Source organism: Gadus macrocephalus, chromosome 20 (genome assembly GCF_031168955.1).
Source record: "Gadus macrocephalus chromosome 20, ASM3116895v1".
Taxonomy (NCBI): Eukaryota; Metazoa; Chordata; class Actinopteri; order Gadiformes; family Gadidae; genus Gadus; species Gadus macrocephalus.
Window position 1 is genome coordinate 5,309,970 of NC_082401.1, and position 72,089 is coordinate 5,382,058.

Below are 72,089 nucleotides of genomic sequence, written 5' to 3' on the forward strand. Positions count from 1 at the left end.
AAAGTAATCGGCAGCAGTAGTAGTAGTACCTGATGAGGCTGAAGGGGTGATGAGTTATCCATTACCTAAAGTACTTGGTAGCAGTAGTAGTAGTAGTACCTTATGAGGCTGAAGGGGTGATGAGTTATCGATTACCTAAAGTACTCGGTAGCAGTAGTAGTAGTAGTACCTTATGAGGCTGAAGGGGTGGATGACCAGGACTCCGCTCTGCAGCTGCCGAGTGCACTCCTCCTCCACGGCGATCTCACTGCCGTACACGTACAGCGACTGGCGGTTGAGCTGGGGCAGCAGCAGGGCCCTCCAGCCGCTGGTCCCCAGGCCCCCCACGCCACCCGACCCCCCCGTGGCCCTCGGCTTCTCCATCCCCCACACACACACACACTACTGCACAGCCACACGCACCATTTCCTCCCAGCTGGTCCTCAGCTGCTGCTGCTGCTCCTGATTCTACTCGCTCTCTGGGAGAGCAAGGTTGGACTTGACTGACAGCTAGAGGTCCAGCTTCCTCACTTTCTCTGGGCGAGCGATGTTCAACTTCTCTGTGAGCCGCTGTAGACCTGCTCTCCTTCTCCTCCTGAGGTGATGTCCCGTCCCGGCTCCCAGTCCGTGATCTTATAGGACGGCTGAGTCACACTGATCCCCCCCCCTCCCTCCCTCACCCATCCCACCCTCTCCATCTCCCACCCTGTCCCCTTTTTCTCTCCCTCCCACCCTCAACAATCCCTCCCTCCCTCCCTCCCTCCCTCCCTCCCTCCCTCCCTCCCTCCCTCCCTCCCTCCCTCCCTCCCTCCCTCCTTCACCAATCCCTCCCTTTCACAATCTCCTTCCCTCCCTTCCTCGTCCATCCCTCCCTCTCTCTGGTCCTGCTGGTTATCTCTCTATCTCTATCCCACTCGCTCCCTCTCTTTTCCATCTCTTTATTTTTTTTACCTCTGGCTCTTTGTTTCTCTCTCTCTCTCTCTCTCTCTCTCTCTCTCTCTCTCTCTCTCTCTCTCTCTCTCTCTCTCTCTCTCTCTCTCTCTCTCTCTCTCTCTCTCTCTCTCTCTCTCTCTCTCTCTCTCTCTCATCAAGTATTCAGTATGTCTGTCTCTTTCCCACATGAATAAGCCACGTCAAGGACACAGAAGCACAATGGAGTTGCATGTGTGTGGGCGTGTGTGTGTGTGTGTGTGTGTGTGTGTGTGTGTGTGTGTGTGTGTGTGTGTGTGTGTGCGTGGTGAGTGGGGTTAAATATCACAATTATCCTTTTGCGAACAAGACATCTGGCCAGGGAGGTGAGGACAAGTTCAGAGCAGGCCAGTCTATAACAAGCTCCTAATTAAATCCCTCACACTCTCAGCCATCCATCGTTACTCATACCGGATCATTGTCATATAATATATAATATAATAATACATTTGCATTATAATTTATGTTATTTATATTAAGATTATTAATGTTAGTATTATAATTACATTAACAATAGTAACATAATAATTAGAATAATCATCAAATTGTAAATAAAATGTATAATGAATGATACTGATATTGCTGATCATAATATGTTGTTTGTGTTTTATGTATATCCCTCAACCAAGATAATTTGAATGGTAACAAAGCAATCCACACTATTGTAAACTTGTGTCTTATTATTATTTTCTCTCCTATTTGGTATAGACCTACGGAGCCCCTCTGGGGTCACATGGTAGAAATAAATCCCTTGATGTGTAAATCTGTGCGGACGTTTTGTAAACCTTTCCCTCGGAGCAGGCATTCCCCAGCAGGCATTGTGACGGCGAACGCACATCTGATTCAGACCGGCATCTATACAGTATCAATGACTGAATGTAGGGTTTATCTTTTTACATTTTACTGTACTGTTACCTGGGCTTTACCATTATGTTAGAGCCTGACTGAAACACCATGTTTGCCACATCTTGAATACATCTTATACTCATGCATGAGGCTTGTGTAGGACCAGTAAGCCATAACAACGCTCATGGGGAATCTCTGCTGTGTAGTTGTAAACCATGCACACAGATTCTGAACCCGAGAGCACGGTTTACAAATCCGTTCGCACGGATTTCGCTTTTTTTTCAATTCAATTTTTTCAAAATAATATTGCCCCCTTCATATTTACCTGGGAGTCAAATTAAATAAGCATACGTAGACCGGAAGTACGGATGTCTCCAAAAAGTTTGGTACCACTGGGCGCTATAACTTGTGGTCAAGCCTATGTGACCTTGAGCCGATGCCGCATCCCTGTTTTGGACAACATTCTTCTTAATACTGCTCGACCTAACAATATTGTTTTTGGTTTTGATTCGATAATTTTTCTGATTATGCAAATGAGCACCCATTGTTCAGCAAATCAAAAGTCAGCTTCAGTGAACCCCGGAGGTAAACATTTGGTGTGCCATCAAGGAAAACCCCTTAGGTAATTCGGAAAGTATGTTTTGATAGTGTCACAGGATCAATCGTGTCACAGGATCAATTTCTAATTACCAATGTTGCAGGTGCTCACTGAGCAATTTTGTTAAATGGAAGTCGAAAAAAAAACACTGACATTCTGAAGGCGGTTGGTACATGTATTGAAACAGCATGTAAGCAAGCCTCCAAAAGGTAAAGTACCGCATTGGCAAAAGGGGGCGCCATATTACGCAATTAAACAAGAACGATCAGCCCCATTGTTCGGTCAATCGGAAGTCCGCTTCAGAGCGGCCCAGGGACTTTAAACTTGGCGTTATCACTCATTAGCCTCGTGGCAAAAGCCTCTCAGCATTTTCACGGAACAATGCGGACACAAGAGTTGGCAAAACACATTTTCTTCATAAAATGCACATGCGTCATCGTGTCTAGTTGACTGTATTTCTCGTAGAATATCGGTTAATAAGTACCCCATCAAGTTTAAAATAAAATACTAGAAGGATTTAGGAGAAGCTAGAGGAATTAAGATTCGACATTGTGATCCTCCTGATCTTTCTAGATCAACCAGATAAATTGTATTAATGTGATTTGTTTTGTTATCCGTTTTCCTGGAAACTTGGGATAAAGGTTGAGTTTGTCAAATCAAGCGAAATGATTGGATTTATTATTTGTTGTACTTGAATATGGGGGTCAAATAAAGTCACAATGACAATTGTTTACACTTTGTGTGTGTGTGTATGAGGGGCACGGGGGGTGTTTGTGTGAGAGAAACTGTAGACTGTTTTGTTGGATATGAACTGGAGTGTTTTATAATGTTCACCATGCTAATTCCTATGTGTCTGATTGGCTTGCTGCCATATATTCTATATGGCTAGTATTGTTTCGTCTGGTGACTCTTGGGTGAAAATAGTAAATATGGTAATTCTTTTTTTTAAGTTCAAGCTATAAATTTCACATAGCGATCCCTTTTATGGATAAGGTTTTCGGACAAGCTTGACTGGAAATACTACAGCAGCGAAGTGACTGTTGACAAAGACATTATAAAGCTTTGAGGCACGAGAATTTTCCATTTTCTCTCGAGTCACTTTGTTACGTATTTTAAGAACCTGACCAACCCACACATAGACCCTAGGAAGCAGGACCAATAACCGGACCATATAAGCTGTAAATACTATACATAGCCACAAGGGGAGCAGGACCTTACTGAAGGCTGCAATAACTGCTCCATCCACAGAAGGCAGCACCACAGACAAGGGAGGAAGCCGAGGGTAATACGTCACACCGGCTCCTCCCACTCCTTCCGGGCCATGCGGATCAGACCATAACAACAATCTCCAGGAGCAAGCTCCTCAGAATCTTCCAGCAGCGATTAGATAATGGTTAATGTTTATGATCAGCTAGGAGACGCTCAGCACGTGCAAAGACACGCTTCCACCTCCTTTTGCTCCATAGTATTAGTTTACCATACCGAAATACTTTATAACAAATAAAGTCTCTTAAAAGCTATCCCAGATTTGATCACTTTCCTTGAAGAACTTCTGCAACAACTTCATGAATTCTAGTCTAGCTGTCAGAAACCCAAGAGTCTCTGGAGCCATTGGTCAGGATATTTGTAACCAGTGGCTATCCCGGGGGGGCGGGGGCACAAAAAAAATATATTTTTTAAATATTTCTATCACCATGATGATACGCTGCTGCTTGTAACCACAGAGGCAGAGATCAAATTGTGCGTGTTTGCAGTTCCTTCTCACATCATATGTTCCTTCTCATATTATGTAATACTGTTGCTTACTCCAGTAAACATATGGCAAATATGGTCTCTCTCTATGATAATCTAGGCATCATGCAAAATTAGCAACACAGGTGTGCAACAACAAACCCTACGGTATTCAGAGCAACATAATGCCTCATTGCGTTCCCTGTTGAAATTCCACAGTGAAATGGTGTTTGCTTCTTGTTTTGCTGATGTGGTTGGATCTGGATGATGTGATATGGACCGAACCAGTTGAAGGTGGTCAGCGGGGTACTGTCCCGGAGGACCGACCCCCTGACAGCCACTCGTCTTTGGATCTTGGCAAGGCGCTACTGATTTCCCCCACTCAGCTCTTTGTGATGATGTTTCCACAACGGCCTACTCCCTCAGTATGGGGTCAAAAGTGAGATCACAGGTGTGGGTCAGTTTCAGAAGACGCTACCTGGAGACGGCAGCAGGCAAGAGACAGCTGGCATTCCCAGTTCAAATGTTGTCTTTGCCTTCATTGGGGCAGTAGGGTCTACTCAGGGGTCCACTCCAAGCCAAACGGTTGTGAGTTTGATGTCTATTGTCTGCAGTCTACCTGCAAGCCTTCTTGAGCAGACTGCTTATCCTCCACCTACTCCTTAATGACATGTGTCTGAATTCATTGCAAGTCAACCCGAATCAAAGCGTCTGCTAAATGTAAATCATGAATGTGCATTGAGTTGGTTGAATATTGAAAGGAGAAACGTACTCGTCATATGTTTCTCCTTTAACGGCCGGTGCAACAGAACATTCATGATGGTTAGGAAAAAGCAGAGAGGCTGTGGGGTGTGTGAATCTCTTAAACATCTGTTGTTATTGCTTTCACTTGAATCCGTTTGCATAGTTTGTCCTATATCAGTGTTTTTAGCAGCATGTAGCAACAGATCTGTTAGTGTATAATTATTATTATTTCTTTAGAGCCATTAAGTATTTTCTGTTGTTCATAGTATAATTTTCAGTTTTAATGCATTGCAGATAATCACATAGACACTGAGTGGCTTTCAACCAACTGGTGAATATTGTGTTGATAAGCCTCAGGAAGTGAATTACAGACATAGTAATAGTTAGCATGACCTGTGCATTTTGTCTGTTATTGTGTTCATGTTTTACTATGCCACTCTTTTAATCATGAATATTGAGCATTTGATTTTCAAACAACTTCATTAACTTGACTTTGATGTGGGTTCACCAATAAACTGGTGCTAGACATAGTTACTGGACTAAACTCTATCCATAGGGGGCTTGCTGAAGGACCACCATGTACAAGGCTGATCGCTGCTCTTAGGTGTTGTGTCCTTTACTGCTCCTTTTCCTTGGTACTCTTATAAGTTTGCATCTTCTTGTGCAGCCCACCTTTCCCTTTAAACCCTCAGAGAGACAAAGAACCATACAGAAAAGAACCAGAACCACTGGGGACAGGAATAGCACGACCAGACGGCCTTCTGTCAGTGCCAAGCCCGAACACGACCATTGTGTGAAGGCACCGACAGACCTCTTTGTGTTCAGGGTCCGGCTGAATGAGAGACAAGAACATATCGAACCACCCAGAGTGGAGGGACGTGGGGGCCGCAGCCGGACCCCAGGCTGCAGGTTGTTGTTTCCAACGCTATGAGCGATTAATCAACAAGGACAGCGCGGGTCCAGAAGAACATGCGTCCCAGGATCATTAATCCACCACGCAGCTGGCCCCCCGCACACCAAAAGAAGGAGCTCAGCGATTCCCGACACACACGCAGTGCGTCAATGTGCTGCCCAAATACACACACACCAGGCAGAAAATAAAGCCGGTGTTCAACAGAACGATGGAGTGGTTTTAAAGGAGCTGGATTTGGGTCGCACACCGGTAGCAAAGCGCTGAGGAGACATGGCCTTATAATGACGCTCCACTATTTTGAGCAGGTTAAAGCTGATTCCTAGTTCACAAGGACACAGAAGCTACATAGTGCGACTGGACAGACTGGACAGTGTCATATCCTCCTCCCCAATCAGCCGGGGCCTCAACTGCAGGCGGCTGCATGGAGACACACACACACACACACGCACACGCACACGCACACGCACACGCACACGCACACACACACAAACACACAGTTTGTCCTTTAGGTCCTTTCTGCACTTGTCCAGCAGATTTTCTCAGACTCTTCCCTGTGTTATTCAGACCCTGCCACGCCCATCAGCCATCTGCAATCACTTTATTCCCCTCCTCTGAGCTTCCATGTCAATCTTCACACCTGCACCTCAGTCCCTGATCAGGCTCTCCCGTTATATACCTATTCACTTCCTTTGTTCTCCTACTGGTTTGTTTTATTGTCATGTACCTTTGTCACCTTTTGTCTCAATCTGACGTTGTTGGTCTTTTCTGTGCCAGTTTGTGGAACTGTGACTTGAGTTTTCTTTATCAAATCATTTTTGTGTGTTCTTCTGAGTTTGTGTGTGCCTTTGGGTCCTATCCCTTGTGTTCTTGCTTACCTGCTGGCACCAGTCAGGCCACCCACACAGATGGTCATACCCATCACCTTTAGAAGTGGTTCTTAATATGGTTTGTTAAGGCAAGTCTCTTTTAAAAAACAGTAAGAAAGGTGGAGATATGAAATAAGAAATGTCTATCACTCAAGTGAGGACCAACCAGCACAGATACATGACAGCACATGATGGCCCAACCCATTCTAATACGCAGAGGGGCTGAGGAGATGTGGGAGAGAAAGAACCTGGTGCTAGATCTGTGGGATTTCCTGGCTAGCTAACGGCTGTCTACCGTTACCTGGACTTAATTAGAGTTGTCCCAGAACTGATACTAGTATCAGAAATGCCTCTGAACCTGAAATCCAGTATCGGGTATCGGCAAGTCTATGGCCGATCCGATAGGATCATGTGACTAGCTCACTTACTACACGGGCAAAGAACATCTCTAACTCATGTTATGCTGCTTACGTTAACGGTCAGAGGTGGGAAGTCGGATCATCTCTGACCCATGTGCCTTCGAGCTACCAAGTCAGGAAACAAGAGTGAATGTATTATACAATTATAAATATAAATTATATAGTTAGACTGAAAAAAAACATATTTTTTCAGTCAAACTTACAATGACACTATTAAGTGAACTAAGTATAGATTCCTGTCATCGTAAGAGAACCTTTCAATAGGAACAAGTGCTATTAGTACTAATAGCAGATTCAGATCTGCTATATTAGTAATCGAGATTAATTGAGATTCAGCCTTATACAATGCTAGATGCTGCTGTATGTAATTGTTTGTGTTTTACAAAGGGTTAACGTGAGCCAGGCTATATACAACAATCATATCAGTTATATCACATCCATACAGGTTGGTATTATACAGCTGTTAAAATAAATAAATAAATATATCCCCCCCAAAAAAACGTACTCTGCATGTTTGGTTGCATAGTTCTGGCCTCAATGTGTACACTTTGAGGCCAGCCCTATGCAAACAAACATGAAACAAAAATCTGCCTCGAATAAATCTGAAAATGCAAAAAATGGGCATTAATTATTAAAATACTTTTTTATTCTTGATAAATTACCTGATGCACCCTGTTTTACTCCATTTATATTTATTAAAATATTTGACTGTCAAGCATTCACATAATTTTATGTGACATGCAAATTAACTGTGTATTTTCAGATACCACTTCCCTTTGCTTGGGGTTATGTTGATATGACAGGCCTACTGAATGGAAGGTTATTGTTGTCATCTCTTGTAGTTCCCTTCGAGGCCGCTGGAGGGCGGCTCCTGCTCTGGTAAACAGAAACGCGTGAAGAGGTGGGCGTTTATGAACGTTGTCAACCAGGAAGGCGATACCTTTCCTTCGCTGGAAAACATTGATCTCACACAGCCTACACCAGAAAAGAACACCCCGGAGTACCAGTAAGTTAATGTCAACTATATGTGCTTACATAACTATAACTTCGACTGCTTGAGTATGTCAGACGACAATATTAGTATTGTTGGTTTACTTAGGCCTACTAGTAATCTTCCTGGATTAAGGGTCATGTTTCGCCATATTCCTATCTAGTATGGCAGGCCCTGATCAGGCTATGATCATTAAAACAAAACAAAAATTATCCTTACAGCCAAATTTAATGAAACTGGCCGATGTGCAACTAGGCCACATCGTAGGTCTTACAAAACACTTTGAGCCTATCTGACCAATTTTGACACCGTTTGGAACTTACCATTATACATCCTGTATTCTGACAGTCCTTCCGTTTGCGTCTGTGCGTGCCCGTGTGGGTGCACGTGCGTGTGTGTGCCTGTTTTTTTTGTGCGTGTGTGTGTGTGTGTGTGTGTGTGTGTGTGTGTGTGTGTGTGTGTGTGTGTGTGTGTGTGTGTGTGTGTGTGTGTGTGTGTGTGTGTGTGTGTGTGTGTGTGTGTGTGTGTGTGTGTGTCTCTGTGTGTGTGTAGGCATGACTCTGTTTCAGAACTGGTCAGTTCTGCTTGACCTGAAAAGTCTGCCTTTTAAAGAGAGGAAGAAACTCCAATCTGCAATCAAAGAGAATGGCGGCTGCATGTCCTATGTGGTTAATAAACAGGTATTAATTGATAGTTACGTATTGGATTACTGGTGGTTAAATTCAGGTATTGGGTGATCTAGTTCAGATTACAGGTTATTCTCCTCTCCCTGCTGGGCTCTCCTCTGCTCCACAGTGCTCTCTGGTTGTCAGTAGCGACGTTGCGTCCCTGAGCTCCAGCCGGTTCCGCAGTGTGCAGAAGCTTGGCACGCCCGTTGTCGGGCCGGACTATGTCTCCCAGTGCCTGGAACAGGGAGTCCTCCTGCCCCTTGATATGTACAGGCTGGAGGTACCCTCTCCCGGACCGTCCTACCCCCCTCCTCATCATATTTCTCCTCCACCCTCTCCTCCTCATTGCACTGAGAAAGGTAACTCTCCTATCTTACTGTCTTTAGCGTTGTTTAGCTGTGTTGTAGAATTCCTTCGATCAGTGATGCATGCGACATATTTGATGTGTATATTTCCATAAAGGCAACATTCACTCTCAATGATGGATGTTGTTTACTTGTGAGTTAGGTACTTCCCAAAAATGAAGCAACTGTTAAACACGATTACTCTGAATCCAATATCCAAGCACAAAAATATCGAAAATCATATTTTACAATAAAATCTAATAATTTGAATTTGCGTCTAAAAACATTTTGGTCGCACCCTAGATAACAGCCCTTGGAAATCAAAAACACGCAGTTACGAATAGGTCTGGCAATTACGGAAGAGGATTATGGCCACACAAAAAAAAAAAATAGTTCTGACTTTATTCTCAGAATTCTGAGAAAAAAGTCTGAATTCTGACTCTAATGTCAGAATTCTGACTTTAAACTCAGAATTCTGACATTAATTTCAGAATTCTGACTTTAATCTCAGAATTCTGACTTTAAAGTCAGAACTACAGGTACCTGTAAGGACCAACCTCCGTGGGAGAGACAATTTGCTTTATGCAGTAGGAGGAAACCACACGCAGAGTAGCCAGTAGCCCTAGCCTACTTGTTCGAGGCTAGGTCTTAGGGATGGCTTCCCTTAGCGACTTCTTGCGGGTTTGAGAGGTTCCAGAAGAAGCCATTTCGTTAATGGAAGACCAAAAGGTGAGTGAAACTGGCACCAAAACAACACATGTTCCAGTTTCACTCACCTTTTGGTCTTCCATTAACGAAATTTCTTCTTCTGGAACTTCTCGAACCCGCAAGAAGTCGCTAAGGGAAGACATCTTAGCACAAGTAGGCTGGGGCTACTGGCTACTCTGCGTGTGGTTTCCTCCTACTGCATAAAGCACAGTGTCTCTCCCACGGAGGTCGGTCCTTACAGGTACCTGTAGTTCTGACTTTTTCAGAATTCTGAGAAAAAAGTCAGAATTCTGAGAATAAAGTCAGAACTCATTTTTTTTTTATGAGTGGCCCTAATCCTCTTCCTTAGGCAATGTCTAGCTAACTAAATAACAGTATCAAGTCAAATTCCATTGAGAATAAATTGAGTGAATTTTTCTTCTGTCTTGTATGGATTCTAATTATGTTAATATGTTGAATATTTTTCTGACAGAAGCCAGACCATTGGCCGTGCAGTGTGTAGACCCGCCCCCAGTTCTCAAAGCTGTCCATCAGGCAGAGGAGACAGGGCAGCCTGAACGAGATGGAAGGTGGGGAAGACTCATTGACGCATCAGTAGCCGCGTTTACATGGACACTTCTGATCCGATTAAATTTGTAATCGGAATATCCTATCATGCAATCCGAATGTACTGTATGTACTGTATATATGGCATTTACAAAAGTGGTAAGCATACGTTCGTATGTCTCTCGCGCACAACCGTTATGTTGATCTGTACTTATATGATATATGTAAGGGATAATGTTGTACAGAACGCCGCTCATTATCGATAATGACCGACGACGTTCTATACATTATCCCACTTGTTACACAGCTACTTGCTAAAACAAAATACCTTCACACTAGGGGTGGGAAAAATAATCTATTCTTCGGTGCATCGCGATTCTCACTAGAACGATTCTGTCTCGATGCAGACAAATTAATAATCAGAATTATTATTATTATTATGATTTGATTTTTTTTGCCTGCTGCAACATTCTGTTCGCCAGAGAGGGATCATTTTCGTAATTTTAAAATTATTGAATTTATCTTCAGTGTGTATTGGCCAATCTGATTTGTCATGACACGATTGCGATTAAGCCTACGCATAGCATGAGCGCAAACTCACAGCCAGACACAAGAACTCCTTCTAATTCAAAAGCTGCTTTTTCTTTAGTGACGTAGAAAAAAAAGATTAGTAATAAAATAAAACTGAAACTTATTTTTTGCATGCTTCCATATTGTGTTATAATGCAAGCTGAATTGATTATTGCATTGTTCATAGAAAGTCATATTTGTGACAAATGCTTTCTCTCTTATAAAATATTAGATACGTTTATTCATCTGTTGATGTCTTTAATGATCATCACAAAAGTAGGAAGTGATAAGCAAACTCTGAGTAGCAAACTCAGATGTATATATATATTTTTGAAAATCACGCATCTAAATGTACATAATTTTTTTTTTGCATCGAGATGCATCGATAATCGCTTCAGAATCTAATCGTTGACCTCATAATCGGAATCGAATCGAATCGCGAGGTGCCAAGAGATTCCCACCCCTACTTCACACGGTGGGTCTTTTTACAATTACCATTCGTAGTGTTGATCAGCAGAGAAATAGTCTGCCAAAGACGTTGACGTCACTTAGCAACTGGACACGCTGGGGTTGATAAGTTACCGGACTACTTGCGGAGTAATAAGGCGTGAATCATGCAAAAATTCCACTTTCCTTGACAGCGGTCAAGTTCGGTGCATAAAAGCACAGCCGTACCAGTTGCAAACTACTGCAGCTGCTGATGTTATCTCTCTAAATTGAAAAGTAGTCGCACCTACCCCAAACCAATCGGTTTACATGTACATACATGTAGATTATAGCGGACTACACCACCTTTTTTATTCCGCATGGAATTCCAATCCGATCAGAGAATTGTATTCCGATTGAGGCGTATATCTGATCATTTTTTCTTCTGAATGAGCTGTTCTTCCACTTCTAATCGGATCAGAAGTGTCCATGTAAACGCGACTAATGTGCCAACCACCAATAATAACCAGGCCACTATGATCAACTAATATAGTATCAAATAATAAAACAATATTTACAGATTTTACACAGAGAAGGATATTGACCTTCCGACATATCCAGAAGACTTTCAAGTGGCCAAGTATTCAATCTTTAAAAAGGTAATGTATATTTTCACAATGTATTTAGTAGTGACAGTGTATGTGAGTATAGCCCTATATGTTACAATCTCAGAAGGCTCTACCAGTCATGCATATATGACCCCTTACCCTAGCCCCCTGAAGGGCAAACAAAAAAGAGAACCCTTAATTGACATGAAATAAATATGGAGAATTAAACAGCGCCAGGAATGCAATGAAACATTGTAGTATTATAAGCAAACATATTTTATACAATGTAAAATAAATAGTAAATGAGGATTGTCCACAGTGATGGGGTGGCTGGTATGCGAGCTGGTAGCCCTCTGGTGGCAGGGGTCCAATCACAGCACCGGGCAGGGGTGGAAAGGGCCGTGAAGAGAACCTCTAATCTGGTGCCTACTGGGCAGGCTAGTGCTGGCTAACATGATGATGTCACTGTAGGGAGAGCTGAAGGAAACTCTGAGGAACCACCTTTCTTTGATTGTTAAGATAATCGTGAGCTACCATAATTGGTTTGACAGCCTCTTTAAATTGTAGATATAAATCTGCTTTAAGCCAGGTTTCACATGGCCCAGATTATTATCTTATTTTCAACAATTCGATCCTGGAGCCAGAGCGCTTTGGTTGAAAGCGATCTTACATTCTCGCATCTTCTTTATAGCTCTGTCATCAAAAAATGGAGCTGAGTGTCCGCTCAGCTCTGAGGAAGAGGAAGTTAACAATAACAATGAGATTTAAGTTGATTTGGGGTTGCCTTTGTCTGCGGTTTTTACACCTGGAGACGGCATGTGGCAGTGTCACAATACTACCAGGTGCAGGTTTATTATTAACCTCCAGCTTGAAGTTGCTGGTGTAACCAGGGTAAAACATTAAGGGGCCTCAGTGTCAGCATTGCCTGCTATCTCCCAAGTTAACTTCTAGGCTGCAACTTTGGCCAGTATTGGATACCAGCTGAGATGCAAGTGATTAGCAAACCTGCTGGCAAAATACTAGCCAATGTTGCAGTCACGAACACTAGTTGGGTTAAGCTTGTTAGCCTGGCTAAGAAATCGATCTATGCTTCTGACATAATTGAGGCGCCTACCCCAGTAAGTCTAATAGCGTCTCTCATCAGTACCAGGCTTTCCCCACAGGGAGGGTCAGTTTTCTGCCAAACCCAGGCCCTGCTTCAAACTCTATTGTTCCAGCCAACAGACATTTACCTATATAACGCTCAACATAACCCCTGGCAGGTAGAGGTCCAGAGAGAATGAATCGAGGCCAACCCATCATAACCATGTTGCGTTTTGTGTCTTCTGATTGTCTCATCCTAGTGTCGTTGGTACCACATGATTTATACTGTTGTCAAAGATGGTTTCAGTTGGGTGCAACCAATCTAGACCATAGTCTACCAGAAAGCCTCCTTGAGCAAGATGCCTGCACCCACCGGCTCATTAAGAACAAAAATAATCACAGAAATCACTTTGGGAACAAATAAAATCTTTAAACGACTAAAGAGTGAAGATAGTACCATACAGTGATATGAGATGGGAGCCAGCCAGATCAATAAAATGTGATTGTGTTTCCTAGGTGACAGGTGACGCCTGGTGTGTGGTGGAGCTGCAGAGCGTCAGAGTGGAGGGGGTGCAACGGTACCGGGTGGTCCGCTCCAGGATGGAGAGCCAGGTAACATCAGCTCCAGCTCCAGTAAAAACACGAAGGAGTTTTCTTTGATAAAGTATGGTATTGGAAGAACAGAACCATGGTCATGGAACGTCATGGATCACCATGTGGCGGTCTGTACGGCCGTGCCCTAACCTGCTGAGCCCTGCTGACAGGCGGGCGGTTAGCTGTGTTAGCCGAGCTAGCTGTGAGAACCGAGTGAGCCGAGTTAGCTGTGTTAGCTGAGTGAGCTGTATTAGCTAAGTGAGATGGGTTAGCTGAGTTAGCTGTGTTAGCTGTGCACCCGCTCTAACCCGCTGAGCCCTGCTGACAGGCGACTGGCCGGGTGATCCAGTGGCTGGCCTTCCCCAGGATCTCCACGGAGGCTGTGTACACGTACCTGTCCCTGAGGGAGGAAGTGCAGGGCGAGGGGCTCCAGCCCCAGCTCCTCCTCCCTGTGGACGCCCCGGAGGAGCTGGGCTCCGCAGCCCTGAGGCTGGTAAGACACACGGACGCGGCGCACACACACACACACACACACACACACACACACACACACACACACACACACACACACACACACACACACACACACACACACACACACACACACACACACAGATCTGTGTGTTACATTCACTACACCCAGCGTTACATTCACTATAGCACATCACACATTAACATGCACTGCAGTACAGTTATTAACATTCAGTACGGTTCTAACATTCACTACAGTACATTAAATAATTACATTCAGTACACTACGGTTATTACATTGACTACAGTATATTATAACATTCACGACACAATCCCTCTACACAATCACTACATCACAGTGAGTTGATCGCAAAAAGAAGAAGCCATGCTCTGTTGTGTGTGTGTGTGTGTGTGTGTGTGTGTGTGTTGGGGAATAAAGTTGACCTGATTTGATTGGACTGCCGTTTGCTCCTTGGCGTTGGCAGCTGTTGCTGGAGGAGAGACTGAACACAGGAAGTCTGCCACAGGAAGTGGGGGTGTTTGTGGAGCTGCTCTGGGCCGAAGCCCTTGGTTGCCTCGACAACGTCCTCAGTGTCCCGGTCACCGACCTCAGCCTCAACGACGTAAGGCTGTGTGTCATGCGACCAAAGCGTTATTCCCACATTTTAGTCTTTCTGTCTGTCTGTCTGTCAGTCCATCAGTTTGTTGGTTTGTTATTAAGTCAGTCTGTTAGTGAGTTGGTTTATTAAGAAGGGATCATTATTCAAAATAAGTAGATTTTGCCAGGTTACAAAATCTCGAAAGTGCTGTAGAATAAGTTTAGCGATGGGATTCCTTTTAACTGCAATCACATAACTTTGTCCTCACCAACTCATGAAGCATGCATGCCCCTCTGTCCTTAAGCTCACCTGTCAGACTCTCAGTCAGTCTGTTAAGTAGTCAGTCCGTCAGTCTGTTACTTGTCAAGTTAGCTAGATAGTTAGTCAGTTAGCTAGTTAGTCAGTTCTTATCGAAGTCCCCAGATTGTCACAAGTTGAGTTATTTTTGCGATTCCCTGTGTGGTTGGGTTAAGCTGTTTTAGCTGTGTTAGCTGAGTTAGATGTGCTAGCTGTGCGAGCTGAGTTAGTTGTGCTAGCTGAGTTAGCTTTGTTAGCTGTGTTAGCCGAGTTAGCCGAGTGAGCTAAGTTAGCTTTGTGAGCCAAGTTAGCTGAGTTAGCCAAGATAGCTGAGTTTGCTGTGTTTGCTGTTTTAGCCTTGTTAGCTGTGTGAGCTGTGTTAGCCTTGTTAGCTGTGTTTCACAGAGGTAAAGAGGGTCTATGGCCGCTGTGTGTGTCCAGGTGAGCAGGGCGGAGGGCCACCTGCTGCAGGCCCGGAGGCTGCTGAAGGAGGGCCGCCAGGCGGACGCCTCCACTGCTCTCATGGAGCTCTACGCCCTGCTGCCCCACCGGGAGACTGCCCCCCCTGTCCCCACCGCCCGCCACCTCTCCCTGAAACTGGACCTATGCCAGGTGACACACACACAGATATATACATCTAGACACACACGCACAAGCTATCACATTTATTACTTGCTATTTTTTTATTAGCTATTACTTATTATTAAGTTAAGAGTTGAGCCCAGCAGAGTTCTGAATGGAGGATCTTGTGTGTGTGCAGCTGATCCGAGACATGCTCAACGTCAGCGAGATGAACCTGAGGTCGCCCGTGTCCCTCAGTGTGGGGAAGTACCGCTCCCTGAGGTGTGGCATCGAAGTGGTTCCCCCGGAAACACCAGAGTTCCGGAGGGTTGTGGCCCGGCTGTCAGACAAGTATTGGTTCAATATGTGTATTTTGTTCTGTTTCTGTTCATATTCCTGTATATAAGGAGCGGCTGGCAGGCTTTGCACAAGGTTTTTTCATCTGTGCTAGATATTGTAGGGGATTTTTTTGGTTGATTTGTTGAATTGTTATTATATGTCTGCTAGCTAGATGGTTTGCAATAGCGACCTTAAAAGCAGAGAAGCTGTGACCAATCACGTTGTTTATCTGAGATGATGTCTTTTCTCTCTCTCTCTCTCTCTCTCTCTCTCTCTCTCTCTGTGTGTAGGAAGGTGAAAGTACTGCAGGTTCTGCGTGTCAGTCGGTGGGAGGACCAACAGATGTTCAAGAAAGAGGTTGGCAATATTAAGCCCCTCCTTCATTCCTCGGCACCAAGCAACTTTATGGGAATACTGTCTCGGTGAGATCACATGCACAAAAACGCGCATATACACTCACACAGACACACATCCCCCCACTCAAGCAGATACATATACGCAAACAGATAGCTACTTATGTCTGGCATCACAGACATGATTTTAATAAAGTAAATTCCATTCAACTAGGAAGCAATCGTATCCATGTTCATTAATCCGTACGTTTGATTGATATGTGGTGTGTAGTGGTCTGCTGCTTCCATGTGTTGGATCAGAGGATCATGGAATAGAGCGGACGGACATCGGGAACCTCGGCAGTGGAATCTACTTCACCGACTCCATGCGGTGAGCACCACCCACAATGCACCACTCCCGTATGTCTTATGCACACAGTCATAATACAATTTATTTCCATTAAAGGGTGCTATCTCCCCAGCGGTTTAACATAAAAGTATGAAAATAATTGTAATAATGTTTAAAGGTCCCATGGTATGCCATGGGACCTTTTACAATTATATTATTCATTCATAGATTGAGCCTTTTTAGTTAATCCATCAATAACTTCTTCTCTATTGCCGTTTATTGTCTTTAAAATGTTGCTCCTGCCTTTGTAAAGCACTGAATGGCCCGGTGTTTGAAGGTTGGTACATAGACATACCTGCCATGTCTCAACACCAAAGAAAGAGTGTGTGTTAGTATCTTTGTAAAGTCCCTGTGTGCATTTCATGTGGTGCCCCGACAGCACCAGTCTGAAGTACTCCAAGCCCAGCGAGGCCAGCGGCTCCAGGCTGGTCCTGGTGTGTGACGTGGCTCTGGGGCGCTGCCTGGAGGTCAGGAAGAAGCACCCCCGTCTGACCCAGCCCCCCGACACCTACCACAGTCTCCATGGGCTCCGACACACCCCCGCCAACCACTCCCAGTTTGTGGTACGTTGTGTGTGTGCGGTAGGGATGTGTCGGTCGCTGTGTCGGACGATGTGTCGGACGTTCGAATCCCGAACGTGAACGAAAAGAACTGGTTCCCCAAAACAAGAAGAACTGGTTCTTTGATTCTTTTTTTTTTAACATAAACCAAACATATGGTCACGAAAATAAAATATACAAACGAACAGAGCTCCGTCTCCCCGCGACTTATATTGATTGAGTCTACAACGTGCTCAAAGATTCAGCCAATGAGAGGTAGCAATGGTGTTGGAATGGCACCTGGGTAAACCAATGACAAGGCGGTACCGTCGAATATGCGCGCTTTCTCTGTCTGCCTAACCCTCCATCTGTTTATTGGATAAACGCATTTCCCAATCCCAGGAGTCTTTGCTCTATTCTACATCAATTTAAGAACAAACAAAGAAATTAAACTGCAGTTCGTATTTTTTATTTATGACCATGCAAGTTCTGTAATGCCTGAACAATGAAGAATTAAATGTAAAGTAAAATAAAATTATAAATGTAAAACCATGAATGAAATATAGAGAGTAAGCAAGTGGTATAAATATTGGTGGGACGTTCGATATACTATATAGCAGGCATATCCAAACGGCGGACTGCGGTCTTGGTGGTCCTAAACGGCGGACTGCGGTCTTGGCGGTCCTATCCGGACCCATGACCAATTAAAATTATAAAAAAATATGTAATCTGACGTAACGACCGAATCAAATAAACGAATCGTTATAGTGAACTGAACTGAAAGAACTAGTTCCCGGAAAATAATCATTTTGCCCATCCCTAGTGTGCGGGCATGCGTGTGTGTGCAATGGGCATTTGTGAGTGTGTGTTTACGATTGTGTGTGTGCGCGGATGTGTCAGCTACAGTAACTGTGTGGGATGATGTTCTGCAGGATGACGAGTATGTGGTGTACAGCACTGGGCAGGTGATGCTCAGGTACGTGGTCCAGTTCACTGTAGAGGAGGACCGGCTCCGAGAGTTCACCCCTTCCATTGAGACCTCCTTATCACCGGCTCTATACGACACCTGCCAAGGTAACTACATACAGGGGTTTTCGTGGTAACCGCACACCTTAAAGATACACCTCAGCACTCACCATGGTAACAGTACACCTCAGTACTCACCATGGTAACAATTCATCTCAGCACTCACCATGGTATCAGTACACCACAGCACTCACCATGATAACAGTACACCTCAGCACTCACCATGGTAACAGTACATCTCAGCACTCACCATGGTAACAAAACACCTCAGCACTCACCGTGGTAACAAAACACCACAGTACTCACCATGGTAACAACACACCTCTGCACTCACCATGGTAACAAACAACACCCATCAACCACCATGCTTAAAAAATTGTTACCACTAAGCTATACACAAGTTCATACACAAGACTGTGAAATTTGATTTTTGTGTGTGTGTTGTGTCCGTATTGGATAATAAGATGATTTGCTGTCTGTCTGTTCAGAGTTTCACCTAGAGGTGATGGAGTTGGAGAGTAAGAAGAACCCACTGGATGATGTCAGGGCTGGGCTGCAGGACGCCTCGGGCCAACAGCTCCCCCTGCAGGCAGTCCATGTGAAGTGCAAGCTGATGGACCTGCTCGCTCGGGTACCAGAGACCACCCATCGAACAGCAGATCTATAACCCTACGATCACAGTACTCTATGTTGTAATGAAAGCAGTCATATTGCCACGAGAGTCAGGACAAAAAAATAATAATTAGGAGTGTCTGAAGTGAGTCGCTTTCATGTGGAGCAATCAACCAATCACAAGACTCCACTGAGAACGCATTTGAACGCACAAATGCTTTGCTGTTGATCCGATAACAATATCATTTCAGTTTCCTTGATTTGCAAACATGCTCCAAACGAAACACAACCGTATCTCTTTTGGCTGTCAGGTGATCATCTTCCAGAAATACACCAATCAGAGCAGTGTTCCCATCGAGGCCAAGTACGTGTTCCCATTGGAGGAGCGCGCGGCGGTGTGTGGCTTCGAGGCCTTCATCAACGGGAAGCACGTGGTGGGACAGGTACGGCTGTTCTATTTCTATTTTTATATATTTCATTCTTACTGACCGCCAGAGGCAGTGCTTAACACTGGATGTTATCCATCGCGCATACGCAGGTCGAGTATTTAATATCAAAAAAGTCACATGTGACCGGGGATGACGTCGGGGCACCCATCTATATAAGCCCACGTCACTCTCCAAGATATCCCTTGTATCTTCTCGCAGTAGCGAATACAGGTTTAGAGTACGGATTAAGCTTGAATAAAAGCAATATTAGCCGGTGACTCTTTGCTGGTAGCCCTGCAACCGCATGGTTGGAGCCACGGATTCGTCCTCCAAGGGCTGCGATTAGTCACGCACGGCTATGTTATGAACGCCGCACACCGGTGTTTTCTCCGGTGAGCTCGGCTCACATTAACGCTAGGCTGACACAGCATCTTCACCAGCTGTAGCGGCTGCTAAGGTAAGTATTCTCTCTGTGTTAGCTTTAAAGTTAAGTAAGATAAGGGGATCCTGTTTTCAGCAACCGCTTAAGCTTACGTCTTGTTTTGTTTGCCTCGCTGCATCTGAGATTGCCATTACCGGCGTTTGCTGCCTTTTGTGGCAACTTTTGTTTCAGTTAATTAAAGGCTCCCTGACGAGTGTTTTCGCTTGTTGAAGCGTGTACTCCCTTGTTTGGAATTTACAACCAGTAGCTCCCCATTATGTTTAAGGCTAGTGGGTAAATAAGAAAAATTAATTAATTTTGAAAGAAAAAAACAAAACACTGTTTTAGTTTTACGTTGAGCAGTTGCTGCCCTTTTGTTGAATTATTACTGTCGGGTGCTTTCGATCAGTAGTAACTATGTAAATAGTCTTTTTACTCTGGAAAAATACTATTTTGGATAGCTTAATTCCCCCAAAATGTTAGGCTCACATGGTTGCCGCACTTGCATGGCTCCACTGCTAGCCCTAGATGGACATGATGAATGCCTCGGTGTGGTCCACCTGAGGGAGGAGCTGTCCGACGATCAGTGTATAAATTGCAGTTTCATGCCACCTGGGCTGAAAGTGGCAAGACTAGCCGAGTTGGAAGGACCTCAGGTTTAAGGCGAGCTTCCCCCGCCTCGAAGAGAACCAATGGTACGAGTACGCTCCCCACCCAGGGCTGCCCCGTCCAGGAAGAAGGCTAGGAAGGCTGACGGTTATGCTGCCAAAGTAGACAAGCTAGTGTCAGAGTTCGCTGAGATTAAGATTTTGCTCTTTAACCCTCAGTCAGTTAGGTTAGCGTCAACCCAGGGGTCAATCCCTCAGGTTGAGGCTCCAACTACACCAGAATGGGACGGACAAGCCCTCTCTACGAGGGCTTCCTGTAGCCAGTTCTATGAGGACAGGCCGTGACAGGGCGAGGTAAAGGCTTCTACCCAGGCTTTTGAAGACGGCTCCCAGCATGTAGGGAGTGGGTCTAGGGCAGGCTCAGAAGCTTCCCCGGCCATGGTTAAGCCAGTGGTCCGACTGGCACTGGCACGCTTACGGTTGGATGAGGCTCCAGCAGCAATTGCTCCAGCTAGTGCATTCTTTAGGCGTATCCCGCCACAAGATACTTTTTCTGTCCCTCCCTCCCAACCATATATTGAGGAGCTTCACAGATGCTGGCCAGACCCCAGATCTCTACCTCATCACACCAATGACAGCAGGGCCTTGGCTTCAATGCAGAATTCCAGCAAGCATGGACTTGACCGAATTCCAGCCGTAGAGCCGACCATTGCCTCCCTCATTGAGGCACCAGAGGAGGTGTTGAGGCCGAATGCTCGCTGTCCCAGGCCACAGTGTCGCATCACTGATGACCTATTAACGAGGTGCTATGACACAGCGGCACATATGGGCCGTATCGGGAACTCCTTGTCCCATTTGATACTGACCCTGTCTAAGTCCTTGCAATCATCCAGTGCAGATACTTCAGCACAGTCTAAGTGACACGTCTTTGCAGGCATTTGCCTTCATCACCAGAGAGCTTGGTAGGCTGATTTCGTCGCTTACGCTGGCTTGCTTCCAGGTATGGCTGGCCCAGTCCCTATTATCAGAGCCATGCTGGAGAACCCTCCGCGCTCTCCCCGTATTTCCGGGAGAGCTGTTTGGGCCAGCAGCACAACAGGCCTTGGATCGTGGGATCCAGGCTTAGCAGACACGGCAGCAGTTTGCTAGCCTTCGGGGAGCTACATCTCTACCGAGACAGCAGCCTCCAAAAGGTTATGGGACCAATCGTCCTCTGCCGCCAGCGCGTCCTAGTGGTTATCCCAGGACCTCACCAGCTCCTGAGCGACCCTATCAACCCCGTCGGGCTCCCACAAGGCCTGCACCCCAGGCACAGAGGGGTAGGGAAGGGGATCGAAACCCGGTTCTATCAAGGACCCGGTTCCACTTTTTTCAAAACCCGAAAATCATTAACGTTTGGGCTAATCGATACCACTATTGAGTCCCGTCGCTCATTTATAAAAAAATCTGTCCCGTAGGTCCTGTAACGTAATGTTGTGTCCCTCGAGTTGCGTCACGGCAAACATGTATTACAAGTGAAACAAGTGAAGTCTGGCGGTTAACTTTGCTCGCGAGGGTGGCTGAACGGGCGAAAAGGGTGAAAATCATTTATTGTAAAGGGGGGAACACAACCTCAATGGCCAAGTACATTGGCATTGTGCATCAAATAAAGGCCAAATGCAGTACCTTCGACTGTCTCCGAATTGAAAAGACTCCCAGTCCTCCTGTCTCCTGTCATACCACAGACGGGCCTCTCAAAGTACGAACGGTAATCGCACACACAGACATTGTCGCTATAGTCCCGTCAGTTAAAAATAGTAATCCAATTGTGAAATCGGTGTTGTAATCGGTAGCATACAAGCTAGTCATCTTAAAAAGTAAATAAAGTTTCAGACGTGCTGCGTGATGATGTGTTGAGGTTGGCTCAGTAAAACAACGGTTATCATGATGCGTTCAAACGTAACATAGAGAAACGGTAAATTGAGCTTTTGGTGAGAAACATGAGTAATACTGTATTACTCATGTTTCTGTCTTACTAATAATTGTAGCCTATAGTGCTCTAATCATTTTAGTATATATAATTAAAACTACTGATGTCAAAAGTATTAAGAATTACATGTTTAATTTAAAATACAATTATTTATTTCCTAAATATTTTCCTCATCACTAAAAACACGTCGTATTTCCACCAATTAATAGAAAAGTATCGATAGTGGTATCGATAAAGACTCGGATCGTTAAGGAGTATCGAAAATGGTATCGATATCAATAAATATTAATGATCCCCATCCCTACAGAGGGGTCGGGGGTTGGGGTTCCCCCCCAGGCCCCCAAGAGGACGTGGGGGCAGGTACTGACGGCTCAGGGCCGGGCGTCGGGCGCTTCGCCCAGCAGCACCTCATCTGCTGGGGAAGTTGCACTACAGACCCTTGGGTGGTGGCCATGCTTTCCCAGGGGGACAATCTCCAATTCCGACACCGGCCCCCAGTTTTCAGGGGGATCAGACTGACTACAGTCAGCGATCTCACAAGGCGACAGGCCTTCAGCCAGGAGGTATCCACCCTCCTGGAGAAGAAGGCCATCGAGATCGTAGATCCTCAGACACAGCGAGGAGGGTTTTACTCAGTGTATTTTTTAGTTCCAAAAAAAGAGGGTGGGTTTCGCCCTATACTGGACTTACGAGGGCTGAACAGTTTTCTGAAAGTATTGCCTTTTCAAATGCTAAAGACAGCAGAAGTGCTCCAGGCCTTCGCACGGCAAAGCTGGTTCACCTCAATAGATTTAAAGGATGCTTATTTTCACGTCCCGATAGCACCACATCACAGGCCATACCTGCGCTTCGCATTCGAAGGGCGGGCTTACAAGTACAGGGTCCTCCCATTTCGGTTACAACTACCCCCACGGATCTTCACAAGGTGCATGCGGGCAGCGCTCGCACCAATGCAAGTCACCGGAATGCAAATCCTCCCTTATCGCGACGAATGGCTTATTTGCGCTCCAACCCGGGAACGGGCAGAGCAGGACACCACAGCCCTCCTAGGCCTTGTGGAAAGGTTGGGTCTTACAGTCAACTATGGCAAAAGTTGTCTAATTCCCAGCCAACAGGTACTGTTCCTTGGCACAACCCTGGATTCCGTCCAAATGCTTCCCTTCCCGTCTCCGCGGCGCAGAGGCCATGCTCCAGATCCTCCTGCATTTTCGGTAAGGCTGGGGGTAAACGATTATTTATCAAACGATTAATCTGGCAATTATTTTATCGATTAGTCGACTAATCTAATGACCAATTTGACGTTTTTTTTTTTTTTTTTCTGTTGCTCGATTAATAAAAACCATAATGTATCTCAAATAAATACAAAAAAAATCTTAATAATATACTTTATTTAATACGGAACCCGTAAAGGGACATGAAAAAAATGTGTGCGCATACTCTCTTGCGCTCCGCCTCCAACTACGAGATGGTTAGTTACATCTTTCCTGCTGTCGGCTCCCAGACCGAGGAGCACAGGTGATACGTTCCCTCCAGGTCCGATGCGCTCTCGGGGGCATGACCCTTCACTTTGACCGACAGTGAGTCTGCTTATAGGTCGGAATATGATGGAATGAAGCGGCCACCGATTCTTGACAGGCTGGGTATTTTATTCTTACACACAACCGGACTCGTTCATGACTTCACTAGACTGACACGCACGCTATCGCTCGCTCTCCTCGCTCGTCCACCTACTCGCTGACGACACACACACACACACACACACACACACACACACACACACACACACACACACACACACACACACTGCCAGTGATATGCGCACGATGTTTCCCCATGCTCATGAGATACTTTCTCGTGCGCACGAGATACTTTCTCATGCGCACGAGATACTTTCTCGTTTGAGATGCTCCAACATTGCTGTCGTGCTCTTGTGATATGCCAACTCCATTTGGCAAAGAGTGCAAATCACAACACCTTTCCGTTTAGGACTTAACTTGAAGTATTTCCATACCTTTGATGATTTCGTGCGCAGACATTTTCCTTTATTGTGACTTTCGTCCATTTCTCCGTCGAAAATCGGCGACGGAGAAATTTGACGTCGACGTCATCGACGCATCGCTACAGCTCTAATTTTCGGGAGGACTCTTTCTCAGGCTGTTGGGAATGTTAGCGCCACTGGGCCTCCTCCACTTGCGGCCGTTCCAAGTTTGGACCAATGGCCTCCACTTAGATCCGAGGCCTCCTGGCATTACAACCCTGGAGACGCAGGGCATTTCTTGCCAAAGGTGTCACACTGGGTTCGATCCCCTCACGCCGCGAGGTGTTAGTGACCGATGCTTCGCTCTCTGGCTGGGGGGCAGTGTGGCAGCACGGGGCGGTGAGAGGGCTCTGGAGTGTGCAGCACAGGACACGGCAAATAAATGTGCTCGAGCTCCCTGCTATTTATTTAACGCACCGCAAATTCCTGCCATATTTGAGGGGCAGACATATTCTGGTACGATGCGACAACAAGTAAGCTGTCTACAATTTGAACCACAAAGGGGGCACAAGGTCGGCTCAGTCATTACAGGTTGCACAGCAACTTCTTGTATGGGCTCCCCCTTACTTTTCCAGCCTCAGGGCTATGTACATTCCAGGGCCACAAAACACGGTGGCAACTTTCTTTCACACCAGAAACCTCCGTCGGGGGAGTGGCGACTCCACTCAGAGGTAGCAAAATGGAGCAAATATGGCACAGCAGAGGTGGACCTGTTTGCTTCAGAGTCCACAACACATTGCCCTCTCTGGTTCTCTCTGTCAGAGACGAGTCCGATGGGACAGGATGCCTTGGCACATCCATGGCCACGTCAGCTCCTTTATGCCTTCCCGCCATTTCCACTGATAGGGTTAACTCTACACAGAGTTCAGAAGGGGAACCACAGACTCCTGCTGGTTGCCCCAAACTGGCCAGGGAGACCTTTTCCAGTAATGTACAGGCTGCTGGATGGAGATCCATGGTGCCTGCCGAAGAGGCGGGACCTGCTCTCACAGCTGGGGGGCCACGTCTGGCACCCCAGACCAGGGTGCCTGCAGCTATGGGTTTGGCCCTTGAGGGGCCTGATCCACTTATAATGGAATGTGACCAGGAGGTAGTTCAAACCATCATAGACTCAAGAGCTCCCTCCACCAGGGCACTTTATGCTAACAGGTGGAAGATATTTGCAAAGTGGTGTGAGGCTCAGAAAGAGGTACCGGAGTGTTCCACAGTGACAATGTTTTTTGCAGTCCTTACTGGGAAGGAAGCTATCTGCTTCCACTTTAAGGGTCTATGTGGCTGCAATTTCATCCAGGCACATTAAGGTTGATAGCCAGAGGGTGGGGTCTCATTCTTTGGTGACCCGATTTCTTAAAGGAGCCCAGCGGAGGAACCCCCCAGGGGCTGTCAAGGTTCCCTCATGGGACCTACCTCTGGTACTTGGAGCCCTCCGTCTCTCCCCGTTTGAGCACCTGGATCAGGCGCCACTGTCTGCAAAGGTTGCCTTTCTTCTAGCGATCGCGTCAGCCAAGCGTGTGAGTGAGCTTCATGCGTTGTCAGTGAGTGAACAGTGCATACGCTGCAGCTTATGGCCACACCCACCGGATGAGGAAGCTAGTTCAGCAGAACTACTCTGCCCGGTGGAAGCCTTGAGATGTTACATACAGGCAACTGCTGGTTTTCGCCAGTTTGATGGCCTGCTTGTCTGCTACGGGGGCCTGAGGAAGGGGCAAGCGCTGTCCAGACAGAGGCTTTCCAAGTGAGTGGTGGAGGTAATTGAGGAGGCATACAAGTCCAGAGGACTGCCTTTGCCTCTTAACATCAGAGGCCATTCCACCAGGAGTGTCTCCACCTCCTGGGCAGCACTACGAGGAGTGCCTCCAAGTGAGATTTGTGCAGCGGCCTCCTGGACTTCAGCGTGCACCTTTGCCCGGTTTTACAGGGTCAATGTTGCTGCTCACCACGCAGTGGCTGCAGCTGTTTTTCAGGCACCCTCAGGCCCTTCCTAATAGGTGGGTACAGGATTCCTCGTGACTACGTTGGTAATAGTCATCCAGTGTTAAGCACTGCCTCTGGGAATGAAATAGAACAAGGGTTACGTATGTAACTTTTGTGCCCTTGTGCTCATGTTTAAGTCTGCAGTCTGCCTCTGAGATTAATAAAGTACTGTATCTATCTGTTTATCCATCCATCTAGTATCTACAGCATCTCTGTCTGATCTGCAGTGTTTGTAATAGCGCTGTTATTTTTTCAGTAACGAGGCTATCTTACTAATTACTGTTTCCGTTGTTACGACGCCGTTACCGTTGCTGTACGTTAAATGCGGTGCGTTAAATGTACTTACTATATTTTAGTAAGTACATTTAAGTATTATTGGTTGGTATTTCTTAAAACAGAATTAAAGTGGCTATGTTGTGGTGTTTTGTGAATGTTTCAATCCCAGGTGAAGGAGAAAGAGCAGGCCCGGAAGGAGTACAAGCAAGCCATACAGCAAGGAGACGGAGCCTACCTCATGGACCAGGACGCCCCGGTAACGCACAGCAACCGCACCCCATCACACCAACCCTGCCTGCCCTGCGGCCCAGAGGACATGATGAGACCTGATGACCTTTTATTAGTGGATCACTAGAGCAGCTCAAGGGGATCTCTCTTCAGACAGGAAGGAGAAGCTCTGCACAGACTTTAAGCGGGGCGTGTTGGCCTCAGGGAGCCACAGGGTGGGGGTAGAGAGCAAGAGGAAGGCTTTCATTGAACTATTTACTCAAACTTAATAGTAAACTTATGAAGAAGAACACAGTTGATCTGAAGTCTACAATTATTTGGTTTTGGATTGATCATCCAAAGTGGCACGTTATGACGTTGTTGTGAAAATGTGCAACTAATTCCCCAGACAAACAAATCCATTCCAGGTCCAGTCTAATCCAGAAGCAAGTCAGGACCCCACACAGGGAATCACATGATCACCAACAACAAACAGCCCCTCAATGCTCTGCTCTCTGATGTTGGTGATGTCATCCCCAGGACGTGTTCACCATCAGCGTGGGGAACCTGCCCCCTGGGGCCACCGTCCTCATCAAGGTCACCTTCGTCTCCGAGCTCATCGTCAGGGACGGCTGTGTCCTCTTCTCACTTCCTGGTAGCGTGGCGCCATGGCAACAGAGTGCGGCACTCAACCAGACCACGCAGGTAAAGAGAGAGGACAGGAACACTTGATGTATGTGTGCTTGTGTACGGGAATGGTTGTGCGTTTGTGTGCGTGGGTGCGTGCATGTATGCAAGTTTGTAAGTAGAGTTATTAGGGGTCCAAACAAAAACGTAGGAACCCTATTGTAATCGTTAGTATTATTATTTTATTCCTGAATTTTTCGGCTCAAAAGTTTTAAAATATGGCAGGATTGTAGAACTCGTAAAATGAGAATCAAAGTTAGTTAGTTAGTTAGGCCTTTAAGTTCCCTAGGGAACATAGGCCATCGATGGAACCCCTCCTTCCTTTTCGGTCTTGTGCCTTCCGATCCAGTTGTTGCCATGTCAGCCCTTTCGTCTTCATCTTCTGCTCTGTGGTTCTTCTCCAGTTGGCTCTATGTCTTCCCCTCTTTCTCTTTCCTTGCGGGTTCCATGTTAGGGCCTGCTTTGTAATTGATTGATTTTTTCTTCTGAGTGTATGGCCTATCCATTTCTATTTTCTCCTCCTGATTTGGGTCTCTATTGGTTCTTGTTTGGTGAGTTCACAAAGGTTGGCATTTGAGATGGTTTTGGGCCAGTAGATTCCCACAAGGCATCGTAGACAGCGGTTGCTGAATGTCTGTAGTTTGTTGAGTATGTTGGTGGTTGTCCTCCAGGTTTCGGATCCGTAAATTAGAGTGGATTTGACATTTGAGTTGAAGATTTTTAGTTTGGTCTTGAGTGATGTGTTTTTTGTTTTCCAGATTTATTTAAGATGTTAAATGTTGTCCTTGCTTTCCCAATTCTGGCTTTGGCATCCTCCTCTGATCCTCCTTCTATATTAATTACACTGACTCAAGGTATGTGAAACTGATTACACCCTCTAGCTGGTTTTTATCCATGGTTATTCTTGTTGTTGATTCGCATTACTTTGGTTTTTGATGAGTTGATTTTGAGCCAGAGCGAAGCAGCAGTTATCTCTAGTCTGTGTGATTTCTCCTGCTTCTGTTGGTGGGTGTGTGCAAGTAGTGCCAAATCATCAGCAAAATCCAGATCCTCTAGCTGTTCGGTCAGGCTCCACTGTATGCCGGTTCGGCTGTTGTTGGTTACCTGTTTCATCCAGTCAGGACCTCAAAGGCCTCTGATACGCATCCTTCTTTGGGAACTTGACATTTCATCCCTTGGTGAGTATTCTTGATGATGCTGAACTTTGGTGGGATGCCATAGTGCCCCATCAATTTCCACAGCATCTCCCGATTCCACACTGTCAAAAGCTTTTTCAAAGTATATTAAATACTAAGACAGGAGAGTTCCATTCGATGGATTGTTCGATGATGCCTGAAGCCGGCCTGGTTTTCCCCTCAGTTTCTTATCCACCGCCTTCTGGAGTCTCTCGAGTATAATGCGGTTGAGCACCTTCCCTGGTGTTGAAAGCAGCATTATTCCTCTGTAGTTTTTACGCTCCCTGAGGTCCCCTTTCTTTGGAATCTTTATAATGTTGCCATCTCTCCAATCTGGCGGGGACATTTTCTTCTTCCCAGATGATTTGCATGAGATGGTGAAGCATGTTGGTGGAGGTTTCGATGTCTGCCGTGAGGGCTTCGGCTGGTATCTCATCCGGCCCCTCTGCCTTGCCTCCTCTCAGGGCCGTGATGGCCTTCTTGCTTTCAGTCTTGCTGGGGGGGGTTGCAGTTTATCCGTCCACCTCTTTAGTTGGTCTTCCTTGGTTCTGAGGAGTGTTCCCCTGTGAGTTTTTAATGTGTACTTGAGTTTGTTTGAACTTCTGTTTAGTACCTCTTCCTTCCCCCTTCTCTTGCTCATTTTCACGATCGTTTCGGTGGATAGCCAGGGTTTGATGTTTTTTTTTCCTTCTCCCTACGACTTCTTCGCATGTCTCTTTCCAAATGCTTTTCAGACCTTTCGACGTATCCTCCAGTGATCTTGGGGTTTCTGCTACCTGCTGTTGTAGTAATTGTAGTGCTTGGAACCGGTTGTGTAATGTGACTTGGTAGAGTTCAGATGTGCCTATATCCTGAAATTGTTGTACATTGAATTTGACTTCCTTGTCATGCGTTTCAGTTTCAGCTGGATCCTTGCTGTAACCAAGTGATGGTCAGATCCAGCATTAGCTCCTCTTCTAACTCTGACATCCAGCAATGAATGCCTAAACCTTTGGCTAATGCAGATGTGGTCAATCTGATTTTCTGTGGTCAGCAGAAACCCAAGTCGCTTTATGGATGTCCTTGTGTGGGAAAATGGACCCACCGATGACCAAGTTGTTGTCTGCACAAGCCGCTGCAAATCTTTCTCCATTTTCGTTGATGGATCCTAATCCATGTCTTCCCATTACCAGTTCATAGTCATTGTTGTTTCCTCCTATCTTGGCATTCATGTCTCCCATCAGGATTATTATGTCCTTCTTTCTTGGCCTGGAGTATGTGGTATAGTTGGTTGTAAAAGATATCCTTGGTTTCATTGGCTGCATCGTTCGTGGGGGCGTAGCATTGTACTACCTGGAGGTTTATTTTCTTGTGTGTAGTATGGAATCTGGCTGTGATGATCCTTGAGTTGATGGGTTCCCAGCTAATAAGGGCCCTCTGTGCTTCTTTGGAAAGTATGAATGCTACTCCCTCTGTATGTGGTGCAGAGCCATCTAGGGGCCTGGAGTACAGTATGGACCCTCCGCTCGCCAAGCTTCGGACGCACTGTCTCCATGCGGTTTTCCATGTGCGTCGTCATTTTTTCTTTAGCTTGGGATGCTGAAGAGTCTTCCTTTCCAAGACTTTGGGATTTTTTTTACCACTAGGAAAGTGCAATATGCATGAAACTTGCTACACATGCAACATTCCTTATTAGGGCTGTCACTTTTTCCAAAAATGAAATTCGAACGAATTTCGAATGTCCATAATTAATTCGAATACATTCGACCCCCCCCCCCCCCCCCCCATAGAACACGACAACAGTCTTGATTTTTTATGTTGCTCTCGTATACCTCACGTATACCTACTGAATTCATAACAGCACAGGATAAAAACACATCTTTGATAACACATTTGTAAACACAACAAGAGGAAGCTCCGACACACAAGTGCGGCTGTCTTTTACACATTAACAATAACTGCTCGGAGCGCGATATGCGGAGCGCATGTCGTCCATGGCACACACAGCCTATATAAACGAACAATCTGTGAGGCCGACCTCCAACACGGCATGCTGCTCTTTTTATTCCTTACGGAAAGAAAATTACAAGTAGTCTCGCAGCTCTCCGTTACCGTTGCAGCTGCTTGTGTCAGCCGTGCTGTATAAGTCCCCAAACAGGCTGCCCATCGCGCCCAGCGGACTTTTCTCCCTGTCGTGTGCGATCAGTGTCGGTCTCCGTTTCAGTGAGCTCGTGTGAGAGGCTTTCAGTCACGAGATGTTTCTGTGCAGGGGAAAGGTGGACTAACCGGGAGAAGCGGGGATCCAGGAGGGCCGCTTTATTGAGGAGAAGCCACTCGCCGCTCTCTTCTTTATAGCGCATTTTTACAGTTCGAATGGAGAATTACACTTCGAATTCGAACTTTTCACCCCACCTTCGAACGAATATTCGAACTTCGAATAAAAAGTGACAGCCCTATTCCTTATGATGAACAACTTTCTATTCACAAGTCGCAACCCATATGGTCAGACCATTTAGACTTAATGCATTGGCTACAACACGACCAAAGACCTACACATAAACTGCTGGAGGTGATAAAAAGCTGCAAACGTGGCACACATATACCAGGTGACTGTAGGACTATATGGTGATCAATATAGAAATAAGTCCAAAGACAGCAGAGATATAGTATACCCATGCCAAATTTAATTTTGGATGCATTTGTCTGAAGATGCATTTCTGAACCGCGGCCTCTCTCCAAATTTAATTAAATTGAATGAATGTAAGCCATGCTATAACCATGAATTATTTTTATCTGTCTGTATTTTATATATAATATATGTATGTTATTTGCATATCTTTGTGCATAATGTGTACTGTTTCTGTGTGTCATGTGTAGATCTGTAATATGTCTTTGTGCAAAATGTCTGTGTGTATTGTATCTGTTTGTAATGTGTCTGTGTGCAAAGTGTCTGTGTGTAATGTATCTGTGTGTAATGTGTATCTCTCCAGGCCAGTGTGGAAAAGACATGTGTGACTAATGATGCCGCCAGTTCCCGGTGAGTTGAGACTCAAGACAGGGTGGACCAATAGTTTAAATAGCACTGATAACCTCAACATACTCTGGTTACTCCCACTATCGCACACCTAATCGTGTGTGTGTGTGTGTGTGTGTGTGTGTGTGTGTGTGTGTGTGTGTGTGTGTGTGTGTGTGTGTGTGTGTGTGTGTGTGTGTGTGTGTGTGTGTGTGTGTGTGTGTGTGTAGTGAGTTTAGCCTGCAGATGTCCGTAGAGATGCCCTATGAGATCCTGAGGCTGCAGTGCAGCACTCACAGAGTTCAGATCAAGGTAGGGTCACTCTGCTCAGGAGGGTATGGCCTAAACTCACCTCTGTTGGGCCTTTGTACTCCTGACACTTCCTCATGCACTTTCAGAGCACTGTTACATCTGACGGGTGTCTGTGTGTGTGTGTGCGTGTGTGTGTAGACAACAGCCTGTAAGGCGGTAGTTAACGTGCTCCCAGGTGAGGTGGTGGGGGCTGACGGCTTCCAGCTGTCAATCACTCTTTCTAAACTCCACCTCCCCAGGATGTGGGTGGAGAATCATCCCGACAAGGACAGTCAGGTGAGTGATGGTTACTTGTCTTTCTGTCTGTTTGTTTTCCTGTCTTTCTGTCTGTTTACCTGTCTCTCTCTCTCCCTCTCTCTCTCTGTCTCCCTCCCTCTCTCTGTGTCTCCCTCCCACTCTCTGTGTCTCTCTCCATCTCTCTCTGTCTCTCTGTCTCTGTCTCTGTCTCTGTCTCTCTCTCTCTCTGCCTCTGTCTCTCTGTCTCTCTGTCTCTCTGTCTCTCTCCATCTCTCTCTGTCTCTCTCCCTCTCTGCCAGGCCTGCATGCTGGTGTTCTACCCAGACTTCCCGGTGGGGGTTGGGGGTGTGGACGAGGTGGTGCTCCTGCTGGATGCCTCTGAGTCCATGGTGGAGGACGGGGCGGTGAACGCCAGAAGGATCGCCCTGGAGGTTCTGAAGGCTCTGCCGCCCAGCACCAGGGTCAACGTGGTGTTCTTCGGGACAGGTGTGGTCCATACTATCTGATCCGAAGTTTAGCAATTCTCATTGATTGGTAGTTTGGGATTACAATTATTGTTTTGAGTTGGAGTTAACCTTTTATTTGACCTTCATCAGAACAAACTGAGCTCTTCATCTCTGCCAAGCCGCTCAGCCACGTCCTCCAACCAGCCAGGAAGTTTATCCTGGTGAGTTTACAGCCAATCAATGCCTCAGAATACCCTCTGAGTTCAGGCAGCCAATCACTGCCTCAGAATAGCCTCTGAGTTCAGGCAGCCAATCACTGCTTCAGAATTGCCTCTGAGTTCAGGCAGCCAATCACTGCCTCAGAATACGCTCTGAGATCAGGCAGCCAATCACTGCCTCAGAATACGCTCTGAGTTCAGGCATCCAATCACCGCCTCAGAATAGCCTCTGAGTTCAGGCAGCCAATCACTGCCTCAGAATACGCTCTGAGTTCAGGCAGCCAATCACTGCCTCAGAATAGCCTCTGAGTTCAGGCAGCCAATCACTGCCTCAGAATAGCCTCTGAGCTCAGGCAGCCAATCACTGCATCAGAATAGCCTCTGAGTTCAGACAGCCAATCATTGCCTCTGAGTTCATGCAGCCAATCACTGCCTCAGAATAGCCTCTGAGTTCAGGCAGCCAATCACTGCCTCAGAATACGCTCTGAGTTCAGGCTGCCAATCACTGCCTCAGAATAGCCACTGAGAGAGGCCAGAGAAAGGGAGGGACAACCGATGGAGCTATCCCTCCATCGCCATTGCATGTTTTATTCATTGCTTTGTCAAATTCTTTGTTTACAAACAAATGCATAATGTATAACTATGCATAATATGTAGGATATATGTAATAATGTTCATTCTTTGTTTCAAAGAGCCATGCTATGTGTGGCTGGGAAATAAGCTTGCAGGTAAAAAGAAGGGCTGCATGATATATTGTTTTCGTATCGAAATCGTGATACGCGCATGCGCGATATAAAATTATACATATATACATATATATATATATATATATATATATTAGGGATGGGCACGATTGGTAAATTCCAAACTCGAGTGATCGAAGGAATTCCTCGAGGATCAATCGAGTACTCGTTTAATCAAATCTATTTTTAGAATGTGACGCATCTGCAGCAGGAATAGGCTTGATGATGAACGGCAATATTACCAACCAAACATGTAATGCTTATTCTCCATCAAAACAGTCTGAGTTATCAGAGTATTCATTATTTATTTTTGCAAACGTTCAAAACACATTTTCCTTACAAAAATAAATATGCGTCTCACAATTTAAATCACGTCGAACCAAGGCCTGCAACAGTTTAAAAAAAACAAAAACAAGTAGCCTAACCATTGCAAATAATTTAAAGCTGCAAATAAAACGGCAGCAAATGGACTATGGAAATACTCAGCGTTGTGATCTTCTCTACACGGCCGGGATTAGAGCTGCGTCTTGCGGCGGTTAAAATAGCCGACACACTTGGTTGCTGCAGGTCTGCTTTCCCGAACTCACCGTTGTGTTTCAGGAGCATATGTTGCCGCATAGTACTTTCTTGTAGCTCGATTTCGCTTGGCATATTTTACATTTCACCTTATGATCTCCTATTTCTATAAAGTATTTCAATTCTTCGCTTTGCTTTGCTTTAACCGCCATCTCTTAACTTTTTGAATTCTGGCGTGCCTGCACACGGCACGGAACGCGCCACACCACAGAAATGGATACATTTCATTTGCTTTGTGCCAACGGCATGCGTTAGTGGCGCCGACAGAAAATTTATACATTTGCTTCAGAAAACGTTGTTTGTGTGTGTATATGCAAACTCGAGTTTGCCTGTCCCACCAACCGAGTTCATTTGTAACGAGGAGTACTCGAGTAATCGATTCCTCACGCCCATCCTTAATATATATATATATTTTATAAATACCCTTGTACGGTTCTCATCTTCCATGACTAATCTACAAGATAAGTCTTTTGAGAGTTAAGGTTTCTTTAATCTCCAAGAGAAATCCTTAAGATTGAAGGGTTCTTTAATCTCCTAGAGAAGTCTTTAAAGGGATACTTCGCCGGTGGAGATATGAAGGTTATATGAAGTAAATAGTTCTATGTATTATAAATGTGCAAAAAAATAAATAATCGGTTCATCCTAGCCCGAGAAAAGGCAGAAAGTGTTCTCTCAGAGTAAGAAATCCTTCAACTACCACATTGCATTGCGCCCGCTGCACCGCCCGCCTGTTTCCGTTTAGAAGAGGAAGGACCCATTATACTAGCGCGAGTAGTAGCGCAAGCAAACTTTCTGTAAACATATCCCTGTGATACGGTGACTAGTTAGACTAGACTTCTGCTCTCCTATTTTCAAACGCATCATTTGTAAATTACTGGACAACACAGGAAGCCGATACTGTCTAAGAAAGAAAGAGAACAACATTAGCAAGGCTTCAAGCTAACGTTACGTAGCCTATGCTCTGCCAATAACATCGGCTACTTTCGGATAACTACATTGTCACGTTCCCCGGGACTCAAAACTATTGTAGCCATTGTGTTAAAAAAACAAACACTTACTCTATGCTCAGACGTCTGTTTCTCCCGGCGGGCTTTGGCTGGCGTTTCCAGTTCAATTTCTGGGTCCGGAAACATGTATCCAATACCCAACTGTTCAGATGAGGCGTAAAGCCTGGGTGAGAGGTTACACACATGGCCCCATCCTCACCAGATTCAGCCATTTATTCTAGAAGAAACTGGCATCACTGAAATTCGCTGCAGCACAGGGACTCCGTGTTAGTGTCCATAGGCGAACAGAGCAAACAGGTACACCACCAGTTCACTCTAGCGCACTCCGGTGCGCTCCGGCTCCTCGTCCTCGGCAACAAGCAAGGCTTGTTCAGCTACAGCCACAGCAGCCTCCTCCTCTATTTGTCTCAATTCTTCCTGGCTGTATTCTGGCTCATAAAAATAGCCCTGAATGTCAGAAACCAGCAATAGATTTTCAAAATCCACTTCGGCTGTTTCCCATTGCAAATTTGCTTCCGCCGTGGTCTGAGGTTTGTGACGGTCTAGTCCTCGAGCTAATAGGTGAAGAAACATGGCAGACATTGTGTTTACACCTCGTTTGTGAGCTCCCGCCCCCCTCATTCATATATTACAATAACAATTTTATAATGATTGAACGCCGGTTCTGAATCGGTGAAGTATCCCTTTAAGAGTTAAGGGTTCTTTAATCTATATGAGAAGTCTTTAAGAGTAAAGGTTTCTTGGATACAGTTTGTTGCTAGGGAAGGACATGCAGGCTCTTTATGCACAGCAAGACAACCAAAGCAGTCCTAGACAGCCCCCGCTAGTCGTAGAACAAAACTTTAAAATGAGCCTGCAAAAAGAAGATTTAACTCTGTATCGAACAAAGTCAGTTGAATGGAATTATTTTGGTGACAGAAAAGACAACGTTGACCAAAAACAAGTACTTTGTCGAGAAGGCCTTGAAATTGTTGCCCCCAAAAAAGGCAACACGACTAATTTATTTTCCCATTTAATTCCCCACCTCAAAGCTCTGTATAACGAGTGCAAAGCCATATCTGAATGCCAAGCAAAGCAAAAGCAAAACACTTTGGATGCCTTTGCCAGTGTTGCACCACACAAGAGGGGTCCCAAACAGATCTATGCAGATGTATCCGCTACAAAACCTCCACAATCAAAATCCAATATCATGCAGCCCGCTCAGTTTACATTTTAGAACAACAGTACCATCTTGTCACAGGCTACGCCACCAACAGGGGGCAGCACTGAGCTGTGGCGGCCCCTTAGGGCTCTCAGCCTGCTGCCTCCCTCACCTGGGCCCAGGAACCTGCTGCTGCTGTCAGACGGCCACATCCAAAACCCCGGCCTCTGCCTCCAGCTGCTCCGGGACAACAACCAACACACCCGCCTCTTCACCTGTGGCCTCAGGTCAGCCCACCTACACCCCCTCTGGGCTTATTAAAAGAAACTCCTGATATATCAACGGAGTGGTGATATTTGTTTTTTACCCGTTTTGGTGGCAAAGTCCCTGGAAGTAAGGCAGCTGGAGTTCCATAGCGAGGAGCGTTGTGGTGTGGTGTTACCTTTTTGTATTGCTAAAACAGATCTGATATAGGATAGATTTACATTGACCTTACATTTAGGGCAGGGGTGTCAAACTCATTTTAGCTCAGGGGCCACATGGAGGATAATCTATTCCCAAGTGGGCCGGACCGGTAAAAATATGGCATAATTATGTAAAATTAAACATGCTGTGAGCACACCAAACACAGGTTTCCCATTTACTTCCGTGAATAAAAAGGACGATGACCATTTTTCTTAGAAAACACTGCACTCTGTGTCCACTTTTCATCTTTTTGACAGAGACATTTTGGGGCAATGAGAGTGCCAAAGCGCATAATGTTGAAAGTATAAGGCAAAACGACAAGGTAGCTCCGGGCTAGCTGCACTACCTGTTTATACTTGCTCCCTGCTCAGCCCCGGTATAAAGTTTGCTTGCTTAACATAATTGCTATTGCGACTTCTAGTGGACACATTAAGAACAGCAGTTTCCTTCATTGAAAAATAGCAGATCATTTTACGTTACATTCCAAAGCGACTTCCAGTTACACACAATTGTCCAGTAGTTCAATGTACAACAAATTAATCAGTGCCAGTCAATGCAATTCATGTAATGCTAGGAAGGATTTTTATTAAAAAAAAAATCATTTTTTTTTTTTTTAAATTATTATATATTTTTTTTACAATACTGTACTTCACAAAATCATCTCGCGGGCCGGATTAAACCCGTTAGCGGGCCTGATCCGGCCCGCGGGCCGTACGATTGACACCCCTGATTTAGGGCATTTAGCAGACGCTTCCATCCAGAGCGTCTTACTTACCATGAAAGGCGGCCCAGCCAGCTGATCAGAAGCAGGTAAGGTGAGGTGTCTTTCTCAGGGACGCCTTGACATTCAGCTAGGTGGAAGCTAGCCACCTTCCGGTTGCGAGTCAACCCACTCCAGCTCCTGAGCTAAGCCGACCCAAAATTCATGGTCAACAACAATATATCTCTAAGATGTGTTGTCACATTTAGAAATGTTTGAGTGTGTGTGTGTGTGTGTGTTTGTGTTTGTGTGTCATCTCAGCTCAACAGCCAATCAGCACATGTTGAGAACCCTTGCACAAGCAGGGGGCGGAGCCTATGAAATGTTTGACACGAAAACCGAACACAACTGGAAAGAAAAGGTGAGCCTTAAGTTAATGATAATAGTGTGGTGGTTCTTACCTCTCGAAACTCAGGAAGGAGCTCAACAAAAAGCTTTTGGCAAACATAATTGAATGACGCCAAGCCAAACAATAGCATATGACCCATACGGACATCAGATGGCGATGAAGAACATGTGTTGTGATGGAAGCAATTTAGCTATTTCCTCTTAAACTCGCTACAATACATTAATTGTAAATGTTTGTTTAGATACAAAATGGTGTGAGTATGTGTATGTGTGTTAGTTTTCATGCACATACGTTTATGTTTGTGTGTTTGTGTGTGTGTGCGTGTGTGTGTGTGTGTGTGTGTGTGTGTGTGTGTGTCTAGGTGGTGTCTCAGGTGAAGCGCATGGGCTCCCCGGGCTGCAGCTCGGTGTCTGTAAAGTGGCAGCAGTTCAACCCCACAGCGCCCCCCCCTGTCCAGGCCCCCCAGCAGATCCACTCCCTCTTCAACGACCACCACACGCTGGTGTATGGCTTTGTCCCGCACTGCACACAGGTGGCCATGGCAACACGTCAGCTTTCTCTGTCTGTCAGTCTGTCTGTCTGTCTGTCTGTCTGTCTGTGAAATTAACCTGTCTCCTCTGTGGGACAGGCCCTTCTCCATGGGAACCTGAGTGGGATGGAGGTGGTCACCATGGTTTCCACCAGCGAGCTGCAGAAGACCCGGGGCACGGTACGATGCTCACAGACACCCAGACGGACACAAACACACACAGTGCGCTTGTGTGTTACATATTAACCTCAACCCTAATGTATACAGCAGGGTTTTCCCAGGGTAAAGGTCTTTTCCATCTATTGTCTTTTTCCCAAGTTAATAAAATAATTGCACATCATGGAGCTGAATAGTACAGAAGCTATTATGAGACAAGGATAGGATCCATGCTGAGGATCTAAACAGCCTTTCAATAAAAGCAAGCACACACTTCCTATTTATTATTTCCTACTTTGAATGACTTGCCTACGGAAGCTCATTGCATTCAGTCTCTTCTGTTCATTTCTGTGTCGGTTCAGTGAACGAAGTTAGTTCAGGCAAATCACGTCTAAATGTATACCTCCATCTACTGGTTTGGACTGTGAACGTGAAACAATTATTTGGTTGCTGGCGATTTGACAGGCTTATTTTTTATGCCACTTAATGACATGTTAATCTCTCAAAGTAGGAAAGTCATTCAAGGAAGGAAATAAGTAGGAAATGTGTGCTTGCTTTTTTCAAAAGGCTATTTAGATCCTCAGCCCGGATCCTATCCTTATCTCATAAATTATGAGCAGTGTAAAAAAGTTAAAAAGTAATCTGATTACTGATGCTGATTATTCCTTTAAAAATTTACTTAGTTACTTGACTGATTACTTGATTTTAAAAGTAACTAAATTAGATTAAAAGTTACTTTATTAGTTACATTCAGAAGCTGCCGACAACATCCCCTTCTGCCTCAAAATAAAAATGACAACCGGTTTTGCCATTACTCACTTTATTGGAAGAGCAACGTCAACAATGTATCTCTTGACAATTTAAGTTTATCCTAAAAATAATAATGTTTATTTTTTATTTTTTTTATCTTCAATGTGTATTGGCCAATCAGATTTGTCTTGGCAAAGAAAAGATAAAGGAAATTGTGAGACTGTAGATGGTTGTGAAAATAACCAATGTGCACCAACCTTGTGTCAATGTTACATAAGCATACATATATAAATATATCAATTCATATAGTCATGGCATCGTCTGTGTGTTTGCTTTTACAGTTCCTCCACCAACTGACGGCGAGAGCGGTCATCAGAGACTATGAGAACGGAACGCTGTCCATCGGTCAAGCTGAGCACGAGGTGTGGGTGTGTGTGTGTGTGGCTGTTGGTGTGGTTGGGTGGGTGGCTGTGGGTTTGTGTGGGTGTTGGTGTGTGTGTAGACTGCATATAAATAGTACGTCTATAGGCACTTTGTTGCTTTGTCAATCAAACTACTACATGTATTGTAGTGCTGTGTGCGTGTGTGTGGCATGCATGCGTACAGATGGCATGAATATTATCCTGTGGAGGGTTTGTTTAGCTTTATTTTATTGTTGCTTTTCCAGGGCAAGAAGGCGGAGCTTAAGTCGTTCATCGTTGAGCTGAGCAAAGAGTTCTCCATTCTGTCCCAGTTCACCAGCTTTGTGGCCATCGAAAAGAGGGTAACTATACACATACTGCTGCTCAAGCAGACTACTCCAACCACTGTAACCAACCTTTATTTATAGAGGCACTCTCATTGAGGTTAAGCAACTCTTTTGTAAGATACCTGAGTCTATGTGCTGCAGTCCCACACCCACATAACACATACTACATAAAACATACACATGGTTCCCGCGGGTCCTTAAAAAGTCTTAAAAAGTCTTACTTTTTTTTGTGTGAAATCAATGCCATAAATTGTCTTTAATTTACTGTAAATTTTCTCTAGGTATTACATTTTGCAAAGGGTTTTTTAAGACTATAGGGAAAATTGTCGTAAACAACAAATCACATAGTGTGTCTTTTAATTACGGCATTTTCAGGAGTTTTACATTACGTTAACGTTGACATCAGTCATCAGTCGGCTAACTGGCTGGCGCTAGGGCTGGGACGACGCGTCGACGTAATCGACGACGTCGACGCATAAATTACGTTGACGCGAAAAATGCGCGTCGATTTAAAAAAAAAAAAAAAGAAAAAAAGAAAAAAAAGATGGCCGGCGCCGGAGCGTAGTTGCAACGCGAGTGGCTCCTCAGACTTTCATAAGTGCAAGGCGCCACGCACTCGTTCCTCTAAAGTATGGGAATTCTTTAATGTGAAATGAAACGATTCCGTGATATGTCGTCTTTGCAAAATGGAGATGACTTTCCATTCTAGCACCACGGCAATTCACCAGCACCTGAAGAGGCGTCACCCGGTAGCAGCTGCAGATGACTGAGCACCGTAGAATTCTAAGAATGCATTACTTTGCACTTTTATTTTGGAATTTAAAGGCAATAAACATGTATTGAAATGTTAAGGAATTCAGATATGTAAATCAACATGTATAAATTGCTATTAGTCAATTAATGGGGAGATAATCGAGAATCGAATCGAATCGAAATCGAATCGGACTGAAAAAATGAATCGTTAGATTAATCGATGCATCGAAAAAATAATCGCTAGATTAATCGTTTAAAAAATAATCGTTTATCCCAGCCCTAGCTGGCGCTACTTTTAGCTAGTGACAGTTGACATCATTAGGCCAACTTGCGCTACTTTCAGGATGGGATGGTGCAAATTCAATGAGAAATGGTTTGAGGAGGATAAGTTTCGGGGTGGTTGGATAAGGCAGGTGACTACGTGGCAAGGTGTCGTTTATGCCGAAAGTCATTCATACTAGGGACCATGGGAGCAAAAGCTCTTGAGTCCCACATGAGGTCGCAGAAACATATCCGATACTCCGCAGCAGCTAGCGGGACTATCTTGGCTTATCTTGCCAAATACGGCATCGCATCTTTCATAAAAAGAGAGCTGGCACGCAGTGTAAACGATAAACAGTACGTCCTCATGTTCGACGAGAGAATGAACAAAACCACTAAAAGCAAACAGATGGATATCCATATATGGCGGTACTATGGATCACAGTTCATGCTGGATCATTGTAAGTTTCCAAACAGTAAATTAATTAAATTGTGTGTGTGTGTTAGGGCTTTGACTTTTGCCCAAAAATCATATTCGAAGTTTGTTTGATTATTAATATTAGAATATATTAGAATATTTATTAATAATATTTTGACCATTAAATTCCTTCAGTAAGAACTGGGGATTGGGCTTTGCGGGGTTTGTTTACCGGCGTTGCTATGGTTACCGGTCCTGCGTGTTCCAACGGTTTATTAGGTTTCTAATAAATCGCTGTCTAATCAATACTTCATTCACTGCCTCTTCCGTGGTCATTACAATATTATGAATAGACTGCGTCAGGTTCTCCAACGTCTCTCCCTCTTGGCCTGCTCATAACAGGTTTGAATATTAAGGGATGCCTAATATTCGTTTGAATTTTGATTTATTTTTTGATATTCGAACAACGAAGTTCGGAGTCAAAGCCTGTGTGTGTGTGTGTGTGTGTGTGTGTGTGTGTGTGTGTGTGTGTGTGTGTGTGTGTGTGTGTGTGTGTGTGTGTGTGTGTGTGTGTGTGTGTGTGTGTGTGTGTGTGTGTGTGTGTGGAGATCACTGGCAGCTGCGTTTACATGGACATATCTGATCCGGATAGATGTGGAAGAACAGCTCAATCGGAATAGAAAAGGATAATATATACGCCTCAATCGGAATACAATTATCTATTCGGAATATCATTTCTATTCGGCTGCAGAAGAGGTGGTGTAGTCCGCTATAATCGACATGTATACACTTATTCCGATTATTTTGGTGTTTAACTTATAGCAGCTGCAGTAGTTCGCAATTGGTCCACTCCGCACACCAAACTTGACTGCTGTCAAGGACGGTGGATTTATTGCCTGAATCACGTCTTTGTTATCACTCCGTAGTAGTTACAGTAGTCCGGTAATTTATCAACCCCAGCGTGTCCGGTTGCTAAGAGACGGGACATGGGTGTTTATGGATAACACGGGTGGGTTCATGTGTTCGTGTATCGTCGTGTCCGCGTGCTTCCGAGATAACTTTGCAAGAGTACTAATACTACTGCTAGTACTACGGCTACTAGTACCACTAACTACTACTAGTACCACTACACTCAAAATTAGGTTGATGTGTCTTATAAGTGACTCAATAAATTCCCTTTTCTATCAAATCATTTTTCTGACATTTTTTGGGTCTTCATTTATGTATGTGTTGGTCTTAAAAAGGTCTTAAAATGTCTTAAATTTGACTTTAAAAATGGTGCAAGAACCATGATACACACAATCGACAAAATACCACAAAATACCCAAAACGTATTCTACAAAACAAGGAGCTGCGCATTGTACTTTAAACGCACCAACAAAGACCTACACAGGGTACTATAAACACACAAACAAGGACCTACACAGGGTACTATAAACACACAAACAAGGACCGGCACAGGGTACTATAAACACAAACAAGGACCTACACAGGGTACTATAAACACAAACAAGGACCTATACCGGGTACTATAAACACAAACAAGGACCTACACAGGGTACTATAAACACAAACAATGACTTATATAGGGTACTATAAACACAAACAAGGACCTACACAGGGTACTATAAACACAAACAAGGACCTATACCGGGTACTATAAACACAAGAAAGGACCTACACAGGGTACTATAAACACAAACAAGGACCTACACAGCGTACTATAAACACAAACAAGGACCTATACAGGGTACTATAAACACAAACAGGGACCGGCACAAGGTACTATAAAACCAACAAGGACCTACACAGGGTACTATAAACACAAACAAGGACCGGCACAGGGTACTATAAACACCAACAAGGACCTACAAAGGGTACTATAAACACGCAGACAGCCCGTCACTCCTTTGCAAATGCAAGCAATGCACGCAGTGTACTTAAGCACTGTGGTTTTGTGTAAGGCAAGTTGAATGATTGTCGAAGGAAGTCTTAGATTAGAAGAGCCCCCAATATTTTCCCAGATCATATATCTGAAAATATTAAAAGCTAAAAGTAAAGAAATTGATTCAATGACTAACTCAGAGCCATCTTTAACAATATCTCTAACAATGACAACGCATTGTTGATTTAAACATGAGGATATCTTTGTGCTTGCATGCATTTGCAATTTCTGTTCAATTAATTTCTTTCATGTCATCAAATCAATGAGTAAAGTGGAGAGGGCTACTGTAGCCAAAGTGCCCCTATGCATTCTCCAATAAACTACAATCATCTTCCAATCATTTCTACTACTGTGAAGAATCACCAAAGCTATTATGTTGTTATGTTGTTTGCCAGTTATCTTGGTGGCTTTGTTTACACAGGGTTTTTTTTTCCATCTTTCCAGAGACTACCACCCTTTTTAACTCATTAAGCATATCGAAGCTGCTCTGGTCAAAGAGCTTGGTCAACTGTACATCAACAGCATCTCATATCAATGACTTACATCAGCAGCGCTCTCATCTGTAGTGTTTGTGCTAAGAGAGAATCTACCTGGGTGCAAGATAGCAGTGTAAACGTGGTTTTTGTGGTATTGAACTTCATGATTTGGGCATTCTCTCAATAAGCAGGCGGAATGGATTTGATAATGGATTTGAGCACTGACACAGCGCTCTGAAAAGAGAGTATTAAGTGAATAGGCCGATGCACACATTTTCAACGTTCTAAAAACATGGTCAAAGCTAGGGGGGGTCTAAACTTATCATTTAAATAACGGTGTGGGACTTGTCCCACCCTCATACAATGGCTGCGGTGTCCTTGTCTACCCGTAGACTTCAGAGATTGGGGTTGGTGCAGATGCACTATCGTTCCATGGATATAATGTTAATGATCCTTGCTCCTTTTGTCTCCCCCAGGATCCACAACGTCCAGAGGAGCCAGAGCTCACAGACATCTCTAAAATAATTGCAGAAGAAGATGTAGACTTCCTGTCGTACATGGGTTGGAACGAGGCAGATGAGGCGGAGGAGGAGTGGGGAGAAGAGGAGGACAAGGGTTGGATCATGGACGAGGAGAGCGGGGAAGAAGAGGGGGCCGAGGGGAGGAAGAAGAACGAGGTGGAAAATGAAGAGGAGGACTATGAGGAGGCTGACGAAGAGGATGATGAAGAGGAGGAAGAGGGGTACGGATTGTATGTGGGTTGTTGCGCTACAGAATCTATTGACGATTCCTTCGATTCTCCTCCATCTTCGCCTCTTGCACTCCTCCAGCAGAGTGCTGCCCCTGCTCCTCCCCCCCCACCAGCTCCCTCTGACTTAAAAGTTTGCATACAAAGTGCTGCCCCTCTTTCAGAACTGGATGACGGAGAGGATTATGAAGAGCTTGGGTGTTGTAGCGCTGCAGAATATATTGACGATTCCTTCTATTTTCTTCAATCGTCTGATGTACTCAGCCAGCAGCGTGCTGCCCCTCGCTTCCCACCAGCTCCCTCTGACTTACCAGATTGCATTCGAAGTGATGCCCCTCCTCCCCCCATCTTTCACAGGGCCAAGGCTATTGTTGCACCTGCTACTGAAAGATTTGCACTTCGCTCTTACGTGAAATGCAGTAAGCGTGCTGCCCCATCTCCTCCCCCCGTCTTACGCAGGGGGAGGAGATGGGGCAGCACTGTCCCCAACTTATGGGGGCAGAGTGGTGCACCTCCTCCTACCCAATCACAACCTTTCACTGAAACCCTCTTATGCAGTATGAGTGGTGCACCTCCTCCTACCCAATCACAACTTTTCTCTAGAACCCCCTTTGGCAGGCAGAGTGCTCCACCTCCTCCTATCCCATCACAACCTTTCTCTGGAACCGACTATGGCAGGCAGAGTGGTCCACCTCCTCCTATCCCATCACAACCTTTCTCTGGAACCGACTATGGCAGGCAGAGTGGTCCACCTCCTCCTATCCCATCGCAACCTTTCTCTGAAACACCCTTTGGTAGGCAGAGTGGTGCACCTCCTCCTACCCAATCACAACCTTTGACTGAAACCCTCTTATGCAGGGAGAGAGGTGCACCTCCTCCTACCCAATCACAACCCTTCTCTGAAATCCCCTTTGGCAGGCAGAGTGGTGCACCTCCTCCTACCCAATCACAACCCTTCTCTGAAATCCGCTTTGGCAGGCAGAGTGGTGCACCTCCTCCTACCCAATCACAACCTTTCTCTGAAACCCCCGTTGGCTGGCAGAGTGCTCCACCTCCTCCTGACCAATACCAACCTTTCTCTGGAACCCTCTTTGGCTGGCAGAGTGGTGCTACTCCTCCTATCCCATCACAACCTTTATCTGGAACCCCCTTTGGCAGGCAGAGTGGTGCTACTCCTCCTATCCCATCACAACCTTTCTCTGGAACCCCCTTTGGCTGGCAGAGTGGTGCTACTCCTCCTATCCCATCACAACCTTTATCTGGATTCGCCTATGGCATGCAGAGTGCTCCACCTCCTCCTATCCCATCGCAACCTTTCTCTGACACTGCCTTTGGTAGGCAGAGTGGTGCACCTCCTCCTACCCAATCACAACCTTTCACTGAAACCCTCTTATGCAGGGTGAGTGGTGCACCTCCTCCTACCCAATCAAAACCTTTGACTGAAACCCTCTTGTGCAGGGAGAGAGGTGCACCTCCTCCTACCCAATCACAACCCTTCTCTGAAACCCCCGTTGGCAGGCAGAGTGGTCCACCTCCTCCTATCCCATCACAACCTTTCTCTAGCTCCTCATTAGACCATGGTCAGACCATGATGTATGATCTCCCTCCAGGTGTTCCCTTCAGCAGCCCCTTTAGCCTGCAGCGTGACGCACCTCCTGGACTACAACCCCAGTATTTGTCTGCCCCTCCCTCAAAAAGGGGGGTTCAACTTAGAGAAAAGGCCGCAATGAAAGAAGGCTCTTCATCTAGGCAGGGGGGGTCTTCTGAGGTTTGCAGGCGTCGACTGCGGAGGGCAATTGAAGATCTTGAAATCTTCCTTCCGAGAGGTGTTGAGAATGATGTGAATGATGAGATAATCAGAATGGAGCCTGAAAAATCAACCACCAAGTGGACCAACATCTTTCAAATGCAATGTTCAGTAAGTAATTCTTTTTTTAGGACCACCACAGAATTACCAGGATTTGTAATTATATATATTTTTCCTATGGAAAGCATAATCATACTCTTAATGAAGTAGAATTATTAATTTAACTAATGCTACATCTACATCATTCCTGACTCTGAAGGCTGTTCATCACAAATGAGCAAATTGGTACATCATCTAAATCAATAAGGTGAATGACGTTTGACATCACGATAACGGGTTCCTACATTTATAGGTCTGTAAAGTAAGAAAATTATGGAATTAAATTTAGCTCATTTCCAGGTCAAATGATTTAGTATTTACTATTTTCTTAATTGTAATGCAACTTGCTAAACCAACATATATTTATATATGATATAACTATAATGAACAAAGGAGACTTAAATGGCCTAGTAGAGTAGTTAGGGGAAAAACATACTTGAGTATGTTACAGATGGCCTAGTGTGAGTGCGCCCTTAGTCAGACAGGGCTGTTCTTTTGCTTATGACCTGACTCATTCTATAAATCTCTGTCAAAATAGGTTAAAATGCTGGATTCATGGAACCTTAAAAAATAATTGATCGCCCCAATCTAGAATCACAGGGAGCGGTTTGGTTAAATATTTATTTTATTATCACATCATAATGAAGTCATGTCTACATTTTTCCATTACCAATCAATAGTATGTAAGAAACGTCTGTAGGCCTTAAACAGAAAGATTTATGATCATGACCATAACCTAAATCAGAAAAACAAAGAGTTTTTGTGTGGGTTTAATTAACCTTGAAAAAACAAATAAAGTCTTCAGGATGAACACCTCCCATCAGCCAATGATGGATAGATTTGATACTTTCACAGGTAACATGTCAGGGTAAGATATTCAATCAATTGGCCAGTAGATTGTGCCACCAGGACATCATTCTTAAAGTACATTTGGACCCGGTGTATCTTCCAGGCATTACTTGTTATTGCCAATGAAATGCTACATACGTATGTGTATCGATGTACCTCTGTTTATATGTATTCTGTAATTTAACTATATATCATGATCATATCTTTCCACCTGAACTTGGCAGACATTTTGTTGGACGTTAGTATAGCGTGATTAGACACGCCACATAGTGGGTAAAGTTGGATACTGTGTATGATTGTACTCTGTGTGCAATTTTTCTGGTCTGACCACAATGTGTTGAATTTTTGTGTTCAAGGAGGGCTACTGGGAGTGTTCTGTTGCACTGGGAGTGCTCCTGAAGATGGAAATCAAATCATTTGCCAACGTATTCCTGAAGAGCAAGGGCATCTGCTCACTAGGTGTGTGTGTGTGTGTGTGTGTGTGTGTGTGTGTGTGTGTGTGTGTGTGTGTGTGTGTGTGTGTGTGTGTGTGTGTGTGTGTGTGTGTGTGTGTGTGTGTGTGTGTGTGGGGGGGGGTTCACACTTCACAAGAGCTAGCTCAAAGTTCAGTTCACATAGATTCAAATTAAAGGTTGGGTATGGAATTCTCTTTTTTAGCCATTTTTTCAAAATTACTTGAAATCCTTATCATAACCCACTTACAGCCACTGAGTTAGAAATACTGACATGAAAATTAAACAAGTCAATCATCTGTGGAACGGGCAGGGCTCGAAAAACTCCAGCCAATGATTTACAGACCCACCGAGTGGCATTGGACAGTAAGTATGTCAATCAAACGGTCGTACTGTACTCCCCCTCCCCTGCTCCCCGCGTGTGACCCCTTCGTGCACATACTCAAAGCTTGTGTCCCAGAGCAAGCTTCTGTTTGTTGTTATCCTGCGGTAGCTACTGGAGCTAGCTAACTAGCTATTGGCTCGCTCTCACGCATCTGTGTTCGCGCTCGTGCATGATTGCGCGTCCATGTACTTGGAATGGGTGGAGTCAGAGTCAGCGTTGAAGGAGTTGTGTGTTTTCAAAATCTGCTGGCGTTTCCCATACCCAACCTTTAACTAGTTCACGTCCATGGTTTACAAAAAAAATCTTTTTTTATTCCATTCTATTGTTTTCAAGTAGAACCTCCTCCTACCCATCCAGCCCAAGCCCCCAAATCACTGCCACTGCCCAAACTAAATTAGTTACTGTATAGCCTACTACTATAGAATCAAGATTACTTTTAAAAGCCAAGAAAAAACAATGCGAGTACGTTAAACAACAACAAATATTCTGCAGGAAGTGGTAAACCAGGCTAGCTGCAGCCGCCAGTCCTCTAGAGAATGCGGCCCATTTGACTTGGGTTAAGGAAAGCTGCGGCTGTTTGCTGGAAGCCTACCCTTGTGATGATGATGTGTGTGTGTGTGCGTGTGCGTGCGCACGTGTGTAGGCGTGCGGGCGCGTGCGGACATCCTGAGGCTGCTGGCGTCCCTGCTGGTGCTGCAGTTGATGCGGCTGGAGGGTGTGGCTGAGGGGCGGCTGCTGAGGAACCTGTTCAGCCTGGACACGCCCCCGGAGGCCAGGTCTCTGCCCTCACCGAGCACCCCGACACTACAGGGCCCTCCACACCGGTCCACCCCAACACTACAGGGCCCTCCACACCGGTCCACCCCAACACTACAGGGCCCTCCACACCGGTCCACCCCAACACTACAGGGCCCTCCACACCGGTCCACCCCAACACTACAGGGCCCTCCCCTCTGGTCCACCCCAACACTACAGGGCCCTCCCCTCTGGTCCACCCCAACACTACAGGCCCCTCCACTACTGTCCACCCAGACCCCAGCACCATCGCCGGTTTCTGTGGTTGAGTTTATTTTCCTCAAAACAACATTGTTCAAAATAAGTAGACGGGCATAAACAATACAAACAAAACAAAACGAGGGGCTCATACAGCTACCAGGTACATCACCCAAATGAATAGAGAGGTAAGTAAATACTTCAAACTGAAAAGATACTCGGATGGATAGAAAGAATCTTAAAGGTCCCATATTGTACCACCAGGTGTGAGACTGATATTGCCATTACAAGCCGTTTTGAAAATCTGCCTCTCGTGACATCACATGCGGGCTAATCACACGCACACTTGGTGGTATAATATGGGACCTTCAAAAAAATGAAAGGGAAAATAACACATAACATCATGAAGATCGGTTGGCCGACTCCCAGCCGAGCAGTGATGCCAGGGTCCGCGGGGGAACCTGGTTGAAGCATACACACTCCATACATGCGTATTAGAAGGTGTGTTATTGGTGTGTGCGGGCTAAGGCTCAATAAGAATGTTGTTGCAGATGTGGCGAGCGCTGGCGTGCGGTGAAGCGAGCAGTGGACTGGGTGCGCTGGGCCGACCACCAGTACCCATGCATCTACAGCCGGCTGGAGTTTGGGCGGAGCTGGGAGTCATCCACGCGCCAGCTCCTCGGCTATGAGCAGCCCCCGGCCGCCTCACCCCTCAGCGGGGTCATTCCCTGGAGGGCCTCCATTGAAGACAAGATGCTGAAGGATTTCTTTCTGTTTCACAGGTTCACTGCAAACTCACATGGAATATGCCCATCTCACCCTTTTTGAACACGACTTCACACATACTAACAATTCCAGTATACCACATCCATCGTAAAAACAAATGGTTTGCAGATTAATTATGCATGTCATCAGGCTTTGTGAACCGATTTTTAATTTTTCTCAGTCTTGGGATGGGAATAGTTGCATATGTGATGTAGACATTCATTTTAAACACCACTAGAAGGTTAATATGCAAATTAATCTAAAATATCTATAACTGCCATGTTTACCTACTTTCTTTACAATTACTAGCCTGTGTAATTATATCAAACATGATTCACAACATTATCCATAGTAATGTAAACTAAGACACCAATTCTCTGAGATGATATTGAATATGATGTTGAAAACACATATGTCAAATCTGGTGAAGATCTCTTGCAAACAACCCCTTCGTCTCTACAGGCTCAAACTGTGCGTTGTGCCCTTGTAGTAAATATATGAAGTTTAAACCTAGATTCAATAACTGTTGTATTCCTCTTGTTTAAACAGGGCCACAGAGCGCTATGCTGTATTTCTTATCGTTGTGTGAAGGGGTTATTTTTTAACGGCCTCATTCACATAGAATTGGTGTTCTGGTAGTGGTTAATTGACTTTGAGTTGGTTATGTATCAGACAGTCGATAATTTTAATGGTGATGATTGTTTCAAATTGTTCTTTAATCAAGGTTTAGAATAAGGCTAGCCAAACAAATGCAAATGCTTCCATCTGATCTAAATGTGATTAAAATGACCTATTCCTGAAAGCTTCAATCAACCATTTACCAGTTACTAGAAACATGTTTCTTGAATATGCTTAATCATGGTTAGATTCTTGTTTAATAACCCTTGTATGTGGAGTCTTCTTCAAACTCTAGTAGGCTCCACCTCAGAGGGACGTCAAGATCCCCTCTGGATATCCTTTATATCCCACATTATACTCAGGAATAGAATTAAATGAAATAATGGAAATCATTAAAACACAAGTCCAAAATTAGTTTTGTTCTTATTTCCACAATTGGATATACATTAATAAAAAGGGACTGTAATCTAAAGTTGATTGTTCTGAAAAGACAACAAACCACTTCCTCATGAAGCCCCAGCAGCTCTCGGATTGAAATAGGGTCCAGGGGCGTTTCAAAGGTTAGTTAAGCTTAATTAACGAATTTAATCAAAGTTTTATTCATTCAGAAAGAACACACAGTAGGCATACCAAATCATGATATGATATATCATCTTGAATCATCATGTATCATCATGAATAATCAATACACCAATAAGAGTTATTGTTTTTTTTATTTGTGGATAGACAGAAAAAAGAACTAATGGGAGAATGCAGACATTTGTTTGAATAAACACACACCAGGCACGGCGCCAGGATTCCAGTTGTGGATGGGCCAGACCAATTGTGGGTGGTCCTTAAATGAAAAACGTTATGAAATCCTTGTTTAACCTAATACAAATGACTGATTCATATACTGTTATATTATCAGTGCATAATAGCTTGATGCTCTTCAAATATTTTGTTGCATTGTAAAAAGTTTCGGTGCATACAGACCCACTGCTAAGCTTTTGGGTGCCCTAAACTCAACTGGTCAGGGAGGCTTAAAGGGAGGATTAAATATGAACATGTATAAATTAAGTAATATATAAAGAGCAGCACCATCAGTAATGTATAAGTAATATATAAAACGTTCTTAACAGCAGCATTACAATATAATAACATAATAACAAGTGCAGGCTCCGAAGATGAAAGAAAATAATTATGAGCACAAATAAGGTATAAAAGGAAGTAGCATCATCAAAACAAAATATCAAAAGACAACTATTTTTCAGACACCCGAAAACGTCCTTAAAGTGCAGCATTGTCTGCATGGACTGTCTGTGTGCGTTTTACAATAAAAATGTAAGTGAACAAAAAGAGTTGGCTACTGACTACTAACAGTAGCTACATTTGAACATAACCGAAGGACTAATTTACTCACTACTGCGTAGTCATAAACAGACCTTGTTGTTGCGAGGAAGAGGGGTTCTCCAGCTTTCCATGAGGACCCTGCCCCCATGGATGGAAACTATGCAAGGACTGTGAAACCTGAAGGAGGAGCAGAGAGTGCCAATCGGAGCTTGATCTCCGCCGTCACAGGATCTCAACACTAGAAACTATTAAAGGGTAACAAAAAAAACTTCACATCACTGTCTGAGATTGTTAGGGCCCTATCTTGCGTCCGGCGCAATTGACTTTCTACACTGACCAGGGCTGTACAGTGCGAGCATTTTACTCGCATATGCGCCTAAAAATAGATTGTGCGAGTAGAAAAAATAAAAAGGGCGCACGGGTGCGAGCAGGATTTCAACCCTTTCATTAGCTTTTTGATCCTAAAATAAATTCATACAAAGTGGATCAAAGTAGAGTACAATTTTCTCGCATCTCTAGCCTATACAAATCGACATTTTCACACCTGGAAAACACAGAACTCTCATGATGACACGCGATCACGTCGCCCAGCTCGTTGCGGCGACTTTACATTGAATGTCAATACGCGTCGCCCGGCCATCCCCGAGCGGCTCGGTAGTCCACACCAGGCGGCGCGACACGGCGATTCACCGGCCCATGGAAGTTTATATTTTTTCAACTTTTGCGGTGTGTGTGTACAAGAGGGGAAGTAGTTTCTCCAGCGGTACCGCTTCTGTCTACCGCGGAGTCTGGCGGCAGGTAGATGCAGTAGACGCGGCGCAAGCTGGGCGGGGTGATCTCGGTGTGAACATGCGCATTGTTATCAGTCGTAGTCGGGATACTCGATCGTAGCGGGAACGTTTGAAAAATGAAGAGCATCGAGTCGTATTTTCGAAAAAATCAAAGTGGTGGAACCAAGAAGGGAGAGGACATCGGTGAGAGAAATGTGAGAGAAAATGTGGAATCTGGGACTGACAGTGTCGAGCCAGAGGAGATGGCAACAGCTAGCGTTAGCACCGACAGTGCTAGCAAGGTTTACAAGTTTAAATCTGATTGGATAAAACTCTTCCCTTGGCTAGAGTTTGAGAACAACCTCATGTTCTGTAAGCTTCAAGGACAAGTCCTACAGTGGCCTGTGGGAGACAATGCTCACCAAGGAGCCATACAGGGAGGATTACAAGGTAAGCAAACACTGCTGAGTGTTTGTATCCTGCATTGCCCTCCTCCTATTATTGGTGGTTATAGATGAGATAAGTAAGGCCTTTCTTGATCCCAATAGAACATACTGGAGTTGGTGCAGCTGATGTTAGCACTGCCCATTTCAGCTGCTCAGTGCGAGAGGGGCTTCTCTGCACAAAACCGTATAAAGAGCTCCAAAAGAAGCAGCCTTGCAGTCTCCACCACCGAAGACCTCATGAGGATCACCCTGGAGGGGCCAAGTCTTGAGGACTATGATCCAAGTCCTGCTGTGGACCGCTGGATGAACTCAGCCAAGCGTGCCAGGCGACCTGACTACAAAAAATTGTGGGACAGAGATATTCTCTGCGTTTAATTGCAGTAGGCCTTATGATGGCACTGTGGTATATGTTTAATGTGTGTTACTGATTTGACTGTTAATAATAAAATTGTGTTATTTAAAAAATTTCATAGTGCTCCTAAATCTTTTCTGTGCTCCTAAATTTTTTCATTTAGGAGCACCTGTGCTCCTAGTGAAAAAGCTAAGCGTACAGCCCTGACACTGACGCATGTGTCGTTACTAGTTTGCAACTGGCGCAGAGCGTTCTTTTCCCTACACCGCCACGCGGCGGTAAATTAGGGAATGATCTTGCGCCCCAGAGGAGGTTCGTCGAAAGGAGGAGGCGTGTTCTGGCGCAAACGTTCCCTGGTGCTATTTTGCAGTTTCAGAAAAAGGTTGCGCCACAAACCAGAAAATACCTGCGTTGTTCAGATGCTATTTTAAGGGCGCATGCATAATGTTGCTTGTGCACCTCGTTCATACACTTTGCTTCTCTCATCGACCTATCCACACATTCTTGGTAAATTATTTGGGAAAGAACAGCTGATACAGAGGTAATAAGTTGTACTTTTAAATCAAAGCATCTGCAAACACCGTACAGCAAGTGTAGCCGGCGCAGTCTGCATGCCGCCGACTACTGCGTTGTGTTCCGGTGCACTGAAGACAGGAAGCTGACGTTCTTTTAATTCTGTACAATTTCAATGAGAACAAAGAATCAGGACTCTATCTTCATGGAATGAACCAGCCTCTCTCAATCCAGTGGAACGCCAGGCCCATAGGCTTCAATTACCGGATTTCGTCAAGATTCATTTTCACCCACCACGTGTAAAAAAATAAATAATAATCGAGTTGAATAATTATTGATTATTACACGGGTCTTCTCAATGCCGTGGAACGCTCCGTTCACTTGCATGGGCTCCTCACAACTTTCGGCTGTGAATTATATTTGATCATTCACTGTTGCTAAGCATAGGCTAATTGACCGCTGTCAAGGGAAACAAAGGACTTTTTGCCTCTAATGACGTCTTCGTATCACTCCTCAAGTAGTAACTTTTCAACCCCAGCGTCTTCGGTTGCTTAGCGACGTCAACGTCTTTGGCGGACTATTTCTCAGCTGATCAACACTACGAATGCTGGTAACAAATAAATTGTGAAAAGACACACCATGTGAAGATTTTTTTTCGTTTTGGCAAGTAGCCGTGTAATAAGCGGGATAATGTATAGAACGTCGCCGGTCATTATCGAAAATAAGCCCCTTCAGGGCGAAGCAAGACACCTTCGCTGCGCGTCGGTGTCCTGTTCGCCCTGTCGGGGCTTATTTTCCCGATAATGACCGGTGTTATACATTATCCCTTACTTATTACACGGCTCTTCTCAATGCTGTAGACTGCTCCATTCACTTGAATGGGCCTTCCTAACGTTCAGCTGTCAATTATTTTTGTTTATTACACGGCTCTTCTCAATGCAGTGGAATGCTCACGTCCAGCATGTTTGACCGCTTTCAAGGAAAGTGTATTTTTGCCTCTGATTCACGTCATCTGTATCACTCTGCAGTCTAGTAACTTACCAACCCCAGCGTATTCGGTTGCTAAGCGACGTCAACGACTTCGGCGAACTATGGAGTGGCGAAGTCACGCCCCTTCCGGTAGAGCGCATGGGACCTATGAGATCGAAAAATATGACTGGGTGTCAATGGAGAGAAAATAATTATTTTCTGGTCCCAGTATTTATATGCCCTGGATTACACATATGTTGTTTGTGGATTTAAATGATAATTTTTCATGGAAAGAAAACTAAACATTTTCGTGAAGAAGTTTGATAATTTTAGGTTTTATGTGAGGCCGCTTTGTGAACTACAGCTCTTTGCTGCTCTCGACGCATATGATATACGTCACCTAGGGATGCAAACAATTAATCGATTATCGATTAATTGTCGATAAGAGATTACTCGATTAAAATAAATTACTTGCAATTAATCGCATTTTTAACCCGTAATTCCCCAACCGTCCACGTGAGGGCGCGCTTGACGCCAGACGTACTTGACGCACACGCGGGAACACAAGCGGGAACACAAGCGAAGCAGGACAAGACAAACGAAAAGCGGGACACTGACACGATGAAGAGGGCAAAACGGAGTGCAGTATGGAGCCACTTTAAGTTGGTTAATGACGACAAAGACGCCAAATGCACAATATGTGGAAGTATTTTAAAGTACAACAACTAAACGACTTTGTTGAATTACCACCTAAATGTGTCACATTCAGAAGGAAATTCAGCTTCTCAGAAGAATTGCCGCTTATCAATTAATCGATCATCGATCGATAAGATGAAACAACTATCGATTAATGAATTACTCGATAATTTGCATCCCTAACGTCACCACACCCGCACTTGGAACTCGGCACAGAGATGGCACATAGAGATGGCACATAACTAAAACTCTCCACATGCCCCAACTTATAGTGGTTTTCACCTCTTTCTATGCTTTTATCCTCGCCTTGAAAAAAGTGGAGCAGAGAGATCGCCATCTCTGTGCCGAGTTCCAAGTGCGGGTGTGGTGACGTATATCATATGCGTCGAGAGCAGCGAAGAGCTGTAGTTCACAAAGCGGCCTCACATAAAACTTAAAATGATCAAACTTCTTCACGAACATTTTTAGTTTTCTTTGCATGAAAAGGGCTCATGGGACCTATGAGATCGAAAAATATGAATGGGTGTCAATGGAGAGAAAATAATTATTTTCTGGTCCCAGTCTTTATATGCCCTGGATTACACATATGTTGTTTGTGGATTTAAATGATATTTTTTCATGCAAAGAAAACTAAAAATGTTCGTGAAGAAGTTTGATAATTTTTGGTTTTATGTGAGGCCGCTTTGTGAACTACAGCTCTTCGCTGCTCTCGACGCATATGATATACGTCACCACACCCGCCCTTGGAACTCGGCACAGAGATGGCGATCTCTCTGCCCCACTTCACCGCTTTTTCCAAGGGGAGGATAAAAGCATTGAAAGAGGTGAAAACCATTATAGAATAGAATAGAATAGAATAGAAAGCTTTATTGTCATTGTACAAGTACAACGAAATGCAATGAGCAGCTCCATACATGCATACATGTAATCGAATATAAACATATAATAATTACAAAAGCAATGTATAATATAAATAAATAAATATAATATAAATAAATAAATACAAATTTAAAATACACAGTAAAAAACAACAACACTTAAATACACAGTAAAGACTACCAACAGACTACTCTGCAGTAGACTACCAACAGACTCCTCACTCGACCAATCATCGTGTTTCCGTCCCCAGCTCACCATTCCCTCCTCCCCCTCCCGCAAACCATAGGAGGAGGAGGGAGGAGAGCGCGCGCCTTCCTCACGATGCGCGCAGGGGGCACCACGGGCATCTACTGCAGAACTGAGTTCAGTAAGGTAACAGCTTTAGGAAAGAAGCTGTCCCTGAGTCTGTTTGTTCTGGCATATATGGACCTGAAGCGCCTGCCAGAGGGCAACAGGTTGAAAAGATGGTAGCCGGGGTGGGTGGTGTCCTTCAGGATGCCTCTGGCCCTGCTGAGACAGCGGGAGCCGTAGATGGTGCTTAAGGAAGGCAGAGGGCAGCCAATGATTTTTTGAGCTACGTTTGCCACCCTCTGCAGTCTCTTCCTGTCGGCCTCCGTGCAGCTGGAGTGCCACACTGACACAGCGTAGGTCAGCAGGCTCTCGATGGTGGAACGGTAGAAGGTCACCAGCAGCTGTGCGTTTAGATGCTCTCTCCTGAGCACCCTCAGAAAGTGTAGCCGCTGCTGGGCCTTCTTGACCAGCGCTGAGGTGTTGACCGACCAGGAGAGATCATCAGAGATGTGGACTCCGAGGAATTTGAATGACTGCACTCGCTCCACACCTTCACCGTTGATGTACAGGGGGGCATGGGGGGCTCTGTTCCATCGGAAGTCCAGAATGAGTTCCTTGGTCTTGATGATGTTCAGTGCCAGGTTGTTAGAAACACACCACTCACCAAGTTTCAGGACCTCATCTCTGTAGGCCGCCTCGTTTCCCCCTGTTATAAGGCCCACCACCGTTGTGTCATCAGCAAATTTAACAAAGATGTTATCTGGGTGGGTGGGACTGCAGTCTGATGTGTAGAGGGAGTAGAGTAGTGGGCTCAGCACACAGCCCTGGGGAGAGCCAGTGCTGAGAGTGCGGGAGGAGGAGAGGTGAGGACCCAGTTTCACCTGCTGGGGTCGGTTGACCAGAAAGTCTTTAATCCAGGAGCAGGTGGGTGGTGGGAGCCCCAGGTTGGCTAACTTGGGGATCAGAATGTCTGGCATTATGGTGTTAAAAGCTGAGCTGAAATCAATGAAGAGCATCCTGACGTAGCTTCCCTCTTTCTCCAGGTGACTCAGTGCTGAGTGGAGAACGATGGCTATTGCGTCGTCGGTGGATCTGTTAGTCCGGTATGCAAACTGGTGTGTGTCCATGGTGGGGGGGGAGACAGGCTTTGATGTGTCTCAAAACCAGTTTCTCAAAGCACTTGGTGATGACTGGGGTGAGTGCTACGGGGCGGAAGTCATTGAGGCTGGTAGTGGGTGACTTTTTAGGGATTGGGATGATTGTGGCAGATTTCAAGCAGGATGGGATTACAGCTTGTTCCAGAGACAGGTTGAAAATGTCAGTGAAGACCTGTGATAGCTGGTTGGCACATGCCTTGAGCACCTTCCCAGGTACTCCATCTGGGCCTGCAGCCTTCCTGGGGTTAACTGCACTGAGCACCCGCCTCACGTCCTGTACCTCAAGAGTGAGTGGGGGGGTGCTGGAGGCTGATGGGGGTTGTAGTGGTGGTTGGACTGATGTGACTGAGTGCTGTGTGGAAGACTCAAAGCGGGCAAAGAAGCTGTTCAGCTCCTCTGCCAATGCCGCATCTGAGTCCCCGGGTGTCACAGCACAGCCTCTGTAATTGGTGATCGTCTGTATGCTCTGCCACACCTGCCGGGGGTTGTTGAGCTGTTTCTCTATCCTCCTCTTGAATTCTACTTTGGCCCACCTAATGCCTCTCCTCAGGTCGGCGCGAGCGGCGCTGTACAATGCTCTGTCACCTGATCTGAAGGATGAGTCACGGGCCCGGAGGAGTGTGCGGACCTGGCTTGTCATCCATGGTTTCTGGTTTGGGAACACCCGGATGCACTTTTCCACAGTGACATTCCCAATGCAGTACTTGATGTAAGACAGTACTGTGTCTACGAATGTAGCCAGGTCTTCATGGTAGAAGGCTTCCCACTGTGTTTGTTCAAAGCAGTCCTGCAGTCGGGGGAGGGCATCCTCAGGCCAGGTGGTAATGGTCTTCTTTGTGGGCTTTGTTTGTCGACAGAGGGGGGTGTATGCGGGGGTGAGGAGCAGTGAGAGGTGGTCTGACCGGCCCAGGTGGGGGAGGGGTACGGCTCTGTATGCACGCTTGATGTTGGAATACACATGATCCAGAGTGTTTTCTCCTCTTGTTGGGCATTTTACAAATTGATAGAATTTTGGTAGAACAGTCTTGAGATTTGCTTTATTGAAGTCCCCTGCAATAATGTGGGCGCCATTGGGGTGGGCGCGCTGGTGGTTATTGATGGCATAAGTCGGGGCACGTGCAGAGTTTCAGTTATGCCGATGGGAAGATTGTCGGTCTTCTCCACGCCAGTCGCAGGGAGCGTGACGTCACATACGAGCCGTGTAGTCTTTCTTGTTGTGTTTTCTCTACAGCCTTTATCTGAACAATTGCACAATAAACGGTCGAACTCTTTGCATGAAAAATTATCCTTTAAATCCACAAACAACATATGTGTAATCCAGGGCATATAAAGACCGGGACCAGAAAATAATTATTTTCTCTCCATTGACACCCATTCATATTTTTCGATCTCATAGGTCCCATGAGCCCTACCGGAAGAGGCGTGACTTCGCCACTCTATAGACACCCAGGCTGTTTCCCAAAGTGAAGGCTGCAGCCTTGCTAGGACGCGTCCTTGCTAGTCGCGTCCTATGGAGATGAGACTAGAGTGCTAGCTCGAGTGCTTCCTAGCGTTTGTAACGTCGGACTTTGGGAACGACTTGGTGTGTGTGGAAGCGCTTCCGCTTTTTAATACTGCGTGTCCGCTTGTAAACACATGTGGGCTTATGAATAAAACATGGAAGCAATCAAGCTGATCGATATTTATTTGACTTTTGTCTGTTATGAATGCGGTCATGTCTCCTTCGCATGGAGCCTCTTTGGGGAAGTCACAAAAGCTTTGTTGTGGTTGATCGAATTGTCTTTATTAAAAGGAAAATCCATTCAATTTTTATAAAACTAAGTGAAATTGTCTGAGAACTTAATTCATGCATCACATTTACAGTACGGTTGATTACTATTATGCAGGGGGAAAAAGACAAAGAAAGAGATGATAAACGTGTATTTATTTGGATATATTATTTAACATATCTGATTCATTCATTCATATATGCCTACAATCTACCAGTGCTTTGAACACATAAGTATATCATATAAAATACAATTATATACGTTCATTAAAAATTACAAACATTGCAAATGTTCGGTTGTGCATTAATTTTACAACATTGGATAGTGGCACTATCCCTTCCACCGGTAAACAAATGTCTGTGCGCCACCCTAAGGCGCACAAAAGCCTCCGTTTGCTGGGCTGACCCTAAAAAAAACGATTCAACACAAACATAAATAGGTATACATAAATAATGTAATCTTGTGAGCGAGTAAATTTACATTGGTGACAGTGGTGTTTAAAGGCACCCAGTGCAACTTTATGTAAACATTCAATGAAAAATAAACATTCAATTTCTAGTCTTTTTTACACGTAGTAAGTTTCAATAACTCCATACCATTACATATCGACATTCAAGGAGCAAAGATGAGACGTCGTTGTGTGGTGAGAACTGATAGAAAATCGTAAACAACAACAATCGCCGGTGGGGAGAAGCCATTTTTCCATTGACTGGAAGCCTGCTTTATTTATTGTAGGTTACAAAAAATAAAGAAAATGGCGGCATTGTTGTTGTTATCGATTTTCTATCAGTTCTCACCACACAACGACGTCTCATCTTTGCTGCTTGAATGTCGATATGTAATGGTATGGAGTTATTGAAACTCAGACTGTGGTATAAACAATAAACAAGAGTTATAATCAACCCCTACGCATCAATATTAATGATAACCCATTATTATACGGTATGACTTCTAGATGTCACGTCCGCTCGCGACACTGGACTTGCGAGGCATCGACGCGGACTTCCATTCACATAGCCAAAAACAAGACAATAGATCTATGGCTAGATCAAAACATCAAGACATACAATTCAGATTAAGATTAAGCAGCTACCCTTTTTTCTTTTGCGCTTTCCCTGAGCAGCGCACCTGCATTTAATAGCCTATATCCGTGAATTGTCACAATTTCTCAGAATCAAAGGTGAAAGTAGAAACGGGTGGCCTAAAGCTGTCATATTGTTCACAATTTTTAACAATAAATGTACTGTACGGAGCTCCTTAAGGGACACTAGGGAGAACGCTCCCGCACAGAACCTTAGTTTGGAAGTCGTGCTGGTGACACGACAAATACTTCCAATTGAAATACATGGGTTTGAAATTTGTGCTTTAAAACACGAAAATTTTGAAAATAGATTCAATAGATTAAATAACGTGACAGTGTCACGACTTTTCGTGAGACCGGGTTGTCCATTTAGTTCAACAGGTTATCGTTCTGATACTGTCCATGGTACTAGCAACATGCTCTGGTGCTTTTTACCTATGTATTCAGGCTAAAATGACTCGATTATCTGATGCCTCATCATCCCAGCCAAAGAGTATTGGTATTATTAGTAATGGCTACTTGCCAAATCGAAAAAATAACTTCACACAGTGTGTCTTTTTCCAATCAGATTGGCTGCAGGGTGTGTATTATCTCCTGATATAGGCTACAGACACCTGCTAAGTAGTTCCAGTCAGTGTTTAGATTCTCTGCCCGAGCGTTTTTACTTTTATTTTATCATTATCATAAATTAGCCTAATCTGAGGAGAAATCTATGCCATAAACAGAAATATTATGGGTCTTTATTACACGGGTCTTCTCAATGCCGTGGAATGCTCCGTTCACTTGCATGGGTCCGGGGATATCTCGGGATTGGTTTCTTAATTAATCGAATGGGAAATGCAATAGGTCTATTTTAGGACCGAATCACCGTTGAACTTGTTTCTAATAACATTTCTAGCGAGAAATATACTTTTTACTTGCATAACCTTTAGTCAGTGATTACGTCTGATCTTTAGTTTTATAGTTATTAGGAAGATTTTATCGGCTCGCTCGCATGTTTCAATGACGTCAGGTTGCTAAGGACGCTGCTTTCGCTAAACTAGCACACACACACACACACACACACACACACACACACACACACACACACACACACACACACACACACACACACACACACACACACACACACACACACACACACACACACACAATGCATTTCGCTGCAGATATTCCCTCAATTATTATTACTTTCAAAACGTTGGCCAAGGTGGAATATCCTTTTTATTTGGGCTGCTTCTAGGACATTTTGGGTGGATTTTGAACGGTATGTGGGCGGGACGTTTTTTGCAGGACCTGGCAACCCTGCGCTGTTGCCCGGGGTGCTGAAATGCTCCGGAACAGATCTGGATCCACTATGGCCAAAAAGACTTGTATGCCCCCCCCCCCCCCCTTAAATAAATTCTATGGCAGAATAAAGAATAAATTCATGCATTATCATTCAACTTGAACATGTGTTTTTACAGTATAGCGTGGTGGAGGGCTGACGTATGTTGCCCAACCCGGAAGTGAGCGTCGCCCTGGTTTCCCTTGACAAAAAGCCAACGGGTTTTTCCATTGGATTTTGGATTATTGCAGAAAAATTAGCATCTTTGAAGCACCTCCTCAAAAACTGAAAATAAATAAATAAATAAAAAGATCTGTGCTCCAAAGAACGAAATGTAAACCAATGCATTCTGAATAATAATAATAATAATAATAATACATTTAATTTAGAGGCGCCTTTCAAGACACCCAAGGTCACTTTACAGAGCATATAGTCATCATTCAAAACTATGTAAAACAGACTAGGAATAAAAGAAAAACAGAGGTTAAACATGAAGAATAATAATAATTAATAACACTCAAAGACGCCTACAGTGAAGGGGGGACCTCACTAACCACCACCAATGAGTAGCACCCACTTGGGTGATGAATGGGAGTGTTTCTCCGATTTTTCCATGCTACACAGAACGAAATGTAAACCCATGCAAATAAAGACTTCATGTTCATAATCATTTAAATATCATTAATCTCCTGAGTGTGTCGAGTGGTATTCTATTTTTTTCAACGGGGCTGCATCCAGTCACTTGACCGTCATGGTTGCTATGGTGGTTGCTATCGACCGCCCCCTCTAATCCTTACATGGTTCTAAAAACCACGCGGCAAAGGAGCTGCCGTCCATTGTGTTGTTTTTGTCGTAAACTAGGGTCAGATGGTTAAAAAATAGACAGATATTCCAAGGTATCCTTAAAAGGCAGCTTGGATGTTTTTATTTTGTGCAGTTTAGACTTCTTCTATAACCTATTTTTGAAAGCAAAACACCAAGCTCATTGATTTAACGAGGCAGGGTTATTTGAAACAATTTATTGAATAAATATTTATGAGAGGTCATTCCTTCTCCTGAGTTTGCTTCCTATTTATGTCTAGTGTACACCCCTACTGTCAACAAGCATCACCCCCCCCCCCCCCTCCCCATATGGATTTGGAGAATTGCTGCCACGTCCCGGTGGTGGAGGTATCATATATATGAAAGAGGGCATTCAATTATACTACAATGATCAATTAGGAGGCCGAAGCCCTAAAGGAAGTGATGCAATAGGTGACTGAGTCGACAACATATAAGTAAGCCTTGGGGTCTCTTATATATCAAAGGGGGTCTCAAAGGACGCATATACGCTTCAACCTGTGGCTTACAGGAAATGACTCAGCAAGTGCTCCATCTTGTTGCACCCACCCAGCGGCTCGCTTGCAAGATTTTGGCCTGAAGTTCTTCCCAGACCTACACCGTAGCCATCCAACCTGCATATCGGAGAATCAGGCCTCTCTTTAATAATGAAAAAAAGTTATGAGAGGAATACACATGAACTTTTGTTGTCTCATAAGCGGCGTGGTGCCGGCTGCTTTTGACCTTTTGACCCCAGACTTCTGAGGGAATAGCTGCATCAATTCATTAGTCAATCAGAAGTATGTAAATATCTTCCCGGTGTCGTAAGAGGGCGAACAAGGTGTCCTTCAACATCTACGCTTCCAGGCGATTGCAATGGTGCCACACATGAGCATATTCGAACATGTTTAATGGTAGTAATTAGCTGTCGAAATTGGAGGCCTTAATCAATAATGAGCAGCTATTGATTTACTTTCCGATAGAAATTTGTGACAAATGACATATTATTTAGCATCTACACGTTGAGCTGAGTCCAATGACACCAAGCATGACACTCTAGCAAATGTATTTTACATGGTACATATGGTCTAGGACATGATCTCGGTGTGGCAAGAGGGCAAGCTTGATCTCATTGGACTCAGCTTAACGCGTAGATGTTAAATAACATGTAATTTGTCAAGAATCTCCATCGGGAAGCAAATCTATAGCTGGTCATTATTGATAAAGGCCCCCAAAATCGACAGCTAATTACTACCCCGAAACATATTCAAATATGATCATGTGTGGCACTGTTGCAATCGCCTCGAAACGTAGATGTCAAAGGACACCTTGTTTGCCCCCTTACGCCTCCGGGAAGATATTTTCATACTTCTAATGGATTGATTCATATTTTAAGGTTCTCGGAATGAGACTTTAGGCGGCTGCAGCAGAAGTGTTGAGACGAAAGATGATATCAAGACATTTATAGAATATTCCGATTCACATTATGATTCTTCGTCATAACTATCCGACCAAACATCCTTCACATTCACCGAGCGAAGATTATGAAAGTCCAGGCCCCCCTCCATCTCGTTGCACCTGCACCCAGCGGCTCGCTTGTATGATTTTGGCCTGAAGTTCTTCCCAGACCTACACCCTAGCCATCCAACATGCATATCTTAGAATCAGGCCTCTCTTTAATAGTGACAAAAAGTTATGAGAGAAATACACATGAACTTTTTGTTACCTCATAAGCGGCGTGGTGCCGGCTCCTTTTGACCTTTTGACCCCAGACTTCAAAAACGTGGCCACAGGCCAGCTGTGTCTACGCACCTTAAGCCACAAATGTACACATCCATCCCACAAAAAATGGGGACTAGAAACTAACCTCTGTCTTATGTACATTTACTGTACTGATGGAGGTCACGCCCCTTTTCCGGCCTTTTCGAGATAGCTAGGGATACTGAAATGTTTACACACATTTCCCGGGGCCCAGAGAACGACATATCCGAGATTTGGAATTATAGCCCTTAGAGAAAAAAAGTTTTTCCAAATGGACTGTCATTTGGACAAAGCCCCTCAGAAGTGTTGCCTGCAAGACCTAATGGTCCAGAATGTGGTGGAAAAACAGTTTTTGAGATAGGAAGGTCGTACCGCCCTGAAATTTGAATACCTTATTCTAGGGCCTAACTGGGACCCCCGCACCGAAACTTGGCCCGGTCGGACCCGGAGGGCCCTTCCTGCCCGAAACTTGGCCCAGTCGGAACCCGAGTGCAGGAAGTGGGGGCCTGGACTTTCATAATCTTCGCTCAGTGAATGTGAAGGATGTTTGGTCGGATAGTTATGACGAAGAATCATAATGTGAATCGGAATATTCTATAAATGTCTTGATATCATCTTTCGTCTCAACACTTCTGCTGCAGCCGCCTAAAGTCTCACTCCGAGAACCTTAAAATATGAATCAATCCATTAGAAGTATGAAAATATCTTCCCGGAGGCGTAAGGAGGCAAACAAGGTGTCCTTTGACATCTACGTTTCGAGGCGATTGCAACAGTGCCACACATGATCATATTTGAATATGTTTCGGGGTAGTAATTAGCTGTCGATTTTGGGGGCCTTTATCAATAATGACCAGCTATAGATTTGCTTCCCGATGGAGATTCTTGACAAATTACATGTTATTTAGCATCTAAGCGTTAAGCTGAGTCCAATGAGATCAAGCTTGCCCTCTTGCCACACCGAGATCATGTCCTAGACCATATGTACCATGTAAAATACATTTGCTAGAGTGTCATGCTTGGTGTCATTGGACTCAGCTCAACGTGTAGATGCTAAATAATATGTCATTTGTCACAAATTTCTATCGGAAAGTAAATCAATAGCTGCTCATTATTGATTAAGGCCTCCAATTTCGGCAGCTAATTACTACCATTAAACATGTTCGAATATGCTCATGTGTGGCACCATTGCAATCGCCTGGAAGCGTAGATGTTGAAGGACACCTTGTTCGCCCTCTTACGACACCGGGAAGATATTTACATACTTCTGATTGACTAATGAATTGATTCAGCTATTCCCTCAGAAGTCTGGGGTCAAAAGGTCAAAAGCAGCCGACACCACGCCGCTTATGAGACAACAAAAGTTCATGTGTATTCCTCTCATAACTTTTTGTCATTATTAAAGAGAGGCCTGATTCTCCGATATGCAGGTTGGATGGCTACGGTGTAGGTCTGGGAAGAACTTCAGGCCAAAATCTTGCAAGCGAGCCGCTGGGTGGGTGCAACAAGATGGGGCACTTGCTGAGTCATTTCCTGTAAGCCACAGGTTGAAGCGTATATGCGTCCTTTGAGACCCCCTTTGATATATAAGAGACCCCAAGGCTTACTTAAATGTTGTCGACTCAGTCACCTATTGCATCACTTCCTTTAGGGCTTCGGCCTCCTAATTGATCATTGTAGTATAATTGAATGCCCTCTTTCATATATATGATACCTCCACCAACGGGACGTGGCAGCAATTCTCCAAATCCATATGGGGAGGGGGGGGGGGGGTGATGCTTGTTGACAGTAGGGGTGTACACTAGACATAAATAGGAAGCAAACTCAGGAGAAGGAATGACCTCTCATAAATATTTATTCAATAAATTGTTTCAAATAACCCTGCCTCGTTAAATCAATGAGCTTGGTGTTTTGCTTTCAAAAATAGGTTATAGAAGAAGTCTAAACTGCACAAAATAAAAACATCCAAGCTGCCTTTTATGGATACCTTGGAATATCTGTCTATTTTTTAACCATCTGACCCTTGTTTACGACAAAAACAACACAATGGACGGCAGCTCCTTTGCCGCGTGGCTTTTAGAACCATGTAAGGATTAGAGGGGGCGGTCGATAGCAACCACCATAGCAACCATGACGGTCAAGTGACTGGATGCAGCCCCGTTGAAAAAAATAGAATACCACTCGACACACTCAGGAGATTAATGATATTTAAATGATTATGAACATGAAGTCTTTATTTGCATGGGTTTACATTTCGTTCTGTGTAGCATGGAAAAATCGGAGAAACACTCCCATTCATCACCCAAGTGGGTGCTACTCATTGGTGGTGGTTAGTGAGGTCCCCCCTTCACTGTAGGCGTCTTTGAGTGTTATTAATTATTATTATTCTTCATGTTTAACCTCTGTTTTTCTTTTATTCCTAGTCTGTTTTACATAGTTTTGAATGATGACTATATGCTCTGTAAAGTGACCTTGGGTGTCTTCTAAATTAAATGTATTATTATTATTATTATTATTCAGAATGCATTGGTTTACATTTCGTTCTTTGGAGCACAGATCTTTTTATTTATTTATTTATTTTCAGTTTTTGAGGAGGTGCTTCAAAGATGCTAATTTTTCTGCAATAATCCAAAATCCAATGGAAAAACCCGTTGGCTTTTTGTCAAGGGAAACAAGGGCGACGCTCACTTCCGGGTTGGGCAACATACGTCAGCCCTCCACCACGCTATACTGTAAAAACACATGTTCAAGTTGAATGATAATGCATGAATTTATTCTTTATTCTGCCATAGAATTTATTTAAGGGGGGGGGGGGGGGGGCATACAAGTCTTTTGGCCATAGTGAATCCAGATCTGTTCCGGAGCATTTCAGCACCCCGGGCAACAGCGCAGGGTTGCCAGGTCCTGCAAAAAACGTCCCGCCCACATACCGTTCAAAATCCACCCAAAATGTCCTAGAAGCAGCCCAAATAAAAAGGATATTCCACCTTGGCCAACGTTTTGAAAGTAATAATAATTTAGGGAATATCTGCAGCGAAATGCATTGTGTGTGTGTGTGTGCGTGCGTGCGTGCGTGCGTGCGTGCGTGCGTGCGTGCGTGCGTGCGTGTGCTAGTTTAGCGAAAGCAGCGTCCTTAGCAACCTGACGTCATTGAAACATGCGAGCGAGCCGATAAAATCTTCCTAATAACTATAAAACTAAAGATCAGACGTAATCACTGACTAAAGATTATGCAAGGTCCTAAAATAGACCTATTGCATTTCCCATTCGATTAATAAAGAAACCAATCCCGAGATATCCCCGGACCCATGCAAGTGAACGGAGCGTTCCACGGAAAGACCCGTGTAATAAAGACCCATAATATTTCTGTTTATGGCATAGATTTCTCCTCAGATTAGGCTAATTTATGATAATGATAAAATAAAAGTAAAAACGCTCGGGCAGAGAATCTAAACACTGACTGGAACTACTTAGCAGGTGTCTGTAGCCTATATCAGGAGATAATACACACCCTGCAGCCAATCAGAATACGAGTATTCCCCCAGACTGTGGTATAAACAATAAACAAGAGTTATAATCAACCCCTACGCATCAATATTAATGATAACCCATTATTATACGGTATGACTTCTAGATGTCACGTCCGCTCGCGACACTGGACTTGCGAGGCATCGACGCGGACTTCCATTCACATAGCCAAAAACAAGACAATAGATCTATGGCTAGATCAAAACATCAAGACATACAATTCAGATTAAGATTAAGCAGCTACCCTTTTTTCTTTTGCGCTTTGCCTGAGCAGCGCACCTGCATTTAATAGCCTATATCCGTGAAATGTCACAATTTCTCAGAATCAAAGGTGAAAGTAGAAACGGGTGGCCTAAAGCTGTCATATTGTTCACAATTTTTAACAATAAATGTACTGTACGGAGCTACTTAAGGGACATTAGGGAGAACGCTCCTGCACAGAACCTTAGTTTGGAAGTCGTGCTGGTGACACGACAAATACTTCCAATTGAAATGCATGGGTTTGAAATTTGTGCTTTAAAACACGAAAATTTTGAAAATACGTGATCCTGAACACGTTTCAATAGATTAAATAACGTGACAGTGTCACGACTTTTCGTGAGACCGGGTTGAAATGGATGTGGTAGGCTACATCACGGGATGCATCTGCAAACCACTGCCACATAAATAAAGGTATGGCGCAATATTTATTGCTTAAAATTTGCTGGTGCTGTGGCGAGGTCTTTTGTGTTTTTTGCACTCAAGTGTTCGGCTGTTTTAACTTGCAATTGATAGTCGGTGGAGTCAGTCCCTTGTTGACACAGAGTGACTTTTGGGCATTCTTGCTTTGCTTGAATTCTGGAATAATTGTGGTGGGGGGGAGTGCATGAGTTTTGGTCAGAATGCCTGATCTAGGCTACGTTTGATGGAATGCGTGTTGTGAATTGAGGACAGCAAGCTCATGATGTGATACAGGGTTCAGCTGTGCAACAAATATTTTTTTCTTTTTCAATCGTGACGACTTTTGTAGTGCTGTGTGTAGCCACACGTTTGAAACCGCGGTGAAGTTAGTTTTAGGTTGGATATTCGACGGATATTCAGTCCAGTTCCAGCCGCGACTTCACGGAGATTTGCCCGGCAATAGCTGCAGGAGAACGGTTAGCACACCTCGCAGAGCCTCGCGGTGAATCGCTGGAAACTGATTTAGGGGCCGTCAATAAATTACTTCACGTAAATATATCAATACAAAATACTTGCAGTTCTTTCAATAGCTTCCATGCCATGTGACCCAGTGACTCCAAACCAGTATCTAATTGTATTATTAAACCCTGAGAATAAGACACACCACTTATTATGGTATTGTAGTGCTTCCTCTATTTTATATGAATATTAATATGCAGGAATGATCATATTTCTTTCAATAGCTTCCATGCCAAGTGACCTAGTGACTCCAAACCAGTATCCAATTGTAATGGTAAACACTAAGAATAGGACAACACCACTTTGTATTATATTTTAGGGCTTTCTCTATTTTATATGAATATTAATATGCAGGAATGATCATATTTCTTTCAATAGCTTCCATGCCATGTGTCCCAGTGACTCCAAACCAGTATCCAATTGTAATGGTAAACCCTAAGAATAGGACACACCCATTTGTATTATATTCTAGGGCTTTCTCTATTTTATATTAATATTAATATGCAGGAATGATCATATTTCTTTCAATAGCTTCCATGCCATGTGACCCAGTGACTCCAAACCAGTATCCAATTGTAGAACTAAACCCTAAGAATAAGACACACCACTTGTTATGGTATTTTATATGAATATTAATATGCAGGAATGATCATATTTCTTTCAATAGCTTCCATGCCATGTGACCCAGTGACTCCAAACCAGTATCCATTTGTAGAACTAAACCCTAAGAATAGGACAAACCACTTGTTATGGTATTTTAGTGCTTCCTCCATTTTATATGAATATTAATATGCAGGAATGATCATATTTCTTTCAATAGCTTCCAATTCCTGCTTATTAACATTCATATAAAATAGAGGAAGCACTAAAATACCATAAAAAGTGGTGTGTCCTATTCTCAGGGTTTAGTTCTACAAGTGGATACTGGTTTGGAGTCACTGGGTCACGTGGCATGGAAGCTATTGAAAGAAATATGATCATTCCTGCATATTAATATTCATATAAAATAGAGAAAGCCCTAAAATATAATACAAAGTGGTGTGTCCTATTCTTACTGTTTACCAATACAATTGGATACTGGTTTGGAGTCACTAGGTCACTTGGCATGGAAGCTATTGAAAGAAATATGATCATTCCTGCATATTAATATTAATATAAAATAGAGGAAGCACTACAATACCATAACAAGTGGTGTGTCTTATTCTCAGGGTTTAATAATACAATTAGATACTGGTTTGGAGTCACTGGGTCACATGGCATGGAAGCTATTGAAAAAACTGCAAGTATTTTGTATTGATATATTTACGTGAAGTAATTTATTGACGGTCCTTAAATCAGAGAGCTACCCGAAGTCTGAAAAAATATGACGGCATGATATCCTATTATCATGAAAAGGCCTATGCTATATGCTATATGCCTAGAAAGATAAAAAATATATTAGTTACTCAGTTAAGGTGACTTTTTAAACTAAGTTAATTTATTTTCACAAACACACACCTCTGCATTGGATATGTGATCACAGGTACAGGTACTGGCAGTGTAGGCCTGGCACTGTCCCTAATCTTATCTGCTGCTTAGGGGGTTTCTGGAAGAGGGTTTCGGAGAAGCTGTGCAACACTGTGTACTTATTGTTGTTGTCACTTTCCTCCGATGAATGTCTGCCTTACAGTGTGCATACAGGGCATGTACACCCCTGCTGGCATAATTAATTTCTTTAATGCAGAGTGTGCATTTAGCACATCCTTTTTTCTAAAAAAATTTTTTCCAACTGCACTTGCACCCTGCGTCCTGCTGTACAATAAGTGCATCCTTCTCCGATATTTCCCACCACTATCCTCGGGCCAGGTCAGGCCGGGCCTTTGATCGAGCGTTTTTATTTTTATTTGTATCATTGGTTTATTGACCTAATCTTAGGGCTGGGCGATAAACCGATTTTATCGATTAATTCGAGTGTGTAGCTCACGTCGACTTGTTCAAATGAAAATCGGTTTTCTCTTCAACATCCGCAAACGCTTCCCTCTCAGCTCCCGTAGTTTGGAATGGGCTCAGCCCTCCCCCCGCACAGAGCGCGCATTTACCAAAGTGATACACAAACATGGCAGCGAGTTTGACAAGTTGTATACCACCATTTATTCATGTATGTATAATCTATTTTGAGGTAAACATAATTCATTTGAAATATATCTGTGTGGTTTAATAATTCGTCGATCTCTTGGTAATTCGTCGATCTTTTGGTAATGCATCGGGGCTCCAGTAGGGGGATCGCACTCTTCCTCATTCAATACAGACAAGTGAAGGAAAGAGCTGTGTGCGTGTGTGTTTTTCCTCATTCTTCTCCCGTTACTATTCCCTTTCTTAAGGTAATTATTACCGTTTGCAAAACACTGTATATTTATGACCAGTGTTGAAAGTTTGAATGTTATGTTGGCACTTTATCAGAAGTCCTCTTATCATTAGAAATATTTTGTTTACAGAAATATTTTATTTTATATTTTATATATTTTTACATTTTATGTTATGTTACAGGTTACACTGTTTACAATGGCAGGGCCTGCCATAATGCTTTTTTATGTAAATCGATTTAAATCGGAAATCGGATTTTTTATGAAAAAATCTGGGATTTTCATTTTAGGCCATATCGCCTAGCCCAACCT

At 44.3% G+C, this 72,089-nt stretch overlaps 2 protein-coding genes across 6 annotated transcripts in view; one reads left to right on the top strand and one right to left on the bottom strand.

Annotated features, from left to right (window-relative positions):
- The window catches only part of LOC132448499 (potassium/sodium hyperpolarization-activated cyclic nucleotide-gated channel 3-like), a 13,589-nt gene extending 12,967 nt beyond the window's left edge, over positions 1 to 622 (bottom strand). For both annotated transcript variants that reach the window (XM_060039875.1, XM_060039874.1), the window contains exon 1: positions 170 to 622. In XM_060039875.1, the coding sequence (XP_059895858.1) occupies positions 170 to 363 (194 nt within the window). In that variant the 5' untranslated portion in view covers positions 364 to 622. The remainder of the gene's footprint in view (positions 1 to 169) is intronic.
- A 7,289-nt stretch (positions 623 to 7,911) lies between these two features.
- Positions 7,912 to 50,785, top strand: parp4 (poly (ADP-ribose) polymerase family, member 4). 4 transcript variants are annotated; one of them, XM_060040600.1, is made up of 33 exons: positions 7,912 to 8,071; positions 8,609 to 8,736; positions 8,852 to 9,083; positions 10,249 to 10,345; positions 11,899 to 11,977; positions 13,526 to 13,621; positions 13,932 to 14,096; positions 14,560 to 14,697; positions 15,412 to 15,582; positions 15,731 to 15,882; positions 16,161 to 16,292; positions 16,495 to 16,593; positions 16,991 to 17,174; positions 18,083 to 18,224; positions 18,665 to 18,807; positions 19,100 to 19,231; positions 26,672 to 26,758; positions 27,250 to 27,414; positions 31,541 to 31,587; positions 31,794 to 31,875; positions 32,014 to 32,151; positions 32,412 to 32,598; positions 32,709 to 32,779; positions 36,343 to 36,530; positions 37,730 to 37,829; positions 38,179 to 38,349; positions 38,446 to 38,526; positions 39,594 to 39,674; positions 39,920 to 40,015; positions 44,330 to 46,519; positions 47,713 to 47,815; positions 48,837 to 48,969; positions 49,738 to 50,785. In XM_060040600.1, the coding sequence occupies exons 2-33, from the start codon at positions 8,611 to 8,613 to the stop codon at positions 50,012 to 50,014; spliced, it is 6,285 nt and encodes a 2,094-aa protein (XP_059896583.1). In that variant the 5' UTR covers positions 7,912 to 8,071; positions 8,609 to 8,610; the 3' UTR covers positions 50,015 to 50,785. The 4 variants fall into 4 exon arrangements, with proteins under 4 accessions (XP_059896583.1, XP_059896584.1, XP_059896585.1 ...); XM_060040601.1 differs by lacking the exon at positions 49,738 to 50,785 and having other exon boundaries at positions 44,330 to 45,893; positions 46,134 to 46,519; positions 48,837 to 49,731; XM_060040602.1 differs by lacking the exon at positions 49,738 to 50,785 and having other exon boundaries at positions 44,330 to 45,233; positions 46,134 to 46,519; positions 48,837 to 49,731.
- The last annotated feature ends 21,304 nt before the right edge of the window (positions 50,786 to 72,089 follow it).

Bases quoted from the DNA above. Each gene is read 5' to 3' on its own strand.
- parp4 (XM_060040599.1), top strand. From the start codon at position 8,611: ATGACTCTGTTTCAGAACTGGTCAGTTCTGCTTGACCTGAAAAGTCTG. The intron at 15,583-15,730 runs GTGACACACACA...GTGTGTGTGCAG, and splicing joins TGAAACTGGACCTATGCCAG to CTGATCCGAGACATGCTCAA. The intron at 26,759-27,249 runs GTAACGCACAGC...TGTCATCCCCAG, and splicing joins TCATGGACCAGGACGCCCCG to GACGTGTTCACCATCAGCGT.